This window comes from Procambarus clarkii, chromosome 72, assembly GCF_040958095.1.
Source record: "Procambarus clarkii isolate CNS0578487 chromosome 72, FALCON_Pclarkii_2.0, whole genome shotgun sequence".
Lineage (NCBI taxonomy): Eukaryota > Metazoa > Arthropoda > Malacostraca > Decapoda > Cambaridae > Procambarus > Procambarus clarkii.
Window position 1 is genome coordinate 17,693,876 of NC_091221.1, and position 72,089 is coordinate 17,765,964.

General features: G+C 39.2%; 3 protein-coding genes across 5 annotated transcripts; all 3 read right to left on the reverse strand.

Moving 5' to 3' along the window:
• Positions 1-7,270: 7,270 nt before the first annotated feature.
• Positions 7,271-10,558, reverse strand: LOC123749813 (uncharacterized). The gene is made up of 6 exons (XM_069312598.1): positions 10,313-10,558; positions 10,034-10,151; positions 9,516-9,607; positions 8,647-8,813; positions 8,231-8,415; positions 7,271-7,953 (listed from the first exon to the last, which is right to left on the reverse strand). The coding sequence occupies exons 1-4, from the start codon at positions 10,556-10,558 to the stop codon at positions 8,799-8,801; spliced, it is 471 nt and encodes a 156-aa protein (XP_069168699.1). The 3' UTR covers positions 7,271-7,953; positions 8,231-8,415; positions 8,647-8,798.
• Positions 10,559-12,317: 1,759 nt separating this feature from the next.
• LOC123749812 (uncharacterized) lies at positions 12,318-21,924 on the reverse strand. 3 transcript variants are annotated; one of them, XM_069312535.1, is made up of 8 exons: positions 21,826-21,924; positions 21,577-21,648; positions 21,094-21,309; positions 20,257-20,379; positions 13,888-13,992; positions 13,379-13,608; positions 12,861-13,039; positions 12,318-12,478 (listed from the first exon to the last, which is right to left on the reverse strand). In XM_069312535.1, the coding sequence occupies exons 1-8, from the start codon at positions 21,920-21,922 to the stop codon at positions 12,325-12,327; spliced, it is 1,176 nt and encodes a 391-aa protein (XP_069168636.1). In that variant the 5' UTR covers positions 21,923-21,924; the 3' UTR covers positions 12,318-12,324. The 3 variants fall into 3 exon arrangements, with proteins under 3 accessions (XP_069168636.1, XP_045587891.2, XP_069168637.1); XM_045731935.2 differs by lacking the exon at positions 20,257-20,379; XM_069312536.1 differs by lacking the exons at positions 13,888-13,992; positions 20,257-20,379.
• A 24,999-nt stretch (positions 21,925-46,923) lies between these two features.
• On the reverse strand, positions 46,924-47,454 carry LOC123749816 (general transcription factor IIF subunit 2-like). The gene has a single exon (XM_045731939.2). The coding sequence runs from the start codon at positions 47,452-47,454 to the stop codon at positions 46,924-46,926; it is 531 nt and encodes a 176-aa protein (XP_045587895.2).
• Between the last annotated feature and the right edge of the window lie 24,635 nt (positions 47,455-72,089).

Genomic DNA, 72,089 nt, shown 5'->3' on the forward strand with positions numbered 1-72,089 from the left:
TTATACAAATAAGTGTAATACACTCTATAGTAAATCACTTCTTTTCTTCACCTTAAAAGTACGAAAATGAGTTTTGGAGAACTCCTATTTCAATTAAGCCCTGATGCTAAGAAAATAGTTAGAGGGATAGAAGCCCTTAACCAGAAAATAATAAATACAGAATATGCGGTCATATTCATATTCAATATATATATATATATATATATATATATATATATATATATATATATATATATATATATATATATATATATATATATATATATATATATATATATATATATATATATATATATATATATATATATATATATATATATATATATATATATATATATATATATATATATATATATATATATATATATATATATATATATAAACACGAATTTTCTCAATCTTTCGTACATTACGCTTCACTGTTGGAGGTTAATCAAAAATCACTTCTCAAAAATTCATTTTTATTTCTAGTCTGACGTGACACGGGCGCGTTTCGTAAAACTTATTTACATTTTCAAAGACTTCACAAATACACAACTGATTAGAACTTACGTATCTCTGATTTTATATCTACATTTGAGTGAGGTGGGAGGGGTGATGTGGCATTAACACAAGACAGAACAAGAGGGGATATTAATAGGGTATTAAAAGTATCAACACAAGACAGAACAGAAACAATGGGTATTGAATAGAAGTGTTTGTAGAAAGCCTATTGGTCCATATTTCCTGATGCTTCTATATTGGAGCGGAGTCCTGAGGTGGGTAGAATATAGTTGTGCAATAATTGGCTGTTGATTGCTGGTGTTGACTTCTTGATGTGTAGTGCCTCGCAAACGTCAAGCCGCCTGCTATCGCTGTATCTATCGATGATTTCTGTGTTGTTTACTAGGATTTCTCTGGCGATGGTTTGGTTATGGGAAGAGATTATATGTTCCTTAATGGAGCCCTGTTGCTTATGCATCGTTAAACGCCTAGAAAGAGATGTTGTTGTCTTGCCTATATACTGGGTTTTTTGGAGCTTACAGTCCCCAAGTGGGCATTTGAAGGCATAGACGACGTTAGTCTCTTTTAAAGCGTTCTGTTTTGTGTCTGGAGAGTTTCTCATGAGTAGGCTGGCCGTTTTTCTGGTTTTATAGTAAATCGTCAGTTGTATCCTCTGATTTTTGTCTGTAGGGATAACGTTTCTATTAACAATATCTTTCAGGACCCTTTCCTCCGTTTTATGAGCTGTGGAAAAGAAGTTCCTGTAAAATAGTCTAATAGGGGGTATAGGTGTTGTGTTAGTTGTCTCTTCAGAGGTTGCATGGCTTTTCACTTTCCTTCTTATGATGTCTTCGATGAAACCATTGGAGAAGCCGTTATTGACTAGGACCTGCCTTACCCTACAGAGTTCTTCGTCGACTTGCTTCCATTCTGAGCTGTGGCTGAGAGCACGGTCGACGTATGCGTTAACAACACTCCTCTTGTACCTGTCAGGGCAGTCGCTGTTGGCATTTAGGCACATTCCTATGTTTGTTTCCTTAGTGTAGACTGCAGTGTGTGTGTGTATATATATGTACTCATATATATATATATGGCACAACTCTCCTAAACACGAGAGTGAAGTATACAACTTTAGAACACTTTCCCACCAGGAGACTCGAACCCTAGCCAGCACAGAAGCCTTCCAGCAACTGGCATAACAGGTACGCCTTAACCCGCTCCACCACCTGCTCAGACCCTTAAAAGAGATGGTAATTTCGGAGTATTTATACACTCCAAAGATATACCACCTCCCAAGAGCACTAGAGCAAGTGAGGGGTCATTTGTACGTTTTTTCATCCAGTCCCTGTTAATATGGGAGAACATAGACACAGTGTTCTCCCATATTAACAGACTAATATGGACTGCCTGAGGACTAATTTATCGGTATATCTAATGATGTTTTGTAACTAGCTCATCAAGATTGTAACTTGCTTAGCTAAATGAATTGTAGGGTTCAGTCCCTGAGCCCATTATGTGACTCTGTAACCCTCTGTAACTAATATATATATATATATATATATATTTATATATAATGAAGGTGAAAACATGGGGGGATACATAAGGGATAAATGTGAGGTGAAACATAGAGGCTGCAGAAGGCTTATTGGCCCATACGAGGCATCTCCTATCTAAACAAAGATTAATCCAGTGTAATTGGCCTGTTATGTTGGACATTGTCTTCTGTGTTGGCATCGATATGTTCTTGTCTTGTCCTTTCTCTCATGGTGGGTAGAGTAAATAGTTCCGTGATTTGGGTGTTCATGGTAGGTCATCTCTATTCTTATATATATATATATATATATATATATATATATATATATATATATATATATATATATATATATATATATATATATATATATATATATATATATATATATATATATATATATAAACTTGTTATATGGCAAATAAATAATTATTATTTCATTCTTGGGGTCATGTATGCTGGTGTGTGTTTCATTGAATATGATCGCATATTCTGTATTTATTATTTTCTGGTTTAGGGCTTCTATCCCTCTAACTATTTTCTTAGCATCAGGGCTTAATTGAAATAGGAGTTCTCCAAAACTCAGTTTCGTACTTTTAAGGTGAAGAAAAGAAGTGATTTACTATAGAGTGTATTACACTTATTTATATAATTTGCACAACGTTTCGAACATAAGAACAAAGGCAACTGCAGAAGGCCTGTTGGCCCATACGAGGCAGCTCCTATTCTATAACCACCCAATCCCACTCATATACTTGTCCAACCCGTGCTTGAAACAATCGAGGGACCCCACCTCCACAATGTTACGCGGCAATTGGTTCCACAAATCAACAACCCTGTTACTGAACCAGTATTTACCCAAGTCTTTCCTAAATCTAAACTTATCCAATTTATACCCATTGTTTCGTGTTCTGTCCTGTGTTGATACTTTTAATACCCTATTAATATCCCCCCGGTTATGTCCATTCATCCACTTGTAAACCTCTATCATGTCACCCCTAACTCTTCGCCTTTCCAGTGAATGCAACTTAAGCTTTGTTAATCTTTCTTCATATGAAAGATTTCTAATTTGGGGAATTAACTTCATCCTACGCTGGACACGTTCAAGTGAATTTATATCCATTCTATAATATGGCGACCAAAACTGAACTGCATAATCTAAATGGGGCCTAACTAGAGCAAGATATAGCTTGAGAACCACACCAGGTGTCTTGTTACTAACGCTGCGATTAATAAATCCAAGTGTCCGATTTGCCTTATTACGAACATTTATGCATTGATCCTTTTGTTTTAAATTCTTACTAATCATAACTCCCAGATCCCTTTCGCAATCCGACTTCGCAATCACAACACCATCTAGCTCGTATCTTGTAACTCTATCATCATTACCTAACCTCAGAACTTTACATTTATCAGCATTAAACTGCATCTGCCAATCCTTTGACCATTTCAAAACCCTATCTAGATCAACTTGAAGTGATAGTGAGTCCTCCTCCGAATTAATTTCCCTACCGATTTTCGTATCATCGGCAAATTTGCAAATGTTGCTACTCAAACCTGAATCTAAATCATTTATATATATTATAAACAACAGAGGTCCCAGGACAGAGCCTTGAGGCACTCCACTTACAACATTTTCCCACTCTGACTTGATTCCATTTATACTAACTCTCTGTTTCCTTTGGTATAGCCATGCCCTAATCCAGCTTAATATAGCACCCCCAATACCATGAGACTCTATCTTTTTAATCAGTCTTTCATGTGGCACTGTATCAAAAGCTTTGCTAAAGTCAAGGTATACAACATCGCAATCCTTACCACTATCAACTGCCTCAACAATGCTAGAATAAAAAGATAACAAATTTGTTAAACATGAACGGCCATTTATAAAACCATGTTGCGACTCAATTATTAATTTATGTTTTTCAAGATGAAGACGAATTTTATTTGCTATTATAGATTCGAGTAACTTTCCCACAATAGACGTTAGGCTAATTGGTCGATAGTTAGACGCAAGTGATCTATCTCCTTTCTTAAAAACTGGTATCACATTAGCAACTTTTAACCTCCATGGTTCATTCTCAAGTGAACAGATCTTACAATACTAGTTGATTTTATACCTGCACTGGGTCAGGTGATAATACAATAAAGGTGAAAACATGGGGGGATACCTAAGGGATAAATGTGAGGTGAAACAGAGGTAACTGCAGAAGGCTTATTGGCCCATACGAGGCAGCTCCTATCTAAACACAAAGATTAATCCAGTGTAATTGGCCTATTATGTTGGACATTGTCTTCTGTGTTGGCATCGATATGTTCTTGTCTTGTCCTTACTCTCATGGTGGGTAGAGTAAATAGTTCCGTGATTTGGGTGTTCATGGTAGGTCGCTCTATTCTTATGTGAATTGCCTCAAGAATTTGTAATCTTCTTGCATCTTGGGTTTTGTCTATTATGCAGGTATTCTTGTTCAACATTTCTCTTGTTAGAATAATGTCATGGGCTTGTCTCATGTGATTCCTAGGGGCACCGGATTGAAGATGGCATGTCAAACGCCTCGTCAGCTTGGTCGACGTCATACCTATGTACTTACATTGAAGGTTACATCCTTCGTGGGGACAAGGGTACATGTATACAACGCTTACATTGGGATCAAACTCAACCCCTCAAAGTCAAAGGCCATGCCCATAAAAATAGCGAAGCCCAACATCCAACTCACAGTACAGGGTCAACCAATAGAATGGGTCGACACCTATCAGTATCTAAGAATCATCCTGGACACACACATGAATTTTAATGCTGAGGTCACTTACTTGAGAGAGCGAACTGCGGCCTGGACGGCAATCCTCAGGTCGCTAACCTCCCTTTCTGGAAGAGCCAATCTGCAAGTCCTTCGCACATACTATGTACAGGCAGTCAGATCAGTGATCGATTATACCGCACCTGCACTCACAAATCTATCACACTTTTTATGTTGCCTTTTGCTTCATTGAATTTATTCACATAATATGCAAGTTTTGCCTTTCTTATGATACTGGTAAGCATTGATGAGTACCTTTTAGCTACTTCCTTTGAAACTAGGCCAATCCTAACTTTCTTTTCTTATTCATGTTTCTTGTTGATTGAGTTGAGAATGCCACTTGTGAGCCATGGATTGTTTAATCTTTTGTCAGTTACTTGCTTGGTAAGAAGGGGACAATGAAGGTTGTAGAGGCTTAGAGTTTTGGAGAGGAAGAGGTTAGCTAATGAATTTATATCATTTATATCACTAGTATCATCAACCCAAACTGAGCTGTATGCCATACAACAGGCATTCGCATATGTGATTGCACAAAACACTCAAAATGCAATCATACACACAGACTCAAAAGCTGTACTTCAAATACTAGGACAAAAACAGTGGAAAGATAATGTGGAAATAATTACCACCATTTTGTATCTTGGAGCAGTCGCTAAAGACAAAGGACTCAACATAACTTTAAACTGGATCCCATCCCATATTGGAATCCCATTAAATGAAAAAGCTGATGAAATTGCTAAATTGGCAACTCGTCATCCAGTGATACATAAAACAATTCAACCCAGCCTAGAGAACATAAAAAACATCATCACCAAAAACTCTCACATCTCAACAAAGCCTACCTGCACCAGAGAATAGCTGAAGGTTCGCCATCTGCAACATGGTATCTTCAGGCAACCAAATTAGAAAGGTTAAATATCCCAAAAGGAATCCACAGGGAAATAGTAGTTAGGCTATATAGACTACGTCTAGGTTACAGATGCAACTGGGAGATTGGTGAACCCCGACAGAGAGAGTGTATCTTCTGTCAAACTGTCACAGAAAAGCCATTACTTCACTATCTTCTGGAATGTGAAGCAACCAATGACCTTAGAAGAGCTTTAAGAGTTCCTGAATCATGCAGTGGCCACCCTGAAGCCATCAACACAGCCGCTCTCCTGGTCAACAAAGGTGTCCAGCAGCTGGACACCCCTCATAAAGACTGTGAAGCAGTATCCCCAGAATTCTTGAAGCAATTCACATAAGAATAGAACAACCTACCATGAACACCCAAATCACGGAACTATTTACTCTACCCACCATGAGTGTAAGCACAAGACCAGAACATAACTTTCTCTCTTCTCCCTTTTTCTGTTCATTGTCTGCTCCTACGCTCCCTTGCTATCCTCTTCTTATTCTTATTACTATCTCCTTCTCATTCTGTGGTTATAATAGGAGCTGCCTCGTATGGGCCAATAGGCCCTCTGCAGTTCTCATTATTACTACTATCCCCTCTACTACACCTTACTTTGTTGTCAAGAGCATATAAGCAGCAGAATAGCAAATATTAACTAATCTACTTTCAAGTGTGGTCTAGAACATACTTGCGAGATACTGTACCGACTCTCAGTGCGCTCAACTCACACCATTGTTCAGCAAGGTTTCACCTACATACGTCTGTATGCTCGACTAAATATGCCACATATAATCAGGATTCCTCCCTTATGTTGACCAATCCACACACTAGAAAATGAAGGAATGACGACGTTCATTCGTCCTCCAGCACGGCGAATGGTTGGAAGTCCTGATGATATCTGTAGGCAGTCTTTTCAAAGTCTTCTTACGACCCCTGTCCTTTATGACACTTCAGGACGAATTTTTACTGCTGCTATTTCTATTGAAAGCTTTCTATTCTGCGTATTTCAGCCTCAAATACCCGTTGCCTCCATCTCCCCATTTCTCTCTCTTTCCTTCCCTCTCAAGCAATCATGAAATGTGACACCCAAACCTTGCCCGAAACGCTGTGCACATTAATGGGTTTAGGTATTGTATGCACTAGCTCTATCTATAAATCCAACATTATGTTTGTAACTCATCTATGTATGTACATTTACCTGAATAAACATTTTGACTTGATTTTTTACCATCCCAAACAATAAAGCCCAGTACTTGTCCTCCATACCTACTCAACTTTTAAATCACACATCAATACACAACACTCACTTGAGTGTTTAAGGTATTTTATATTGAGAGTATGCATGCCTTTGTATTATGAAATCATATTGATGTGATGTATCATTGAGAATTGGATTTAATCAGAGGATTCAGTGGTATCCCATGTGGCATAAATTTTCACAAAGTAGTTGCATGGTGGTCTACAGTGCTAGCTTGAGAGTACCAAGTGAGGGGTTCGAATCCTCCTCTTGGCTACCACTTTTTTTTCAAGTGATAGTTTCAGAGGGTTTAGAAAAACACAGCATGAGGAAAATATTTTAATATAATCCAGTTTTATTGTATTAAAAGACAAAAGTATATGCATATAAAATATTAGTTTAGTTTATTTATTATGCACAACATACCCATCCTGTGAGTGGCAGTGGAAATTTTTAGAGGCACATAATGGGCTTATAAATGAACAACAAAATTCATGTAGTTATAAGAATCTCTGTAACTAAGCAACATAATTTGTGTGGTCAATTCATGTAACCAAGCAACAGGACAAAAGTAAGTAAGTAAAAATTTAAAAATTTAAAAGCCTATCTTGTATCTATTTGTTAAACACAGAAATCACAATAGCGTGATGCCTTAAATCTACGATTGAGGTCAGTTGAACTCCCGGTTGGAATTCTTTTGCCATGTCGTAACACAGTCCATTAAGGCTCGTGTGGGATCCTCTCGGACATAGGTTCGAACCCTCATCATGGCCCTTGTGGATTTGTTCATTTGTATCTATTCATTTTGTAAATACATGTCTTCATCTTCATCACTTTCTAAGAGCTCCAAGAAAGGCTCATAGACCTCATTTGGCTGGTAGGAACTAAATAAATGTTTGGCTTCAGTAAGCTTGTCAGCACATTGCTTTTGACCCTGCTTGAGAAGAGCCAATAATCCACGTTTCTCTTCTGACAGAATTGGGTTTTCAATGGTGTACGTGTTAGAATCCTGGAATATAATATTTAAAACATCTTAAGAGTCAAATATATACTGTACCTATTTAGCTTTACATAATGCAAATATATAAAAGTATAGATTAAGTAAAACAAAAGGATACAAATAATAATAAAAGCCATATTCTCCACAGTACCACTCTTGAAAATGGAAGTGTTTCATTGTTTAAATGTGAAAGGTGATGGCAATATTACTCTGCCTAATTGAACACATTTAAGTGAGTTGAGTGTTTTGAAGATCTAAATTGCAAAAAGTATTTTGAATTTCTTACCTTGCAGAGACATGAAGGGAAAGAATCACATTGTAATTCTTGAATATACTCGGATAGTTTGTCCCTTTTCTTTTTGTAGTACTGTAACCATGTTATCATTTCTTGAATGGTTAGTGATTCCTCCTCTTTACATCTCTTCTGGAGCTCAAACTTTTCCACTGCACTTCTTTTTTCAGTCAGGGACACTATAATGCAAAATGAAAATACAGTATGTGATTGACAAATTATAATAATGGGAATCATTTGTGAATTAAACATCATTAAAAATTGTATCTATAAAATTTACCTTTAGAAAACAAACTCAATTTAATGGTATTGCAGTCTTTCCATATATAAAAGTAATATTAATACAAAAAATATATAAATATTTGAAAATGCTGAGAAAACTAATGAATCATTAGATCTTGTGTAAATACCACTTGTGTTTTGATGAAGCAATAAATTGTGCCATGGAAGGATGCCAGTTAAAACATCTGCTTCAGACAAATCCGGATGGTTCTGATTGTAGATTTTTATGAGATCTCGTAGTTTTTTTTCTCAACTTCATTTTTGTTTCTCAATACAGCTCTCATTTTAGATGAAACTGTAAAGTTTCAGGTTGTTATCAAATATTTGATTTGCACCAATAGTATTTTACATAAAAAAACTAATTTAACAACTGTGTACTGTATTAATGTTCAGGTTTCAGTGAACAAACAAAAAAGCAATTAATGTCTACCTGCATAAGTGGTAATATGATTTTTGCGATGCCTTATATTCTCTCCATATGCCTCGATAGTATGCTCAATGTTATTGGCAGAGGATCTGTTATTTAAGGATCTTGCAATGATCAGTAATTCTGATCTCCATTTCTCAATAACAGATTCTGGGACATTAAGCCTGTGAATCTCATTTGAAACTGCTGCAGCTATCTCTGTGGCCTATTTAAAAATAAATGCCATCATATTTATTGTAAAATTTATGTTCAGAGTTAAACGAAGTCTTTTGAACTATCCTTAGTGCTTTGTCAAGGTCTGAGCATGTGTTTTTCAGATTCAGACCTTGACAAAGCACCAAGGAGTGTGTGAAAGACTTGGTGTAATTCTTTACATAAATTTCCCAAATACACAAGTGGGTTTTTATCCAATTTTACTTTGTCTATGAGAAGAAAATACCATTAGTGTCTTATAATAAGATTAAAGATAAATAAAAACATGTATATACACTTGATTCATTGTATAGAACAATTGTATATTTATATATAATTCTATATTTTCATTGTATAGAACAATTCATATGTTAATACCTTTCTGAATCTGGCAACTAATGCCCGAGGCATTCCATTAATTTTTCTGTGATTCCAAAAGAGTGCCCCCTCTGTCAGTTCTTCTGTACGCTCTGTGGAAATAAATTTAGTTATTCATTGACATCTTAATACTGTGTGTCTCAAAATACTGATTGGAAAGTAAAAGGATGATGATATTGATGCTGTCTTAAGTGGAATGAATTAATTGTTATTTCAGAGGAAACAAAGAACTCAAAAATAGTGGTAGAGTAATAAGATTAAAAATATCAGGATGTGAAAGAAAGCATAAAAACAGGGACAACTTGATTTTTCAAACAAGGATTAAACATGTATATGTTGGTTGCATATGAGTATAATGCTACTTTATATGAGCCAAAATGCCTTTCTGCAATTTCCTATATTCTTGTATTATTTTATAACATTATCTGGATATATATAACCATCAAATATTACCATTGTACTGATTTGATTGAAAGGTACAAAATTTAGAACTAGATTAAACAAAAATTAACACATACCAGCTTTAAGCATGTTCTTAGTGTTGTTGTTATATCTTGAAAGGTAGGAAAATACTTGCTCTGCCTCCTCCCCAGATGTCAGGCCACTTCCTTCTTGCCACCGCCCTCCATACAAAACCTTTGACATAATAGCATAACGTTTGTTAAAAACTACCTACTGTATTAACAATTTGCATTTAACATAGATAAATCCTTACATATAAGAGTTTAAAAGAAATTATATTTTCCAACTTACAGTAAAACGAAGTCAAAATATTATTACAGTATTAGATTATTTACCTGACAATACCAAGAATGTCCTTTGGCATGTAGAACTCCTAAAAAAGGCTTTCCTTGCCTAAGTGAGAACTTCTGTTCTCTTGATGAAATCTTTAAGGCCCATGGCCAGTATTTACAGATGATATCCTGGCATATGAAGGACACATTTTGTAAACGGTTCATTTGCAAATAGTGGGCATAACTGTAGAGCTCTCCCTGATACATATTTAATGCAGCAAGAATAATTCCATGTCGACAGGAAGCCATGCTTATGCCAGTTTCATCCAAACTTCTAAATGAAACAGGTTTATTTTTGGCAGCTTTCAATGTCGACACTCCACACATATGGCTACTCTGTTGGACAAAAGTAAAATTATATATATATATATATATATATATATATATATATATATATATATATATATATATATATATATCTTACTTTTTTGGTCATATTTAATAATATATATATATATATATATATATATATTATTAAATATGACCAAAAAAGTAAGATTAATAATTCTAACACGAATTTTCTCAATCTTTCGTACATTACGCTTCACTGTTGGAGGTAAATCAAAAATCAATTCTCCAAAATTCATTTTTATTTCTAGTCTGACGCGACACGGGCGCGTTTCGTAAAACTTATTACATTTTCAAAGACTTTAGTTCACAAATACACAACTGATTAGAACTTACGTATCTCCGATTATGTATTATGTATTATTATTAGAGTGTATGTATTACGCTTCCTCATTGTTCTCACTGTAATAAGCAAGCATTAAATTGTCTTTGCTTTTGTGCTTTTAATATATATATATATATATATATATATATATATATATATATATATATATATATATATATATATATATATATATATATATATATATATATATATATATATATATATATATGTATATATATATATATAACTGAAAACTCACACCCCAGAAGTGACTCGAACCCATACTCCCAGAAGCAACGCAACTGGTATGTACAAGACACCTTAATCCACTTGACCATCACGACCGGACATAATGAGGTGATAGCCGAGGCTATTTGAACCACCCCACCGCCGGCACTCGGATAGTAATCTTGGGCATAGCATAATGTCCGGTCGTGATGGTCAAGTGGATTAAGGCGTCTTGTACATACCAGTTGCGTTTCTTCTGGGAGTATGGGTTCGAGTCACTTCTGGGGTGTGAGTTTTCAGTTGCATATTGTCCTGGGGACCATTCAGGCTTGTTCGCATTTGTGTTCCTCACGTGTGCCCCAAAGAATGAGGTGATTTGGTAAAATGCTATGCCCAAGATTACTATCCGAGTGCCGGCGGTGGGGTGGTTCAAATAGCCTCGGCTATCACCTCATTATGTCCGGTCGTGATGGTCAAGTGGATTAAGGCGTCTTGTACATACCAGTTGCGTTGCTTCTGGGAGTATGGGTTCGAGTCACTTCTGGGGTGTGAGTTTTCAGTTGCATATTGTCCTGGGACCATTCAGGCTGGTTCGCATATATATATATATATATATATATATATATATATTTATTAGTCATATATAAATGTAATTTTTTTTTATGTAATATTTTTCATCATTCAATATGCATTCCATATATTTTATAGATTTTTTTGAACATGATATAGTTAGGAACCGTCCAATTTATTTATTTATTTATTTATTTATTTATGCATATACAAGAATGTACATAAGGAATGTGAGGATACAAATATGGTAATTACAGTCTTGTAAAGCCACTAGCACGCGCAGCGTTTCGGGCAGGTCCTTAATCTATGAAAATTTTAAGGAGGTAAATACTTGCAAAGTTTATAGACAAAAAATGAAAACAGATTACATGGAATGAAAAAAAAAGATGAGAGAAAATTATAGGTACAGTATATTAAAGCACATAGGTGCTTTTAATATACATTATTGATAATGTATATTAAATATACATTATTGATAATGTCTCAAGCTAATATATAAAGGTAGTCTTCAAATATTGTATGGGTAAAAACCTGGTATTAGGTCTTAGGTTTCTATTTGAAAACCTATTTTTAGGCTTTCGAACAGACGTAAAAATATTCTTACTTGAGTTTTAAGGTTCTGAATAGTGGAAACGTGATCTTGAACTTCTTTGTCACAAGCGAAGATACCACCAGAATAATATGAGTTTCTGATCCCTCTGGAATGATATTAAATTAATGAATGTTCATAGTGTGAGACATTTTGATGACAGTTAAACATCATTTCACTTAAAACTAATTCAACTACCCAAGCTGGCATTCACATCATAATCCCTCCTATTCTAAATGAATGTATATAGTGAAATAAATATTTTTTAATTAGTAAAGCCTTAGTCCAAATAAAAAAATTCAACTGAAGTTGAAAGGCAAGTAATAAAGGTGTAATCAGTTAACAATTAAAAAAAATCTGATTAAAAGTTGCATGACACTATATAAATATTATACAGTGCTGTGTTTATAGTACTACAAACATATTACTACACCTTACATTATACCTTAACAATAATGAGCAGCATTAAATATTTTAATTTGAATATCTACCTCCCAACTTTGTTGTAACGATACAGTTTCTTGTTGCCATCAATATGTACAGCCACAGGTGTTGTATCACATGCAGGGCACCCCTTGTCAAATTCTCCTTTTATTCTCCCAAGTTCATACTGATGGAAACGCCATTCAAAGAAGACTCTTTTTGTTGTTTCAAAATTGATGGGACCATGCTAAGATGTAAAATGTGTGTAAGTAATTATCAAAAAGTGCCAAGCAGTGGCATGTTAAGCAACAGACTATAAATACCTGCAGGAAATGAAAATATACTTGCATGAGCATTACATAAAAAGAGAAATTGTTAAAGATTGGTAATCCATTTCCATTTCTTATGATATTAGACATATATAAAATATATATTTAGAATATTCATGCTATTTATTAATTTAATAATATTTAACCCTATTTCTTAAATAATGACACTGCATTTGCTTAGTAACAAACTTAGTTTTTAAGTTTATACACCAATTTAATACTTGCACTATTAAAACAGTAATGGTATGAAAACTTACACGCCCTCGAGAAGCACCAAATAATTCCAGTGCACTAACTAATGCCTGAAGAGAAGTTCCAGGGCTGCTTCTCTTGAGAAAATGCCAGGAATCCAATAGATTTATGCTGTAGAAAGTGCTACTATTTCTTCCAGTTGAATAAAAACCAGACTGGTGCATGGCTTTCCCAAGTTCTTCATCTACATATCCGCACTTGCACCTAAATATTGGGGTATACAGATCATACCTTCCTGCCCCCCACAAAAAAATAAAAAAAATTGAAGTAAAACAATTTTATTTGGCAAGGGATTCAAGTGTGGCTATCAATATATGTGTAAACCAACCCATAAACAAGTCTCTGTATGGTTATAAATACGTATGTGATATAAATACGTCTTCGTAAGTGAAGATACAGTGGTAAAGAGAGTGAAGTATAAATGGTTATATTGATGAAGACTGTAGCCTGGGTCACCTGAGTAATGCCAGCTACCAATACTAGTATCAAATAAATGTTTCTTAAAGTAACCTACCACTTAAAGTTACAAAGATGCACAAATTATTGGAGCTTAAAGTTGTGAACTTGCTCTCACTGCAGTTTGGGCAGGAATTAGGTGGATGTGCTGGTACAACAGGCTCTGGTAACAATTAAATTTACAAGATCAGCTATGCAGCAAAATAAATACATGTTTCAATCATTACATTTTAAATTACTAATAATTTTTTTAGCATTAACTGGAGTTACATGAAGGATTTATATTTAATAACAAATAAAAATTCATTTATTTAACTAAAAATCTGTAATTATTGAGGTAATCAATAATTAATGAGGAAAATGACCAATACAAAAACTACTAAAAAAATTACATTAACTAAATAAAATTTTAAAACACTGCTTGGTTCAGGATAGAAATGAGAGTATAAGAAACAGACTACAGGTACATTACTTACTCCAGTGAATGACATTCCCATCTGAACACACAGTTTGTGTTGGGTCTAAAGGCTCGAAGAACCCATTTTTCCAGCAGAATCGCTGGTGGAAAGGCATTACAAAATGCTGCTGCTGATCACATTTATGACACAAAAAATGAAAGCAGTCTTCACATTTTATGCTTGCCTCACAACTTCTACATTGTACACAACATTTGCCTGGTTTTCCGAAAAATAATGTAATTATGTACTTTGAATGGTAATATTGGATTTAGAAATATTGTATACCAAGTTTAAAAATGACAAACATCTAAGTGTATTCAGAGATTGACATTAATCATGCATTTCATAATTACATTGAAATTTATCCATAATTACACACTAAAGACGTTATTTACCTTTATCTGGAACACCCAACTTCGACAATGTCCAGCTAAACAACATTGACCTACGTTCTCCCCATTTAATCTCACTATTTTTTCTATTTTTTTGCCAATCAGAAATGCTTGCTTGAGATTCATAAATTTCCTCCAGTTCTGCAGCAAGTACTTTGAAATATGGGATTCTAAATTAGTCAGGAAAATCTTCAAGAGCAAATAGATGTAATAAATAAAAGTGTATTTTATACATATTATATAAGCATCTAGAACAACTGACAGCTTTTAGTAATGTGTTAGTTACACTCTGATATATATATATATATATATATAGTAGATACGAACGAACGAACGAACGTCAACAACACCTGTCGGCCCTGCCCTCCCTCCTCTTTTATCAGCTGATCCTTGAGCTCTCGGCTACCAACAAATGATGTAGCATCACCCGAAGGCAGCTAAGTACACAGTGACCTAAATGTGATTGAAAAAACCAACAAGACCAACCCGTAATTCTCTCATTTCGACCTCATTAGTGTTGCTCCCTGGAGCTAAGAAGCTGTACCCGACGTTCACTGCTGCCTATCAACGAGTCTTCCCTATTTGTTCCTGCCTACATTTATTCCTGCTATCATGCAAAGTAAGGCCGGTAAGACCCTTAAGAAAGATAGCACACCTAACAAGAATAACCCTACTAGCCAGGCTAACAACATGATTAGTTCAGCTATCTCCCCCTCGGTGGCCGCCGTGGGGGGTACCGACTCTCCCCCCGTCAACAATAACAAACAATCTCAGCTGGGCGCAGCGCCGTCTCTGACACGGGCCATGCAACAATTAGGTAGCCATATGGATCAACTTAAACGAGCTACTGCCCCTTGTTCTGACTTCAAGCGCTTTGCTGATAACCCTTGGCTCAAGTTATTAACTCAAGTACATGAAGATCAAATGACAGTAATCAAAGAGCAGTCGGCCTTAATAATGAACCTGCAAGGCTCATTATTATCTTTGCAGAATGAAGTTGTAGACTTACACAAGAACAATCAAGATCTATCTACCACAGTCATCAACCTCGAACAAGAATTAAGCATTCTCAAGAACACAGTTAAAAACTTTAATCCAGATGCAACCACTAAAAAACAGGAAGAAATATTGCAACAGTTTGAGAACCATCTGAATAACCTACAACAACAACACACTGTTACCCAAGACGAGACAGACCAACATAAACTACTTGAATCGGTAATTATCTCTTCACGTGATTTTCCCCAAGAAACTGATGGTGAAGACTGTGCTGCCATTGTGATCAAAGTATTGCAGGATAAGTTAAATTATTCGATCCAAAAAAATGACATCAAAGCAGCTTATAGAGTGGGTACCAAATCATCTGGTACTAATAATAGGCGTATTCGTTTAAAATTAGATAGCTGCTCCCCCAAGACTGATCTTATCTCATCTGCAGTTGCTAGTAAATCCACTGTTTATGTGAATGAATGTCTGACCAGGTGCAGGCAAAATCTCTTTTTTAAACTGCGTGGCTTCTGCAAAAATTCCCCTACAATTAAACACTGTTTTGTGCGAGATGGTAAAATTATAGCTAGGAGGACTGACACTGGAAAAACCTATTCAATAACCACAGAAGCTCACCTTAATTCTTTCCTCAGTGACTGTGGGATAGCTGCTGTATAGCCTGAATTCAGATTATAATCTCATATAACTACCTTTGTGTACTCTAGCTCTGCCTTTCCCTTCAAAAGGTTTTAACTTTAGTTTAAAAAAAAATAAAAAAATAAAAAGAATAATATTGTCATCTTTATTATTGTCTTTTTTTTTTTTCTTTTTACTCCCATGTTCCATAGTACACTGGCTTTGCCTGTGTCCTCTAGTATTAACTTCATTATCCAATGTTCCTGAGTGTATCTCTATTTAAACTACCTCAGTTTGTTTTAGTGTAACTTTAGTATTCAATTATAGTGTACTTATATTAGAATAGTAAGCAAGCTTATTATCTTATAGATTTCATAATTGTTTTTTTTTTTTTTTACTTTTTTGGTCATCTATTGTTATTAATTATTCTAGTTAATTTTTTACATTCCTAGTTCCCATTAAGTTTTTTTTTTTTTTTTTCTTTTTACTTAAAATTACCATTAAGTTTATTTTACTTTAGAATTTTTAATCTACTTTTTTCTTTGTTTTCTATTTTGTAATTTGCCATTCTTACCTTGTTTTCCTGCAATCAGCCTTTTTATGCAGAGAAGTATAGACCCAGAACTAAACCTCTTATCCACTATCTATGACAATCATCACTTCAATGATCAAAATTGCAGATATTTTACAGCACATGATGTAAACAATGTATTAACAGATAATCTCAATATCTCTGTAATCAACTTGAACGTTAGATCCCTAGGTAAACACTTCGATGATGTTAGTGCCTTGATTGAAACTATTGACAACAAATTCTCTTTTATTATACTTACTGAAACGTGGTTGAAAGAGGATAATACTCAACTCTTTAACATGCCTAACTACTCGGCAATTCACAACTGTCGTCAAATGCAGAGAGGTGGTAGTACTGCTCTTTACTACCACCAAGAACTAACATGCTTAAAAATAATTAGAACTAGAGACTGCTGTGGGGAGTATATCTTCGCCAGTTTCAGAGTCAAGGGTGCCGAGTCTGTCCTGTCTGTGGGTGCAGTCTATAGAATTCCTAACACTGATGTGTCTGAATTCAACTCAAACCTTAGAAATCTAATACTAGATAACAGATTGAACAAAAACCATCTAATTATCGCAGGGGACTTTAATATTGACCTCTGCGAGCCTGAACACCCTACTGCTGTTAGCTTCCTCAACTGTATGAATTCCTGCTTCCTCATACCCTTAATCACTAGACCAACTAGAATCACTGATAGTACTGCTACGACTCTAGATCACATCTGGACCAACATAACCTCTCCGCTTACCTCAGGTATAATCACCGATAGCACTACAGACCATTACCCCACATTTCTCTTAACTAACATTAGCAAACCACCTCTAGAGACAAGGGAGTTAAGCTTTAGGCTGCACAATGAAACTGCTATAAACAATTTTATAACTGCTGCTGATAATGTCAACTGGGAGTCCGAGTTAGGTAACATAGGGGACATCAACCTAGCAGTGAAATCTTTTCTACAAACAACTCTTAGCCTTTATAACACCCACTGTCCTATGCTTACAAAACAAGTCACAAGCAAAAGACTTAACAATCCTTGGCTTACAAAGGGAATACTTAAATCCATTAACAAAAAACACGACCTTGAGAAGAAGTATAGACTAGGAACAGTCTCCAAAGAATTCTCAAAGAATTACTCGTTATTGCTATCTAAAATAATTAGACGAGCCAAAACTAAATACTATGAAGATAAATTTACCCAAATAAAGAGCAACATTAAAAAAACTTGGAGCACAATTTCACAAATATTGGGATCAAAGAAGATTTTAAATAACAAACCAACACTCCTTTCCAATAACGTTGGTCAGCTTTCAGCCTCTGATTCTGCTATTGAGTTCAATAGGTTCTTCTCTTCCATTGGGTCATCCCTTGCAAATGATATTCCATCTTCCTGTACTGATGTTAAGGACTATCTTACAGGTAACTATCCACAGTCTCTGTACCTAAAGCCTACTAGTTCCACTGATGTCAATGAAATAATCCTTTCCCTTAAAACCAAGTCTAGTGCCCTCGAGGAGATACCAACTTTAATTTACAAAAAAGCCTCCAGATCTCTAGCCCCTGCTATTGCATTGCTCTTCAACAAGTCACTTGAACTCCAAACCTTTCCTGACATTCTAAAAAAACAAGGGTAACCCCTGTCTACAAATGTGGTGATCTCACTGATCTTAACAACTACAGACCTATATCAATCCTGCCTAACTTGTCAAAAATATTCGAAAAGCTAATCTACAAGCAGCTTTACTCTTTTCTAGCCAAACACAATATACTTAGCTCTTGTCAATATGGCTTCAGACCCAAAAAAAGCACTAACGATGCACTTATTAGTATGATTAACTTAATTCACGCAGCTCTTGATAAAAAGGAGTTTCCTGTTGGGTTATTTGTGGACCTGCGTAAGGCTTTTGACACTGTCAACCATCAAAACCTTCTTCTTAAATTACATCATTATGGAGTCAGAGGACACTCCCTGCATTACTTCAAATCTTATCTTACTGACAGGCTCCAGTATGTTTCTGTGAATAATACAATTTCTCCCACCCTACCCATCAACATTGGTGTTCCTCAGGGCAGCATACTTGGCCCTCTCCTCTTTCTCATCTACATTAATGACCTTCCAAATGCCTCCCAACACCTCAAACCAATTCTATTTGCTGACGGCACAACCTTCATTTACTCCAGTCCTGACCCCCTTGCTCTAAATGCCACAGTAAATACTGAGCTAGAGAAAGTCCATCTTTGGCTAACTGCCAACAAACTCACCCTTAACATTGACAAAACGTTTTATATTCTGTTTGGCAATAAATCCTCTAATCAGATAAATCTCAAAATAAACAATACCCAAATTTGTAACAAATTAGATGGCAAATTCCTTGGCGTTCTCATCGACCACAAGCTGAATTTCCAGGGTCACATTCTAAATATATCAAAAAAAGTTTCAAAAACTGTTGGCATTCTTTCTAAGATCAGATATTATGTACCCCGCCCTGCCCTGGTTACTCTCTATTACTCCCTCATCTATCCATACCTCAACTATGGTATTTGTGCTTGGGGTTCTACTACCCAAAATCATTTACGTCCTCTCATTACCCAACACAAAGCTGCTATTAGGACAATATCCAACTCTGGCCCCAGACAGCACTCGGTACCCTTACTCAAATCTCTGAATATGTTAGATATTAAGTCACTGCACATTCTCTCTTGTGTATTATACATATATAAAACGCTGAACTGTAATGCCAATCCTGACCTCAAAAGCTTCATTGAAGGTTGTAACAGAACCCATGAGCACCACACCAGGAATAAATACAGTTTTGATATTCCTAGAGTACGACTTAATCAAACTAGAAATGCTCTACAAATCAAGGGACCCAGAATGTGGAATGACCTTCCCAACCATGTTAAAGACTGTACCTCTCTCAACCAGTTTAAGATAAAAACTAAACACTACCTAATAAATTCCCTGTAACCCACCTCACTCCTTTATTGTCAACCCATGTCTGTTATTTTATTTTATTATTATTATTTTTTTTTTAATCAACACTGTTTGTCAATCTATTGTATTTGTGCTGCTTTTTCAGTCATGTTCCCCCTTTTTTTATCTTTATTTGTATTTGTTTTCAACACTTTTTATTCTTTATGCTCAATTAGTATTAAGTTCTAGATATTAATGTTTTTCTTGCCCGAAACGCATTGCGTAATAGTGGCTTTAGGCATTGTATGTACTAGCTCTATCTATATATCAATCCATTAATGTAACATCACTTGTATGTATGTACCTTACCTGAATAAACATATTTATTTATATTTATTTTATTTATTTATTATTTATACTAGGTACTAAGATTATATTACATTACATAGTTAAAATAGGGACGTACCAGAATTCAATGATTTTGGTGTTTGTTCTGCAGCTGGTAAATATGTTTGAGTATATGTTGGTACACTAGTTGAGAAGTCAGAACTTTGAATGTGTGGAGGTGAAAGAGAAGCAGGCAGAAGGGCTGTTTGGCAGAAAATCAACCTTTAAGTATGGTAATTCCACAACACTTTATTTATTTTTAATTTGTAAACTATCTACATTTTTTTGCTGTCTATGACCATCGCTGCCCCTATCTCCACCGAACACCGGTGTATTTGCGGCTATGCAAGGGCAGACCAATATGGCAGCCATGGCCTAATCTGTCATAAGACACAGGGAAAGATTGCCAGATATGAAGCAGTCAATGACATTATCAAAAAAAGTTTGGCTAGTTTGGTTCAGATGTAATACAAACAAAGAGCAACGGTTTCAAGTTCAACAAACCAAAATGTAGGGCTGACAACAGGAAATTATTTTTGACCCAGAGGGTTATTAACACATGGAACTGCCTACCCACCAGAGCTGTAAATGCCAAAACTGTGCTGAATTTCTAAATATACCCAAAAAAAGATCATAAAGGCAAATGGGGGGAATTTCGACAAGCCGCGGGCTTCCTGTACTCTTCTAGGGTACTAGAGTTTGTGGCATTCAGGTAAATATCTGTTTTCAAAGGAGAAGTTGACTATAACCTTGGATTATCTATAAACAAATTTTGAATAATAAAACACCAAAAACCTAAATAATTTTAAGTCTGAGGCAAAATGAAATCTACACTAGCAATTAAACCTATCATTATACTATGATATAGGAACACACAAACATGGGTCATGGAATAAATAACTAAATAAAAAATTACCTTCTGATAAGTTTGAACGTTGTGTTTGATTGATTTCAATAATCCTGCAGTAATTTTCTCCTTTTCCTTTCTTGTTTGAAGGCTTCAAATAATTTAGGTCCTCAATATTTAAACTTCGCTTCATATATTCACATTTTTTCTGGAGAGCCGAGTTTATTTTAAAATATTCACGATGAAGGTTCTCTTTAGCTAAAATTGCTAGTGTCTGGAGACCTTCTGTTAAAAAAATATACATTCTCAATAGGATACATTATAACTGTAGCAAGAGAAGCTACATTAAATGTTTTGATGTAATTGTCTAAACCAATAATCAAAGTGATAGAAATTATAATGGGATGATGGATTTCAAGCCAATTATGCTGAGCATAGAAAAAAAATTCTGTTGTTATTGTTAAAACAAAGACTTACTGTATTACACAAGGTTGTAAACTTTGATATTAATGTATTATAAAGGCCATAATCAAATGATTTTATAAACAATACCATCATTATTGTCCGGAGTTATTCTTGGTACATCTGGTAAGTAAAGATAGTTTTCAGGAGCCAAGAACGAATCTGCCAAAAAAATATTGGACGTTGTACATTCCAATTTGTTACAATAGCCTAGTACTGCATACTAATACAAATTAAAAAACAAATTGGAAATAATAGCTAGGCTAACCTAACACAATGACATAACATAACACATCTTTATTTGTAATTTTGTCAAAAGCTGATTAAATGTTTTTTTACCTGCTAGTATGCTGGCTGGGGTCGATCTTCCAGGCATATTTATTCTACTGACTTGTGGTCCTAATGCTGCCGCAGTAAAAGGATTTGTGACAGACATTGTACTGCTTTCTGTATCATCTACCTATTACAAATACAAATACAATTATTTATTCAGGTAAAGTACATACATACAAGGTAAGATACAAAAGTAGATGGATTTATAGATAGAGCTAGTACATACAATGCCTAAAGCCACTATTACGCAAAGTGTTTCGGGCAGGAAAAACACTAAGGCTAAAACTTAATACTAAAAGAGATTAAAGTATAAATTGTGTTGAGAAAAAATAAGAAAAAAATGGAAAAAAAGGGAGGGGGGGGTGAAACATGGCAGAAAAAAAGTAAAATACAATTTGGTCAACAAACAGCATTGTTTTAAATAGAAGAGATGGGTTGACATTTTGGGGGTGAGGTAGGTTACATTGAGTTAATTAGCTAGTACTTAGTTTTTAACTTAAACTGGTTGGGAAAGGTACAGTCTTTAACATAATTGGGAAGGCCACATTCGAGGTCCCTTGATTTGTAAAGCATTTCTAGTTTAACTAAGTCGTACTCTTGGAATATCAAATAGGTATTTGTTTCTGGTGTGGTGCTCATGGGATCTGTTACAACCTTCTAGGAAGCTTATTATAAAAAACATAATTGATAAAAACAACATGCTGCATACTAAAAACGTATTAGAATGTGTATACCAATATGCAGTAAAATATATTCTTCCTACACATAACAAGCAAAACTTTAATACTGCTACAAGTTTTTGAAAATTATTTAACTAAACAGCAATGAAACTGTTACGACCCTGGGTTCTCCAGTGGAAACCAGAGGTCAAAATTGAGCTATTAAACTTCCTAAGTAGTACAGTTGGCGCATTTCGAATGGAAATTGTTTGTATCTTCCCTGCCAGACGTAAGACTATTATTGTTTCTCAAAGAGCATTTAAAGACTGAACTGGGGGTTGATTATTAAATAATAACATAGGCACCAACTTTGCTTACTAATACTTTCTAATCATTCATAAAGTAACAATACGTTGCATAGGGGAAGATCTTTAATGTGCTTAGCTGCACGATCAATTAGGCTCCTCCCGGCACCACGAGATGAGGGAGGCAGCTGGTGGCTAGCTCGTTCTTCTCTGTGGCTGGTGTGGTGCGGTTAAGACCTACTCTGTGGCTGTATCCCTACTCTCCTTCCTTCTCCTCTTACTTATTTCCCTTACCTGAAGTTCCTGTATCCTTAAACTAAGTACGGGGCATTAGTGAGTGTGCCTACTCTGGTAGTAACTATTGGTGAGACCTGGGGTTAGTATTTGCCAGTGTTTTGTTTACCCTAAGTGTTGTGTTTTGTATTAGGGTACCACATGGTCTCACTACCCTAAGCTGCATCCAGCTTCAGTGCTTATCCAGTAGTACTTTACCCTAGCTTGTTATTAGTGTAAACCTTGTATCCTGCCTACGTGGACCAAGGCTTTTAACGTAAGATAGTGTGGTAAAGTTATTATTATTATTGTTATTGGTGTGAGTGTATATGGGGGGTTGTTAAGGGGTTAATAAATAAGTACATGAATTACAGAGTATCTCTTCTTCCAAGGTGGGAGCGCAGTGATCAACCCTTAGACTAACATACATGGTCTTGTAGCAAGTTATTACTACTGTGGATAGTTTATTTTGGGGGCCGGGCCTTTTAGCTCTCCCATATTTGATACTCTTGTCTTCTAACTACCTATACCCCTTAATAGTACCAGTACCCCATAGAAGCCCCACTCATATCAGTTGTAACAAGTGGTTGGCCAGTCCGGGAGGAACATTATAAGTGTAAAAAATTAGATTCTTGAGTGCCAAAATTAAAATTTTTTATTTCCGCAGAACGGTTGTGTGCTAGCCTAGGGTCCAGCTCATCTAGCAAAGGACATTCTTGCACTGACTGGACACCCAGCTGGATCCCTTCACGATTAAGGTTAGTGTGGCCTTGTGTTAGGGGCCGTGCAAATTTTTGTTTTTTTTCCAATTTTTTATTTTTTAATTTTTTATTTGGCTGGGAGCTAAAATTATTAGTGATGTCTTTTGAAATGCAGGAACTGGCAAGGGAGCCTTCAGTGGTAGAGATAAAGAAACTTAAAAAGTCTAATTTAGTATTGTTAGGCCAGGAATTTGGCCTAGAATTAAATGTCGCAGATAAAAAGTGGACTTTGGTGAATGAAATATTACAACATTGTATTGATGAACAACTATTGGCAAGTGATACACCTTTATGCCAGCCTAGCCAAGCAGAAAGTGCAACTCATAGGGAGAGTGAATTAGCTTTAGAGTTAGCAAAAATAAAATTAGAGGAGCAAAAACTCAAAACCGAGGAGGCTAGAATTAGAGCGAATGCCACTGGACCTCCACCTGCCGGGGATTCAAACCCCAGGCATTATGAGAAAAAGCATAATTTGCCTGAATTTTCCGAGTCTGACCCTGAAAGGTTTTTCAACCATTTTCAGAGAATGGCCACGTCCATGAACTGGCCAAAGGAAGAGTGGGTGAAAATCCTACAGGGAAGACTTAGGGGTAAAGCACAAGATATTTTTATAAACATGCCTGACGACGAGTGTTTCGAATATGATAAAGTCAGGGAATGTATTTTGCGGGCATATGAAATTACTCCTGAAGCTCACCGCCAAGTTTATCGTAACCTTAGGCCTACTCACAACCAACCGCTCACTGAATTTGTGAATGATCAAATTCGATTATTTGATAGATGGATTCGCTCGGCGAAAGCCGAAACATACGAGGCTCTCAGGAACTTAATTTTAATGGAGCATTTTATAGATGTTATGCCAGAGAACGTATCACAGTACATTAAAGGAAGGATAGAGTTAAATTCTAAAATAGGGGATTTGGCCAAGTTGGCAGAAAACTACCAATTGGCGGGCAAAAGGCCCAATAAAAATAATTATACCCCACAGAGTAGCAAACCTTATACCCACAGCCAGTCCAGACCAGCTCATTCTAACCCTTTACCTAATGCACCTTCTGTTTCAGACATAACTAACCCTGTTAAAGTGTCTAGCCCAACGGCACCTAAAGGTGAACCGAAGGGTAATTCTGTTAGTAATGTCTCTTCTCCCCGACGCTTTTGTGGTCACTGTAATCGTCCAAACCACACTATTAGCCGTTGTTGGCAATTGCACCCTGAAAAAAGACCCAATGCTCTAGTTGTGACACAGGGCTTGAGGCCTTCGGAAGGGTTAGGGAGTAAGACCTCCAACCCACAGTGGTTGGACTTGCTTACCCCATTCTTATCGAAAGGGAGACTACTTTTGTCTGAGGGTTCTTCCTGGAAGGACGTGGTGATCTTCCGAGACACCGGTGCCATCCAGACTTTAATTTTAGAGAGTGCGTTGCAAGGTGCCAACACTCTCGACACTGGAGAGGTGGTACTGGTCGAGGGTGTCACTAGTAATACTCGGGCAGTACCCCTCCATAAGGTTACCCTGGAATCTGATTTCCACAAGGGTGTTTGTACAGTCGGAGTCACTTCATACCTACCTTTCCCTAATGTTGATGTAATAGTTGGTAATGATTTAGCAGGGGATAAGGTAGGGGACTCCAGACTGCCTATTATGTTGCCTACCCCTAAGGTTTGCCTGGATCCACCCGCCGCAGAGGATAATGTTGTGTACCCTGCGTGCGCGGTGACCAGGTCTATGGGACTTAAATGTAAGGGCAGCCCTGTGCTTGCCAAGGTGGTAAATCCCGAGGTCACGAGGAGCTTTCCGAGTGGTGAAAACCAAGTGGACCTCGCGGACACATTCATGGCCCGACTCGATGACGTGGCCGAGGACATTGTGGAGAGCCTGCCACCGCCATCTACAGAGAGTAGTGGGGAGGTGGAGGAGAACACTGTTGAGCCTCGGCCAATGGCATCTGACCAAGGCCTAGATGCCTCCTTGAGTGAGTTACAGAAAGCTGACCCCACTCTTGCAGATTGTCATGAAACAGCCGTCTCTATGGAGGAAATTGTAGACGCAGCAACTGGGTACTACTACAATGATCGGATTTTGATGAGAAAATGGAGACCACAGAGTGCTCCCTTGTCAAATGAGTGGGAGGTAGTCCACCAGGTTATGTTGCCGACCTGCTATAGAGAAAGAGTTTTGGCAGCTGCTCATGATGATCGTATGGGGGGACATCAAGGTATTAATATTACGTATCACAAAATTTTAAAGTATTTTTTCTGGCCCAAGCTGAAAAGCGATGTGGCAAAATTTTGTAATGCGTGTATTGTTTGTCAACTGGTTGGGAAACCAAACCAGACTCCACCTAAAGCTCCTCTAAGGCCTATTGTCGTGCCAGAGGAACCATTTTCTCATGTGGTAATGGACTGTGTTGGACCATTACCTAGAACTAAGTCTGGTAATATTTACCTAATCACGATGATGTGTATCACTACTCGTTACCCAGAGGCTTTTGCTGTAAGGAACATCCGAGCAAAAACTGTTGTTGCTCGTATGTTGCAATTTTTTTCCACTTTTGGACTGCCTCGGGTCGTGCAAACTGACAATGGTACTAATTTTAAGTCTGATGTTTTCGAGCAATTTTGTAAGGAACATGGAATAACTCATAAGGTTTCCAGCCCATACCATCCACAGAGTCAGGGGGTAATTGAACGTTTCCATCTAACTCTGAAGCAGATGTTGAAGACATCGTGCGAGAGTTCCCACACCTTCTGGGATGAGAATTTACCGTATGTTTTGTTTGCGGCTAGAGAGGGATTACAAAGTTCACTGGGCTGTTCTCCTTTTGAGTTAGTCTTTGGCCATAAAGTTCGTGGACCCTTGCAAATGTTACAGGAGAATCTGTTAGGGAACGTAACGTTAACCGAAGGTTCGGCTTTCTTTGCGCAACACCACCAGAGACTCAAGGACTGCAAGGCGGCTGCATTAAAGTATCTTGGCAAGGCCCAAGAAAAGATGAAAGAACGTAACGATGCTAAATCTAAGTTACGGGTATTTCAGCCTGGCGACCCTGTCCTGGTATTAAAGCCTCGACTAGGGAACACTATGTCCCACAAGTACGAAGGCCCCTTCATAGTGACAAAAAAGACTGGGGACCTCACGTACAAAGTGAGGCACTCTGACAAACGTAACCAGGTAATGCTCATACATGTAAATCGACTGAAGAAGTTCCAGGGCCCCAGGCCCATTGCACTAACCAATGTTTCCATTTCCAGTGAGAGAGGGGATGATTGTTCTGGGGACCCAACTAATCTCATTTTCAATAATTCTAGTTCTGTGAATGCTGTGGAGGAACTGTCCCATTTGCAGATGGCCCAACGTGAAGAGGTGCAGTCGTTGGTTGATGAATTCTCCAGTCTGTTCGGGGAGGTCCCGACCCAGACTGATGCCATCTGCCATGATGTCGAGTTGACGGACTACACTCCCATTCGCCTTCAACCCTATCGGATGAGTCCAGAAAAGAACACATAGTCTCTATGTGGGACATAGAGAAGGTCCGCAAAATAACAATTCACTTAGGGTATATTACACTAACAGTAGAAGTCTAAGAAATAAAATTAACGAATTAAATGCTCTTGTCTGCACAGAAAAAATAGATATTATTGCACTTACCGAAACGTGGATGAATGTAGAAAATAGAGAACTATTAGCTGAATATCAAATATATGGATTTAAACTATTTCACACAGATAGATATATTAGACGAGGAGGTGGAGTAGCCATATATGTTAGGGACAATTTGAAATGTAGTCTCAAAGAGGGAATCAAAACTGAGCCACACACAGAAACTATTTGGATTGAATTAAACGAAAAAGCTAATAATATTATAATAGGAGTAATATATAGGCCACCAAATTTAGACAGAATGGAAGCAAAGCATCTATGGGATGAAATATCTAGAGCATCTAGATCTAACAGTATTTATGTCATGGGTGACTTTAATTTTAGCGGAATAAACTGGTTGAACAAAACAGGGAATAGTGAAGCAGAAGATTTTCTAGAATTAATTGACGATTGCTTTCTTACGCAACACATTAAGGAACCAACACGGGAAAATAATATTTTAGATTTAGTGTTAACTAACAGGGAAACGCAAATTAATGACATCAAAATAGGGAGTGAGCTAGGGAGCAGTGATCACAAAGAAATCAGATTTAGCATAGAATGGAATAGACCAGTAGGAGAAAATTCTGTTAAAGTGCCAGATTTTCGAAAAGCTGATTTTAATAGCCTAAGAAATTTTTTGGGTCAAATTGATTGGAAAGGCTTGGGTATGGGGTGTGGGCCGGTCTTGGAGCGAGACATGAACCCAGCGATAGGTGACTTAAATGGGGATTTCGATGTGGATTCAATATATAACTTATTTAAGAATATTCTAAACAAAGCACAGGAACGGAGTATACCATACAAATTGAATAGATCGTATACTAATGACCCAAAGTGGATAACAAAGAATTTGAAGAACCTTATAGGTAAAAAGAGAGCTTGGTACAAAAGGATTAAAAATGGGGAGGTCACTTTAGAACAGGAATTCGTACAACTGGTTAGAAATGTTAAAAAAGAGATAAGGAAAGCAAAAAGAAACTATGAAGTTCGCATAGCATGGCAAGCAAAGACAAATCCTAAAGGGTTTTTTCAGTTATATCGTACTAAGACTAGGGAAAGGATAGGTCCATTAAAAACTGAGACAGGTCAAATAACAGATAGTGATGAAGAGATGAGTAGTATTTTTAATAAATATTTTGTATCTGTATTTACTAAAGAGGAACTTAACAATATGCATTCAGCCGAACAAGTCTATGTGGGTGGGGACGAGGATAGGTTGACGAGTTTAGCAGTTACCAGGGAGGATGTTCTTAAACAAATAGTAAAACTCAAACCAAACAAATCCCCAGGGCCGGATGAAGTGTTTGCTAGGGTGCTTAAAGAATGCAAAGAGGAGCTTTGTGACCCACTGTCAACCATATTTAATAAATCAATAGAGTCAGGCAGAGTGCCAGAGTTTTGGAAAGTTGCTAATGTGATACCAGTTTTTAAGAAAGGAGATAGATCACTTGCGTCTAACTATCGACCAATTAGCCTAACGTCTATTGTGGGAAAGTTACTCGAATCTATAATAGCAAATAAAATTCGTCTTCATCTTGAAAAACATAAATTAATAATTGAGTCGCAACATGGTTTTATAAATGGCCGTTCATGTTTAACAAATTTGTTATCTTTTTATTCTAGCATTGTTGAGGCAGTTGATAGTGGTAAGGATTGCGATGTTGTATACCTTGACTTTAGCAAAGCTTTTGATACAGTGCCACATGAAAGACTGATTAAAAAAATAGAGTCTCATGGTATTGGGGGTGCTATATTAAGCTGGATTAGGGCATGGCTATACCAAAGGAAACAGAGAGTTAGTATAAATGGAATCAAGTCAGAGTGGGAAAATGTTGTAAGTGGAGTGCCTCAAGGCTCTGTCCTGGGACCTCTGTTGTTTATAATATATATAAATGATTTAGATTCAGGTTTGAGTAGCAACATTTGCAAATTTGCCGATGATACGAAAATCGGTAGGGAAATTAATTCGGAGGAGGACTCACTATCACTTCAAGTTGATCTAGATAGGGTTTTGAAATGGTCAAAGGATTGGCAGATGCAGTTTAATGCTGATAAATGTAAAGTTCTGAGGTTAGGTAATGATGATAGAGTTACAAGATACGAGCTAGATGGTGTTGTGATTGCGAAGTCGGATTGCGAAAGGGATCTGGGAGTTATGATTAGTAAGAATTTAAAACAAAAGGATCAATGCATAAATGTTCGTAATAAGGAAAATCGGACACTTGGATTTATTAATCGCCGCGTTAGTAACAAGACACCTGGTGTGGTTCTCAAGCTATATCTTGCTCTAGTTAGGCCCCATTTAGATTATGCAGTTCAGTTTTGGTCGCCATATTATAGAATGGATATAAATTCACTTGAACGTGTCCAGCGTAGGATGACTAAGTTAATTCCCCAAATTAGAAATCTTTCATATGAAGAAAGATTAACAAAGCTTAAGTTGCATTCACTGGAAAGGCGAAGAGTTAGGGGTGACATGATAGAGGTTTACAAGTGGATGAATGGACATAACCGGGGGGATATTAATAGGGTATTAAAAGTATCAACACAGGACAGAACACGAAACAATGGATATAAATTGGATAAGTTTAGATTTAGGAAAGACTTGGGTAAATACTGGTTCAGTAACAGGGTTGTTGATTTGTGGAACCAATTGCCGCGTAACATTGTAGAGGTGGGGTCCCTCGATTGTTTCAAGCACGGGTTGGACAAGTATATGAGTAGGATTGGGTGGTTATAGAATAGGAGCTGCCTCGTATGGGCCAATAGGCCTTCTGCAGTTACCTTTGTTCTTATGTTCTTATGTTCTTAAGAAGGCCATCGTACGGAAGGAGGTCGACTTCTTGCTCCAGCACGGCCTCATCCGGCCGAGCCAGGGCTCTTGGTGCTCGCCCTGCCTTTTGGTCCCCAAACCAGATGGCTCCTGGCGATTATGCACCGACTATCGGCAGCTCAACAAGGTGACCATTGTGGATGCCTATCCGCTGCCCCTCCTCGAGGACTGCATCGACGAGTTGGGAAATGCCAAGTACGTTTCGAAATTCGACCTCTCGAGGGGGTATTATCAAATCCCACTCACTGAACGTGCTAAACAGCTCACCGCGTTAGTGACACCCGAGGGTGTTTTTGAGTATCAAGTGTTACCGTTCGGCTTGCGTAACGCCCCTGCCACGTTCCAGAGACTCATGAACTCTCTACTCGCTAAGGTGCCAAATTGTCGGGCGTATTTAGATGATATCGTGCTGTTTGACAGTAATTGGGCTGACCACATAGCTAGGTTACGCCAGTTGTTTGCCATCTTGAAAAGGGCAAATCTTACCTTAAATGCTAAAAAGTGTCATTTTGGCCAAGGCACAGTGACGTACCTCGGTTATGAAGTGGGCCAAGGAAAAGTGTTACCTCGGCAAGATAAAATCAATGCCATTCTGGAGTATCCAGTACTAAAGTCTAAAAAGGACGTTCAAAGATTTATCGGTATGTGTGCGTACTATCGACGTTTTTGTCAGAACTTTTCCAGTGTTGCCACTCCTCTCACAGACTTGTTGCGGAAAGCCGTTAAATTTAAGTGGTCATCAGAATGTGCAGAGGCATTTAAAAATTTGAAATTGATCTTAGCTTCCGCCCCAGTGCTTGCTAGTCCAAGGTTCGACCGACCGTTTAAAATTCATGTTGACGCGTCTGACTCGGGTGCTGGTGCAGTGTTGTTGCAAACTGGGGATGATCAGGTGGAACACCCAGTATATTATTACTCTGTGAAATTCGACAAGGCGCAACGCAATTATTCAGTGGTAGAAAAAGAGGCGTTGGCGCTAGTGTTAACATGTAAAAAGTTCGAAGTTTACCTCACAGGTAATATAGTGGAAGTGTACACGGACCATAACCCACTAGTCTTCCTGACTCAGATGAAGGGTAAGAATAAACGCATCCTCAGGTGGGCGTTGTACCTACAGGACTTCAATCTTTCCATTACCCACCTACCGGGCAGACTCAACGTGATAGCCGACGCTCTGTCCCGGTTGCCTGAATAACATTCATCTGAGCCACAGAAAGCCATTTACCAACCGTCATGCTTTAGTTAATTTTTTTTAGGTTCTCCTGTGACATTAAATATTCCGTGTCCAATTTATTTACTTCCCTGTTCTTTTATTTTTGTTGTGTATGTTTTTTTTTTCTTTCAGAGAACTCCTTTATATTTTTTTTTTTTTGCAGAGAAATTGCTTTTGATTGATTTTTTGTTTTTGTCATATGTTTTTCTTTTTGTTCTCTGTATACTCTTACAAAAAAATATGACTACTATTCTAGTAGTCACATTTTTTTTTCTCTGAAGGGGGGAGGAGTGTTACGACCCTGGGTTCTCCAGTGGAAACCAGAGGTCAAAATTGAGCTATTAAACTTCCTAAGTAGTACAGTTGGCGCATTTCGAATGGAAATTGTTTGTATCTTCCCTGCCAGACGTAAGACTATTATTGTTTCTCAAAGAGCATTTAAAGACTGAACTGGGGGTTGATTATTAAATAATAACATAGGCACCAACTTTGCTTACTAATACTTTCTAATCATTCATAAAGTAACAATACGTTGCATAGGGGAAGATCTTTAATGTGCTTGGCTGCACGATCAATTAGGCTCCTCCCGGCACCACGAGATGAGGGAGGCAGCTGGTGGCTAGCTCGTTCTTCTCTGTGGCTGGTGTGGTGCGGTTAAGACCTACTCTGTGGCTGTATCCCTACTCTCCTTCCTTCTCCTCTTACTTATTTCCCTTACCTGAAGTTCCTGTATCCTTAAACTAAGTACGGGGCATTAGTGAGTGTGCCTACTCTGGTAGTAACTATTGGTGAGACCTGGGGTTAGTATTTGCCAGTGTTTTGTTTACCCTAAGTGTTGTGTTTTGTATTAGGGTACCACATGGTCTCACTACCCTAAGCTGCATCCAGCTTCAGTGCTTATCCAGTAGTACTTTACCCTAGCTTGTTATTAGTGTAAACCTTGTATCCTGCCTACGTGGACCAAGGCTTTTAACGTAAGATAGTGTGGTAAAGTTATTATTATTATTGTTATTGGTGTGAGTGTATATGGGGGGTTGTTAAGGGGTTAATAAATAAGTACATGAATTACAGAGTATCTCTTCTTCCAAGGTGGGAGCGCAGTGATCAACCCTTAGACTAACATATATGGTCTTGTAGCAAGTTATTACTACTGTGGATAGTTTATTTTGGGGGCCGGGCCTTTTAGCTCTCCCATATTTGATACTCTTGTCTTCTAACTACCTATACCCCTTAATAGTACCAGTACGCCATAGAAGCCCCACTCATATCAGTTGTAACAGAAACATTTGCATTCTTTTCAATTAGTAAAATATTACATATGAAGGAATTATTTACATAAATGCCGAGAAAACTTTACATACCATGCCCAAATCTAGGATCTTCTTCTTCTTGATAGTAGGTGCAGTTTGCATGAAGGATTTGTTCTCCCGATGACTGCAAAATCTAGGATCACGTGTGTTATTGTTTTTGAACGAATGATCACATGTTTACATTCATTGCGATGAAACTAACAACTTTTCATTATATACAGCGTTTTATATCAACTGTTTTACTTAAATTATTTTCTGTTATAGGCTCTAAATATAACTAATATTCGCTTCTTTCTTATACCATTTGTAATTAATGTTATAAAGCTTTATCATCTGAATGCACCAAACTGTGCCTTTTCATATTTCCAAACTGAAGTCGAACACCCGAAAATGAATATATCCATGAAAACTGAATCACGTCCTACTATTTGGAGAATTGTTAGTTGTTTTTCATACTAATATGTCTAGTTTGTGTCATATAAGTATTCATCCCGATGGTTGGTAAATATTGGATGGTTGGAAACAGAAGGATAAAAGTCAAACATCTGTTAACTTTTCTTTTAAAGTACTGTATAGCTGGAAAATATCAGGCAAACCTTCGACAATCTGCCGATTTCCTTTCCTCTTCAAGGCTACTACTGTTAGTGTCTGTCACGGTAAACCTATGTAAAATCGGAATTTTTTTTTCAACAGGACCCTGCACTAGAGTTGATGTTGGGAGACGCTCTGCTTCGTGGCTAATGGATTAATATTTGACTGTTGGTCAGGACTTGAGCATTGTTAATTACAGTTACACTCTGTTGGAGCACTAGACAGTCAATGGTCGTCGTTCTTCTTTATGATAGGTTCAGTTTATTGTTTAGTCACGGGAGACATCTCCCGTCAGGGAGGGTGCGATCGCACCTCCACAGATCTTCAGTATCATCTACTGATACTGGTAATGGCTCAGAGAGGGCATCCACTTACGGGCTATTCATGGCTGTGCCACCTTTTGGGTGGCTTAATCTTCATCAATCACCAATCAATCAATCTATTGTTTAGTGGCCAGTATTATTCAGTTTATTGGCCAGTGCGTTGGCATCAGTTATCATTGACGAACGAGCAAAAATTAGAAGGATTTAAATCGTAATATAAATAGTTATCTCATTCCTTCTTTCCTTTGAATGTCAGTGACTGTGCTTCTGCTATGCTTAATTACCTCAAAAGCGGCCAATTTTCATGATACCTTAAATTATAAAGGCAAAATTTGGGCCGAGTATAAAAGTATAAGCAAAATTGATTGAGTATCCACAAAAATTAAGAAAAGAAAACAGCACACCCGTTACATTAAAGAAAACGTATTCCTCGTTTCGGGGAGAATATTCTAGGGAGGCCAGCCGGTAACTGGAACAGCCCGGTAAGTGCATTTATGTACTAAATACGTAAGTATGAAAATGTACTTATTACACTTAGTATTAAAACGTACTGTTTATTCGGAGGATGGGTTGGTTTTGTATATCTTTTTTTTTCAGATTTTGATGTGAACATATAGTGATAAATTATATATAATATTATGCCAGTATTTGGAAGTTAGGCTACGTGCCCAGTAACTATTTATTTTCCATGTATTGATGTCTGATTTATATACATTATATATGTCTATGTTCATGCAGTGATTAATCATTTGTGAGTACAGTGAATTATTGCGTTATCGCCCACGAGAGAAAGTACTGAAAACTCCAGTGTTAATATTCCATAATATATCGTTGAATGAAGGGCAATGTAAAACCATTACAGTGAGACATTGTAGCATTGATTGTAGAAACGACTGTTTGAGCCCGAGTATAGTGTAACTAAGTAATACGTGCTATTTGTGCCAATATCGAGTGTGCGAGTTTCTAGTAATATTGGAGAACTTAAAGAAACAGCGTGCGTGAATCTAGAAAACAAGCAATAAACTTTCGCGCGGGGCCAGGCGATCAGCTGTTCTTGACACTTGACGAGGAGGGGAGGTGTTGCCACTTAGTGAGGGCATACTATTCGTGGGAACTACCGGCCACAGCCAGGATCAGTTGATTTATTTATTATTGTTTGGCCTTGTGACATCTTTCATGCATTTTAAGTAAAATACAAAACTACCTTTGTGTTTGTATCATCCCCTCCATTGATCTTGTGGCTATATTATACTGGAAAGCAAAGAGTGATAAAAGTAAGTACCTGCCTGATTACTGATCTTTTGAGTGTGACCTTGCCAAGGCTACCACTAATTCAACCAGTCCACTGAGGTGTTACTGGACACCGAAAACACCAGTTGGCGACCTTGTGGTTAATAGTAAAGCCCTATTGTTGGGGCGGGCCACACAACAGTTAAGTAAACAAGAAGTGTGTTCACACTCCTTCTCGTTTAAAGGCCGGTTGAGATTGACTGGGATACTCTCCAGGCGTGCAGTGGCGCCGAAAGGATTAGAGTGAAGACCCGCTGGGCTATGGTGAGTGACCTTGAGCATAACTGTTGCTCACCGAGTAGAGAGATAAGAACAGTAATACCCCAACATTGGCGACCTTGCCAGGATAAAGTACAGTTAAGGTTGCTCACCGAGTAGAGAGAGTAAGAACACTGAAAACCCCAACACACCCTAGAAGTGACTCGAACCCATACTCCCAGGAGCAACGCAACTGGTATGTACAAGACGCCTTAATCCACTTGACCATCACGACCGGACAAAATGAGGTGACAGCCGAGGCTATTTGAACCACCCCACCGCCGGCACTCGGATAGTAATCTTGGGCATAGCATTTTACCAAATCACCTCATTCTTTGGGGCACACGTGAGGAACACAATTGCGAACAAGCCTGAATGGTCCCCAGGACAATATGCAACTGAAAACTCACACCCCAGAAGTGACTCGAACCCATACTCCCAGGAGCAACGCAACTGGTATGTACAAGACGCCTTAATCCACTTGACCATCACGACCGGACAAAATGAGGTGATAGCCAAGGCTATTTGAACCACCCCACCGCCGGCACTCGGATAGTAATCTTGGGCATAGCATTTTACCAAATCACCTCATTGTTTGGGGCACACGTGAGGAACACAAATGCGAACAAGCCTGAATGGTCCCCAGGACAATATGCAACTGAAAACTCACACCCCAGAAGTGACTCGAACCCATACTCCCAGGAGCAATGCAACTGGTATGTACAAGACGCCTTAATCCACTTGACCATCACGACCGGACAAAACGTACAACTGGTTAGAAATGTTAAAAAAGAGATAAGGAAAGCAAAAAGAAACTATGAAGTTCGCATAGCAGGGCAAGCAAAGACAAATCCTAAAGGGTTTTTTCAGTTATATCGTACTAAGACTAGGGAAAGGATAGGTCCATTAAAAACTGAGACAGGTCAAATAACAGATAGTGATGAAGAGATGAGTAGTATTTTTAATAAATATTTTGTATCTGTATTTACTAAAGAGGAACTTAACAATATGCCTTCAGCCGAACAAGTCTATGTGGGTGGGGACGAGGACAGGTTGACGAGTTTAGCAGTTACCAGGGAGGATGTTCTTAAACAAATAGTAAAACTCAAACCAAACAAATCCCCAGGGCCGGATGAAGTGTTTGCTAGGGTGCTTAAAGAATGCAAAGAGGAGCTTTGTGACCCACTGTCAACCATATTTAATAAATCAATAGAGTCAGGCAGAGTGCCAGAGTTTTGGAAAGTTGCTAATGTGATACCAGTTTTTAAGAAAGGAGATAGATCACTTGCGTCTAACTATCGACCAATTAGCCTAACGTCTATTGTGGGAAAGTTACTCGAATCTATAATAGCAAATAAAATTCGTCTTCATCTTGAAAAACATAAATTAATAATTGAGTCGCAACATGGTTTTATAAATGGCCGTTCATGTTTAACAAATTTGTTATCTTTTTATTCTAGCATTGTTGAGGCAGTTGATAGTGGTAAGGATTGCGATGTTGTATACCTTGACTTTAGCAAAGCTTTTGATACAGTGCCACATGAAAGACTGATTAAAAAAATAGAGTCTCATGGTATTGGGGGTGCTATATTAAGCTGGATTAGGGCATGGCTATACCAAAGGAAACAGAGAGTTAGTATAAATGGAATCAAGTCAGAGTGGGAAAATGTTGTAAGTGGAGTGCCTCAAGGCTCTGTCCTGGGACCTCTGTTGTTTATAATATATATAAATGATTTAGATTCAGGTTTGAGTAGCAACATTTGCAAATTTGCCGATGATACGAAAATCGGTAGGGAAATTAATTCGGAGGAGGACTCACTATCACTTCAAGTTGATCTAGATAGGGTTTTGAAATGGTCAAAGGATTGGCAGATGCAGTTTAATGCTGATAAATGTAAAGTTCTGAGGTTAGGTAATGATGATAGAGTTACAAGATACGAGCTAGATGGTGTTGTGATTGCGAAGTCGGATTGCGAAAGGGATCTGGGAGTTATGATTAGTAAGAATTTAAAACAAAAGGATCAATGCATAAATGTTCATAATAAGGCAAATCGGACACTTGGATTTATTAATCGCAGCGTTAGTAACAAGACACCTGGTGTGGTTCTCAAGCTATATCTTGCTCTAGTTAGGCCCCATTTAGATTATGCAGTTCAGTTTTGGTCGCCATATTATAGAATGGATATAAATTCACTTGAACGTGTCCAGCGTAGGATGACTAAGTTAATTCCCCAAATTAGAAATCTTTCATATGAAGAAAGATTAACAAAGCTTAAGTTGCATTCACTGGAAAGGCGAAGAGTTAGGGGTGACATGATAGAGGTTTACAAGTGGATGAATGGACATAACCGGGGGGATATTAATAGGGTATTAAAAGTATCAACACAGGACAGAACACGAAACAATGGATATAAATTGGATAAGTTTAGATTTAGGAAAGACTTGGGTAAATACTGGTTCAGTAACAGGGTTGTTGATTTGTGGAACCAATTGCCGCGTAACATTGTGGAGGTGGGGTCCCTCGATTGTTTCAAGCACGGGTTGGACAAGTATATGAGTGGGATTGGGTGGTTATAGAATAGGAGCTGCCTCGTATGGGCCAATAGGCCTTCTGCAGTTACCTTTGTTCTTATGTTCTTATGTTCTTAAATGAGGTGATAGCCGAGGCTATTTGAACCACCCCACTGCCGGAACTCGGATAGTAATCTTGGGCATAGCATTTTACCAAATCACCTCATTCTTTGGGGCACACGTGAGGAACACAAATGCGAACAAGCCTGAAAGGTCCCCAGGACAATATGCAACTGAAAACTCACACCCCAGAAGTGACTCGAACCCATACTCCCAGGAGCAACGCAACTGGTATGTACAAGACGCCTTAATCCACTTGACCATCACGACCGGACAAAATGAGGTGATAGCCGAGGCTATTTGAACCACCCCACCGCCGGCACTCGGATAGTAATCTTGGGCATAGCATTTTACCAAATCACCTCATTGTTTGGGGCACACGTGAGGAACACAAATGCGAACAAGCCTGAATGGTCCCCAGGACAATATGCAACTGAAAACTCACACCACAGAAGTGACTCGAACCCATACTCCCAGGAGCAACGCAACTGGTATGTACAAGACGCCTTAATCCACTTGACCATCACGACCGGACAAAATGAGGTGATAGCCGAGGCTATTTGAACTATTATTTGGGAGTATGGGTTCGAGTCACTTCTGGGGTGTGAGTTTTCAGTTGCATTATGTTCTTATGTATGTTCATATGTAAGTGCAGAAGGCCTATTGGCCCATATGAGTCAGCTTCTATATATATAACCACCCAATTGCACTCATATACATGTCCAACCCACGTTTGAAACAATATAGGGACCACAATCTCCACCTCGTTATGTGGTAATTGGTTCCACAAATCCACATACGATTGATAGTGTCAGTGGATAGTGCCAACATGCGGTTGTTAGTGATGTTGGATACGTTGAATTTAGCAAGGAAAACATCAACAAGTCTTACCTATGATTGAAACAATCATACTTCTATTATGTTACGTAGTAATTGGTTCCACAAATCAACAACCTTGTTACCGAACCAATATTTACCCAGGTCGCAGGCGATGAGTCACAACAACGTTGAAGAAGAATGTTGACCAGACCACACAGTAGAAGGTGAAGGGACGACGACTCACAATCGACTTGAGAATGGTCCAGAACGGACCGAAACGTCGTCGTCCCGTCACCTTCTAGCATGTGGTCTGGTCAACATTTATCCAGGTCTTTCCTAAATATAGACTTATCCAATTTATACCCATTGTTTCATGTTCTGCCATGTGTTGATACTTTTAAAGTAAGACAACGAAGGAAGCGCAGGTCCCTCAAGGTACTCACAAAACAAAGGGATCATAAGACACAAAAAATAAAGGTAGCTGTAGAAGGTCAATTGGCCCATATGAGGCAGCTCATATTTATAACATAAGAACAAAGGAACTGCAGAAAGCCTATTGACCCATACGAGGCAGCTCCTGTCTATAACCACCCAATCCCACTCATATACTTGTCCAACCCGCACTTGAAACAATCGAGGGACCCCACATCCACCACGTTATGCGGCAATTGGTTCCATAAATCAACAACCCTGTTACTGAACCAGTATTTACCCAAGTCTGTCCTCAATCGAAACTTATTCAATTTATACCCATTGTTTCGTGTTCTGTCTTGTGTTGATATTTTTAATACCCTATAAATATCCCCCCTTTTATTTCCATTCATCCACTTGTAAACCTCTATCATGTCACCCCTAACTCTTCGCCTTTCCAGTGAATGCAACTTAAGCTTTGTGAATCTTTCTTCATATGAAAGATTTCTAATTTGAGGAATTAACTTAGTCATCCTACGTTGGACACGTTCAAGTGTCCAACCAGGGCTCTGTCCTGGGACCTTTGTTGTTTATAATATATATAAATGATTTACATTCAGGTTTGAGTAGCAACATTTGCAAATTTGCCGATGATACGAAAATCGGTAGGGAAATTAATTCGGAGGAGGACTCACTATCACTTCAAGTTGATCTAGATAGGGTTTTGAAATGGTCGAAGGATTGGCAGATGCAGTTTAATGCTGATAAATGTAAAGTTCTGAGGTTAGGTAATGATGATAGGGGTTACAAGATACGAGCTAGATGGTGTTGAGATTGCGAAGTCGAATTGTGAAAGGGATCTGGGAGTTATGATTAGTAAGAATTTAAAACAAAAGGATCAATGCATAAATGTTCGTAATAAGGCAAATCGGACACTTGGATTTATTAATCGCAGCGTTAGTAACAAGACACCTGGTGTGGTTCTCAAGCTATATCTTGCTCTAGTTAGGCTCCATTTAGATTATGCAGTTCAGTTTTGGTCGCGATATTATAGAATGGATATAAATTCACTTGAACGTGTCCAGCGTAGGATGACTAAGATAATTCCCCAAATTAGAAATCTTTCACATGAAGAAAGATTAACAAAGCTTAAGTTGCATTCACTGGAAAGGCGAAGAGTTAGGGGTGACATGATAGAGGTTTACAAGTGGGTGAATGGGCATAACAAAGGGAATATTAATAGGGTATTAAAAGTATCAACACAAGACAGAACACGAAACAATGGGTATAAATTGGATAAGTTTAGATTTAGAAAAGACTTGGGTAAATACTGGTTCAGTATAAGGGTTGTTGATTTGTGGAACCAATTGCCGCGAAAAATTGTGGAGGTGGGGTCCCTCGATTGTTTCAAGCATGGGTTGGACATGTATATGAGTGGGATAGGGTGGTTATAAATAGGAGCTGCCTCGTATGGGCCAACAGGCCTTCTGCAGTTGCCTTTGTTCTTATGTACCACGTTATGTGGTAATTGGTTTTCATAAATCAACAACCCTCTTACCGAACCAGTATTTACCCAGATCTTTCCTAAATCTAAACTTATCCAATTTATACCCATTGTTTCGTGTTCTGTCTTGTGTTAATACTTTTAATACCCACCTATGTTATGATCATTCATCCACTTGTACACCTCTATCACACACTACCTCTTCCCCTTTCCATAGACTGCAATTTAGACTTTGTTAATCTCTCTTCATAAGACAGTTTTCTAATTTTGGGAATTGACTTTGTCATCATGCGTTGGGCACATTTAAGTGAATATATATCGATTCAATAGTACTAAAACTAAGCCGCATAATCTTAATGGGGCCTAACCAGCGCAAGATATAGCTGAAGAGCAACACCAGGTGTCTTGTTACTAACGCTTCGATTAATAAATCCCAGTGTCCTATTTGCCTTATTACGAGCATTTATGCATTCATTTATGAATTTTATTTTCTTACCAATCATAACTTCCAGATCCTTTTCGCAATCTCAACACCATCTAGCTTGTATCATGGAACTCTATCATCATTTCCGTGCCTCAAAACCATACATATGTCACCATTAAACTGCATCTGCCAATCTTTTTACAATTTCAAAACGCTATTTAGATCGTCCTGATTGGATAGTGACTCATTTTCCGTGTCTATTTTCCCGCCGATTTTTGTCAAATTTCCCCAATACTGCTTCATTTTCACATTTGGATGCAGCAGTGGCACATTGTAGGTTAAACACAATATAAATAACTTAAGAGTAAATATGTTGAACACAATTCATGTAATTAATAATTCCCACCCTGTTTTGGGTCTGCACAATATATTAAATGTTGGCTAGTGCACATTCCTTAGTACAGTGCTAACTAAATGAGATTCCTATCCTTAGTGGCTTAGCACAAATCAATAGATTAGGCTAGATTGAGCAACATTTAGTTGGGCTCCTGCCTAAAATTGTCCTAACTACAGTTAAGGTTTGGCCAAAAATTTATATACCATAATAATGAGTAGTAATGGAATAGTGCTATGTATTTTGTTTGGTTTTATATAAAAGACTCTTATTTTGAGTGATGTATATATAATTAGTATGGGGTAATCTCTTCAACTCTGGTATTTGATGAGTATTTATTAATATGTTATTTACCCTAACACGAAAATAATCCACACAATTAATGGATAAATTTACGTGAGTGCTTAGTCTTATGGTTGGATATTAATGTGCGCGTCAACTCCGCGGATTTAAAACCACTATTTTCCATGGATTTAAACACAAAATGACGCACTTAATTAATTTAGAGGTGCATAGCTACACTATGCATTATATTTATTGATAATTTTTATTTATTTCCTTACCTGTATTGAGGTTTGAAACCATTTTTGCTTTTTATTCCCCTTCCCTCGCCTTTTGGAACTCGTAATCACAACTGTTAAATAATTTGTTAAAAAAAAGCAGTCATCGCACGTGGTAACTGACGCAATTGCGCGGTTATGGATTTCTAGAAAACTTCTGACATTCACCTACTTGAAATTAATGGTTAGTAAAATTAGTTTCTGGTCACAACCAATTTATGTTGTGGTGACAGGGGTTAATAATTTGGGTGTCAGGATTCCCAACATATAACACGGCAATCGAAACTAAACTGCATGATGTAAATGGGGCCTAACCAGAGCAGGATATAACCGAAGAATAACACAAGGTGTTTTATTACTAATGCTTTGATAAATAAATCCCAGTGTCCTATTTGCCTTATTTCGTCAACAGATCACTGTAAGCAGCGATTTTCCATTTTTCTTATAAGAACATAAGAACATAAGAACAAAGGTAACTGCAGAAGGCCTATTGGCCCATACGAGGCAGCTCCTATTCTATAACCACCCAATCCCACTCATATACTTGTCCAACCCGTGCTTGAAACAATCGAGGGACCCCACCTCCACAATGTTACGCGGCAATTGGTTCCACAAATCAACAACCCTGTTACTGAACCAGTATTTACCCAAGTCTTTCCTAAATCTAAACTTATCCAATTTATATCCATTGTTTCGTGTTCTGTCCTGTGTTGATACTTTTAATACCCTATTAATATCCCCCCGGTTATGTCCATTCATCCACTTGTAAACCTCTATCATGTCACCCCTAACTCTTCGCCTTTCCAGTGAATGCAACTTAAGCTTTGTTAATCTTTCTTCATATGAAAGATTTCTAATTTGGGGAATTAACTTAGTCATCCTACGCTGGACACGTTCAAGTGAATTTATATCCATTCTATAATATGGCGACCAAAACTGAACTGCATAATCTAAATGGGGCCTAACTAGAGCAAGATATAGCTTGAGAACCACACCAGGTGTCTTGTTACTAACGCTGCGATTAATAAATCCAAGTGTCCGATTTGCCTTATTACGAACATTTATGCATTGATCCTTTTGTTTTAAATTCTTACTAATCATAACTCCCAGATCCCTTTCGCAATCCGACTTCGCAATCACAACACCATCTAGCTCGTATCTTGTAACTCTATCATCATTACCTAACCTCAGAACTTTACATTTATCAGCATTAAACTGCATCTGCCAATCCTTTGACCATTTCAAAACCCTATCTAGATCAACTTGAAGTGATAGTGAGTCCTCCTCCGAATTAATTTCCCTACCGATTTTCGTATCATCGGCAAATTTGCAAATGTTGCTACTCAAACCTGAATCTAAATCATTTATATATATTATAAACAACAGAGGTCCCAGGACAGAGCCTTGAGGCACTCCACTTACAACATTTTCCCACTCTGACTTGATTCCATTTATACTAACTCTCTGTTTCCTTTGGTATAGCCATGCCCTAATCCAGCTTAATATAGCACCCCCAATACCATGAGACTATTTTTTTAATCAGTCTTTCATGTGGCACTGTATCAAAAGCTTTGCTAAAGTCAAGGTATACAACATCGCAATCCTTACCACTATCAACTGCCTCAACAATGCTAGAATAAAAAGATAACAAATTTGTTAAACATGAACGGCCATTTATAAAACCATGTTGCGACTCAATTATTAATTTATGTTTTTCAAGATGAAGACGAATTTTATTTGCTATTATAGATTCGAGTAACTTTCCCACAATAGACGTTAGGCTAATTGGTCGATAGTTAGACGCAAGTGATCTATCTCCTTTCTTAAAAACTGGTATCACATTAGCAACTTTCCAAAACTCTGGCACTCTGCCTGACTCTATTGATTTATTAAATATGGTTGACAGTGGGTCACAAAGCTCCTCTTTGCATTCTTTAAGCACCCTAGCAAACACTTCATCCGGCCCTGGGGATTTGTTTGGTTTGAGTTTTACTATTTGTTTAAGAACATCCTCCCTGGTAACTGCTAAACTCGTCAACCTGTCCTCGTCCCCACCCACATAGACTTGTTCGGCTGAAGGCATATTGTTAAGTTCCTCTTTAGTAAATATAGATACAAAATATTTATTAAAAATACTACTCATCTCTTCATCACTATCTGTTATTTGACCTGTCTCAGTTTTTAATGGACCTATCCTTTCCCTAGTCTTAGTACGATATAACTGAAAAAACCCTTTAGGATTTGTCTTTGCTTGCCCTGCTATGCGAACTTCATAGTTTCTTTTTGCTTTCCTTATCTCTTTTTTAACATTTCTAACCAGTTGTACGAATTCCTGTTCTAAAGTGACCTCCCCATTTTTAATCCTTTTGTACCAAGCTCTCTTTTTACCTATAAGGTTCTTCAAATTCTTTGTTATCCACTTTGGGTCATTAGTATACGATCTATTCAATTTGTATGGTATACTACGTTCCTGTGCTTTGTTTAGAATATTCTTAAATAAGTTATATATTGAATCCACATCGAAATCCCCATTTAAGTCACCTATCGCTGGGTTCATGTCTCGCTCCAAGACCGGCCCACACCCCATACCCAAGCCTTTCCAATCAATTTGACCCAAAAAATTTCTTAGGCTATTAAAATCAGCTTTTCGAAAATCTGGCACTTTAACAGAATTTTCTCCTACTGGTCTATTCCATTCTATGCTAAATCTGATTTCTTTGTGATCACTGCTCCCTAGCTCACTCCCTATTTCGATGTCATTAATTTGCGTTTCCCTGTTAGTTAACACTAAATCTAAAATATTATTTTCCCGTGTTGGTTCCTTAATGTGTTGCGTAAGAAAGCAATCGTCAATTAATTCTAGAAAATCTTCTGCTTCACTATTCCCTGTTTTGTTCAACCAGTTTATTCCGCTAAAATTAAAGTCACCCATGACATAAATACTGTTAGATCTAGATGCTCTAGATATTTCATCCCATAGATGCTTTGCTTCCATTCTGTCTAAATTTGGTGGCCTATATATTACTCCTATTATAATATTATTAGCTTTTTCGTTTAATTCAATCCAAATAGTTTCTGTGTGTGGCTCTGTTTTGATTCCCTCTTTGAGACTACATTTCAAATTGTCCCTAACATATATGGCTACTCCACCTCCTCGTCTAATATATCTATCTGTGTGAAATAGTTTAAATCCATATATTTGATATTCAGCTAATAGTTCTCTATTTTCTACATTCATCCACGTTTCGGTAAGTGCAATAATATATATTTTTTCTGTGCAGACAAGAGCATTTAATTCGTTAATTTTATTTCTTAGACTTCTACTGTTAGTGTAATATACCCTAAGTGAATTGTTATTTTGCGGACCTTCTCTTTCCCTGATCGTTTTGCCAATTCCTTTCTCCCACAAACACATACTTTTATTACCTCCTTCCTCCAAATCAATTCCCATACCTCTATCTACTAACAGTTTAAACCCAAACAAACACCTCTAACCACTTCTTCTAGCGAGTTCGCAACAGCAACAACCCCAGCTCTCGATAGATGCACCCCATCACGAGCATACATTTCATTTCTTCCATAGAAGTGTTCCCAGTTGTCTATGAAAGATATTGCATTTGATTTGCAATATCTTTCCAGCCGGCAATTGACACCAAGTGCCCTCGATATCCATTCATTTCCCACTCCCTTTCTTGGAAGAATGCCACATATGATCGGGATTCCTCCCTTGCTCCTAACTAACTCTATGGCTGTTTTATACCTCAGAATCAGTTCCTCACTCCTGACTCGACCAACATCATTTCCTCCCACGCTAATGCAAATAATGGGATTGTTCCCATTACCAGCCATAATATCATTCATGTTGTTTATAATATCACCAATGCCAGCTCCGGGATAGCAAACCCTTAACCTGTTCCCCCTATCTCTAGCACAAAACGTTCTATCCAAATACCTTATCTGGGAATCTCCCACAACTAATGTTTGCTTAGGTACTTCCTTTACTTTCTGAGGGGCCTGCGCTTCCTTTCTCTTCGTTGCTTTCCCTTTTGCGCGATCCACAGTCTCTCCACAGCACTCGTCCTCCAAAACGTCAAATGAATTTGAAGTTGCTATGGCGTTTGAAGGCGGCTTTATCAAAGTCTTCTTAAGGCCCCTGTCTTTCGCAACTCTCCAAGACGAGGTCCCTTTACTGCTGGTCTCCTCCTTCGTTACTTCTCGTTGTTTTTTAAGCTGACGCACCTCCTCCCGCAGAGAGTCCAACTCTGTCCTCAGGGCTCCCACTAGAGTCACCAGGTCCTTCACTACAACTTCCATATTGCTATGATAATATGAATATTCTTATATTCTTAGTCAAAACATTGATCTAAAATAGGTTAAGCAAGAAGAAGTTCTGTATAAGTATTTATTTTTATGATATCTATACAATGAACACGTGATATTGATACATTGAATCTGTGATATATTCAAGGTGTCCTAAAAGTAAGTTAAAGGCGATGCTGCTTCTATGGTGGTGACAGTGTCGACGTTCATCACCATCAGGGGCTTAGTCACCTCCACCACCTTCACCTCAATCATTACCAGCTGCAGGGCTGGTGCCGTCACCGTCTGGACTGTGACGGAGGTCACGGGAACATCACTGACTTGGAACACGGTGTTGAGGAGGATCTGGTTGATGGGAAACACCACGATCTCTGTGACATTCTGCCACTCGTCCTGATACTGCACAGTCTGGAAGACGGGACAGAGCAGCGGCCGTGGCTTGCAGTAAAGGGCAGCGGATAGAGGCACAAGCACCGCAAGGTAGATCATAACCTCAGACTTGGAGTATGAGGCTAATATTTGCCTGGATCTTTCACGTTTTCTTTACCTTTGTACAGTGAAACAAAGTTTAGTATGAACCTAATCATACACTGAATTTTCCACAGCCTTTTCGGCAAGCTTGTAATGACGGTACTCGGGCTTGAGTTCCCACATATTCTTGTGAGGATTCTTAACATTATAGTTACATAGGTCTTTCAGGATCTCCTTTAGATATGTGATTGGTTGTCGGGTAATCTTGTGGAGATCCTTAATATTGTAATACTGATGCTTTTCAAATGCAGCAAACAACAACTCCGTGACCTTATCTTTATCATCACGAATCGTCTTGCCTCCTGCCTTCTTCTTCTGCTCTAAATGAACATTATGTTTATGGTGTGAAATAGGCTTATAGCCGTTGAGGGGTCTGTCAGTAAGCTTTACTGTATGAAGAGACTGGGCAGCTTTCTTCACAGCTTCACTTTTCTGATTGATATAGTAGTCGTCCACTACAGGCTGACATTCTAGTTTGTGGATGACTTGTCCCTCAAAGGACAATTGCTGTGTCTCGGAAACTGCAGCATCCGAGCTGCTGCTGCCGAGATCTGGTTCAGAAAGAACTCCGAGTGTCATTTCTTTTAAACTATGAGAAATTACCTAGTGCTCCCGAGGAATTTTCCCGTCCTTCAAGGTGTGTTCACTAGATTTAAAGGTTATTGTCGGAGGTTTACCAGGCACCTTGGTAATCTTAAGCTTTCCAACGTCATGACCAGCACAGTCTGCCCATTTGTCCCCCAAATATTTAGGTACCTTGACCAGCCACAGCCCACGGCTGCAATTCGTAATATCCAAGTCCATCTTAGACTGTTGGCTCATGATGATTGATTGATTGATAAAGATTTAGCACGGGCACGAATATGAATAGCCCGTAAGTGGTACAATTTTTTTTCTCAGTATTTTGAGGTTGCTTTTAACCATCAAGCTGTTATCGCGGGGGAGGATACTGCTTCACAGTCTTTATGAGGGTGTCCAGCTGCTGGACACCTTTGTTGACCAGGAGAGTGGCTGTGTTGATGGCTTCAAGGTGGCCACTGCATGATTCAGGAACTCTTAAAGCTCTTCTAAGGTCATTGGTTGCTTCACATTCCAGTAGATAGTGAAGTAATGGCTTTTCTGTGACAGTTTGGCAGAAGATGCACTCTCTCTGTCGGAATTCACCAATCTCCCAGTTGCATCTGTAACCTAGACGTAGTCTATATAACCTAACTGCTATTTCCCTGTGGATTCCTTTTGGGATATTTAACCTTTCTAATTTGGTAGCCTGAAGATACCATGTTGCAGATGGCGAACCTTCAGCTATTCTCTGGTGCAGGTAGGCTTTGTTGAGATGTGAGAGTTTTTTGGTGATGATGTTTTTTATGTTCTCTAGGCTGGGTTGAATTGTTTTATGTATCACTGGATGACGAGTTGCCAATTTAGCAATTTCATCAGCTTTTTCATTTAATGGGATTCCAATATGGGATGGGATCCAGTTTAAAGTTATGTTGAGTCCTTTGCCTTTAGCGACTGCACCAAGATACAAAGTGGTGGTAATTATTTCCACATCTTTCTTTCCATCTTTCCACTGTTTTTGTCCTAGTATTTGAAGTGCAGCTTTTGAGTCTGTGTGTATGATTGCATTTTGAGTGTTTTGTGCAATCACATATGCGAATGCCTGTTGTATGGCAAACAGCTCAGTTTGGGTTGATGATACTAGTCCTCCCAGTCTCCAATATGCCTGTACGCTGGTCGTGCAAAGAGCAGCGCCAGCACTCTCATTTTCTGTGGCCACCGATCCGTCTGTGAAGATGTGGGTGGCTCCTGCTACTGCTATGCTATACATTTGCTCTTCTATTATGCGCCTTAGGATTGTCGGATCATAGGCAGCCTTTTTCATTGGGAGACTTTCTATTACTATTTTGAAAGTAGGCTCTTCCCACGGCGCGGAAGGAGTGTAATTTGGGTGTGGATGATCACCCTCTCTATCAAGAATCATGTTTTTTAAATGTAGTCTGTTTAGGACTTTTCCTGCTCTTGCAACCCAAGAGTTTCCATTGTTTTGGCCTAGTCCAACCACCAAGGCCTGCCGTACTGGGATTGGATCAGAAGAAATAATTATCTTACTGATAATTGTAGCTGTCCTTTGTGATATTCTTTCTTGTAGAGAGGGCAAACCCGTCTCCAGTCTAAGAGTTTCAAGCCTGGTCCACATGGGGGCTCCCAGTGCAGCTCTCATAGCATTGTTTTGGGCAACTTCAAGCTTTTTCCACTGTTGGTGTGATAGATTTGTGAGTGCAGGTGCGGCATAATCGATCACTGATCTGACTGCCTGTACATAGTATGTGCGAAGGACTTGCAGATTGGCTCCTCCAGAAAGGGAGGTTAGCGACCTGAGGATTGCCGTCCGGGCCGCAGTTCGCTCTCTCAAGTAAGTGACCTCAGCATTAAAATTCATCTGTGTGTCCAGGATGATTCCTAGATACTGATAGGTGTCGACCCATTCTATTGGTTGACCCTGTACTGTGAGTTGAATGTTGGGCTTCGCTATTTTTATGGGCATGGCCTTTGACTTTGAGGGGTTGAGTTTGATCCCAATCTGTTTTGCCTCTTTACTGATGCAGTCTAAGCATTTGGGTGCAAGGCGCGCTGCATCCCTTCCTTTTATGATGATGACAAAGTCGTCCGCGTAGTTTAGCAGCCTGCAGTGATGTGGGAGTTTCAACCTCATTATTCTTTCCATTAAACAGTTGAAGAGAAGAGGGCTAAGAATACCTCCTTGCGGTGTACCATTTTCATGTCTTTTGTACTCAGAGACTGTGCCATGAAGTTTTACTCTTGCTTCTCTGTTTATGAGACAGTTTTTGGTCCAGGAGAGCAGGTTGCCTCTGACCTCTTTGTCAATGAGGCAGCAGAGAATAGCTGGGGCGCTAGCCAGTTCAAAGGCTTTTTCGAGGTCCAAGAATATCAGCATTCCTGGTCTGTCATTCAAGTGGGCTAACAGAGTTGTAATACATTCCACTGTGCCAACCCCTCTTCTATAGGCATACATATCATGGTGCAGTTTAGGCATTTTCCACTCCAGTCTGTTGAGTGCCATTCTGTCAGCCGTCTTGGCTGCACAGCTTTGGAGAGAGATGGGCCTGGGATTAGCTGGATCTTTGGGTTTTGGGATCGGCACTATGTCTGCTCTATTCCAAGCAGAAGGTCTAGTTTGAGAAGTCCAGGCTAAATTAATTAACCTTAGGTATGCAGCGTCTCCCTCTGGGCCGAGGTTTCTAATCATTTTATAGGTTATTTTGTCGGCTCCAGGGGATGTATCCTTGGAGTTTTTCTTAGCCCGATTGAGCTCATCCAGTGTGAAGGGGGCATTAGTGTCAGAGACTTCTTCACATGCTGTAAGGATTCTGTGCCACCTTTCTTCCTCTAGTCCGGTCTGTACTGCTAATACATCTGGTGGAAGTTGATTGCTGGCTGCTCTCTCTGCAAACCTGGTTGCCAGTACTTCGGCTTCCTGTTGAGGATCTTTGGGGTGTGGAGCTTTAGGTGTTTTATTCCCTTTGGCCCAGTGAATTTGCTGCCACATCTCCCCGAGAGAGGTGTGTTCATTCAGGTGTGAACACCATTCTAGCCACTTTTGTTCTTTTATTTGTCTGGTCTCTCGATGTACATGTTCCTTCACCTCACAAAGTAAGATCCTGTTGCGGTCACTTGGCTGTTTTTTGTATAGCTTTCTTGTTCTATTGAGTCTATGGTTGAGTTCTTTGACACGTTCGCAATAGTACCAATGATCTTTATGGTGTCCGGTGGACTGTTTTTTCAGTGGGATTGAGTGGTTGGCTGCACTTTGAATCGCTTTGACAAATTCTTGTTCTGCCTGATGGAAAGGGAAGTCTTCCTGTCTTCGGGAAGATCATAGTTTCTTTGCCACTCTGAAATGAGGTTTTGAAATCGGTCCCAGTTTGCTAAAGCAAAGTTCCAGGCTTCAGATGGAGGCGGAGGTGGGGTGGGTAGGTCTAACTGAAGATCAATTTGGACCCCATAGTGGTCACTTGTGAGTGTGGACTCAACTGACCATGTTGCTGCATCTCTTAGGGAGGCTGAAACGAAGGTTAGGTCTAATCTGCCTCCTTGGATGTGGGTAGGTTCATTCTTGTTTAGGATTTGTAATTCTGGAAGCTGGTCCAGTAAATGTGTAATGTGTATGCCGGCTTCATTTGTTTTGTTCGAGCCCAGTGCCAATCGATGATGGGCATTAAAATCTCCACAAATGATTGTGTTTGTTGTTGTCGCGTGTCCAAATAACACAGAGAGATCCATTTCGGCTTGTGGAGACCTGTACACATTGAACACTTCAAGTTTGTCGTGTCTTAGCTCAATGGTGACTCCCATTACCTCTATCCCTGCTCCACAATTGGGTGGGGTGGTTATGGATTTGGAGATCAGGTCACATTTTACATAGATTGCACATCCCCTGGATTGCCCATTGATCCATGGAAGGAAGAAGCCTCGATAGCCTGAGATTTTAGGTTCTAATCCGGCTCGAAGCAAGCTCTCCTGTAGTATCAGGATGTCTATGCCTTTGGTTGCTGCTATGCATTGCAAGTGTTGCAATTTAGTGCGCAGTCCTTGCGCATTCCATTGCAGGATCTTTAGAATTCTAGGTTCTTGGAATGTGCTGATAATTCCGTGGTATCCATGGAGTCTGATGAACACGCCATGGAAGTTGCAATTGGGGTATAGGTTCTTAGTGGTCCTGAAATTGCCTCATCAATGTCGCTTTCCGACGAGCTGGACTCTATCTGCTTTTTATGGGGGTGCCTCTTGCCCTGCTGTCTTGAAGGTGTCTATATTACATCTTCGAATTTTTTGAGTTTGTGCTCAATTGTCTTCCGAGTCTCTGTGGTTTGCATGATTCCACGTGAAGACAGCAGACTTTCGATTAACTCAGTGACCAAAGTTTTGAGCATTGGCCAGAGAGCGTTCAGTTCAGTGGGAGCACTATTTAATGTTGTGCAGGTTGAGGGCCTAGTGGCTTTTAGACCCTTCTCGGTGGTAACTTTGGCACTGGGATTGCTACTCCTATTGGCCCCAGTGTGCTTGCTGGATGAAATGGGAGGCCGACTGCTTTGAACACGAGTCTTGTGTCCTCCATCTTTCTTTTTGTCCTGTACTGTCTTCTCACCCTTCACCATGGCCGATGGTGAAGGGCCGTGTGCCCCCTCTTCCTGAATGGGTAGACCCCACGCGGTTTTAGTGGGCATGGGAGCTGGTATTCGTTTTGGTGGGGGTTTCGGCTCCGCTGTTGGCGTGGTGGGGTTCGTTTGAAGCCTTTTGAGCCTTTCAGGGCATTTCAAGTTCCAGGCATGATGTGCCTTGGAACAATTTGGGCATTTTGCCTGAACAGGGTGGTTTGCCTTGAATTTATCAATACATGTTTTTGTATCATGGGGCTGGCTGCAGACTCTGCACCTCACTGGGCGTTGGCAGCCATCTTTGTGATGCCCAAATCTCTGACATCTAAAGCATCTTAGGGGTTCTGGGGTGTAAGGCCTGTGTTGGAACACCCCCCCAGATTCCAAGGTCAAATTTTTCCGGGATCCGTCCTCTTACTGTGAGAAGGACTTGTCGAGTTTCTTGTTTTGTTCGTACTTGGCATCTCTGCTGACACCACATAGTTCAGCTTTTCGAGATGGCCAAGGGCCATATGCAAGGAATAGTGGGGGACAATGACTTTACTTATTTTATCCTCTGGTTTCAGTTCCTCACATTTTGCGTAATTTTTTAGAATCGTAGCGGCCGACTCGTCTTTTGGCCTCAGAATGTATTCTCCTTTGAGATTAGGTTTTGCCCTGACCTGGAGCTGGGGGTACTCTTTTTCCAGGTCCACTACAGTAGCGTAGGAAGACTTACCTTCCGTGTGCTGCACTTTGAAGACCGGAAACGTAGATCTAGTCTGAGGCGCTGGGAGAGCTGGAGAAGCTGGAGAGATTAATGGGCGATGGGTCGTCATGGAGTGGCTTGTCCTGTTAGCCTTATTCACGTGATGCCACTCGCCGTCACTTTCGGAACATAAGAACATAAGAACATAAGAACAAAGGTAACTGCAGAAGGCCTATTGGCCCATACGAGGCAGCTCCTATTCTATAACCACCCAATCCCACTCATATACTTGTCCAACCCGTGCTTGAAACAATCGAGGGACCCCACCTCCACAATGTTACGCGGCAATTGGTTCCACAAATCAACAACCCTGTTACTGAACCAGTATTTACCCAAGTCTTTCCTAAATCTAAACTTATCCAATTTATACCCATTGTTTCGTGTTCTGTCCTGTGTTGATACTTTTAATACCCTATTAATATCCCCCCGGTTATGTCCATTCATCCACTTGTAAACCTCTATCATGTCACCCCTAACTCTTCGCCTTTCCAGTGAATGCAACTTAAGCTTTGTTAATCTTTCTTCATATGAAAGATTTCTAATTTGGGGAATTAACTTAGTCATCCTACGCTGGACACGTTCAAGTGAATTTATATCCATTCTATAATATGGCGACCAAAACTGAACTGCATAATCTAAATGGGGCCTAACTAGAGCAAGATATAGCTTGAGAACCACACCAGGTGTCTTGTTACTAACGCTGCGATTAATAAATCCAAGTGTCCGATTTGCCTTATTACGAACATTTATGCATTGATCCTTTTGTTTTAAATTCTTACTAATCATAACTCCCAGATCCCTTTCGCAATCCGACTTCGCAATCACAACACCATCTAGCTCGTATCTTGTAACTCTATCATCATTACCTAACCTCAGAACTTTACATTTATCAGCATTAAACTGCATCTGCCAATCCTTTGACCATTTCAAAACCCTATCTAGATCAACTTGAAGTGATAGTGAGTCCTCCTCCGAATTAATTTCCCTACCGATTTTCGTATCATCGGCAAATTTGCAAATGTTGCTACTCAAACCTGAATCTAAATCATTTATATATATTATAAACAACAGAGGTCCCAGGACAGAGCCTTGAGGCACTCCACTTACAACATTTTCCCACTCTGACTTGATTCCATTTATACTAACTCTCTGTTTCCTTTGGTATAGCCATGCCCTGATCCAGCTTAATACAGCACCCCCAATACCATGAGACTCTATCTTTTTAATCAGTCTTTCATGTGGCACTGTATCAAAAGCTTTGCTAAAGTCAAGGTATACAACATCGCAATCCTTACCACTATCAACTGCCTCAACAATGCTAGAATAAAAAGATAACAAATTTGTTAAACATGAACGGCCATTTATAAAACCATGTTGCGACTCAATTATTACATAAGAACATAAGAACATAAGAACAAAGGTAACTGCAGAAGGCCTATTGGCCCATACGAGGCAGCTCCTATTCTATAACCACCCAATCCCACTCATATACTTGTCCAACCCGTGCTTGAAACAATCGAGGGACCCCACCTCCACAATGTTACGCGGCAATTGGTTCCACAAATCAACAACCCTGTTACTGAACCAGTATTTACCCAAGTCTTTCCTAAATCTAAACTTATCCAATTTATATCCATTGTTTCGTGTTCTGTCCTGTGTTGATACTTTTAATACCCTAATTAATTTATGTTTTTCAAGATGAAGACGAATTTTATTTGCTATTATAGATTCGAGTAACTTTCCCACAATAGACGTTAGGCTAATTGGTCGATAGTTAGACGCAAGTGATCTATCTCCTTTCTTAAAAACTGGTATCACATTAGCAACTTTCCAAAACTCTGGCACTCTGCCTGACTCTATTGATTTATTAAGTATGGTTGACAGTGGGTCACAAAGCTCCTCTTTGCATTCTTTAAGCACCCTGGCAAACACTTCATCCGGCCCTGGGGATTTGTTTGGTTTGAGTTTTACTATTTGTTTAAGAACATCCTCCCTGGTAACTGTTAAACTCGTCAACCTGTCCTCGTCCCCACCCACATAGACTTGTTCGGCTGAAGGCATATTGTTAAGTTCCTCTTTAGTAAATACAGATACAAAATATTTATTAAAAATACTACTCATCTCTTCATCACTATCTGTTATTTGACCTGTCTCAGTTTTTAATGGACCTATCCTTTCCCTAGTCTTAGTACGATATAACTGAAAAAACCCTTTAGGATTTGTCTTTGCTTGCCCTGCTATGCGAACTTCATAGTTTCTTTTTGCTTTCCTTATCTCTTTTTTAACATTTCTAACCAGTTGTACGAATTCCTGTTCTAAAGTGACCTCCCCATTTTTAATCCTTTTGTACCAAGCTCTCTTTTTACCTATAAGGTTCTTCAAATTCTTTGTTATCCACTTTGGGTCATTAATATTCGATCTATTCAATTTGTATGGTATACTACGTTCCTGTGCTTTGTTTAGAATATTCTTAAATAAGTTATATATTGAATCCACATCGAAATCCCCATTTAAGTCACCTATCGCTGGGTTCATGTCTCGCTCCAAGACCGGCCCACACCCCATACCCAAGACTTTCCAATCAATTTGACCCAAAAAATTTCTTAGGCTATTAAAATCAGCTTTACGAAAATCTGGCACTTTAACAGAATTTTCTCCTACTGGTCTATTCCATTCTATGCTAAATCTGATTTCTTTGTGATCACTGCTCCCTAGCTCACTCCCTATTTCGATGTCATTAATTTGCGTTTCCCTGTTAGTTAACACTAAATCTAAAATATTATTTTCCCGTGTTGGTTCCTTAATGTGTTGCGTAAGAAAGCAATCGTCAATTAATTCTAGAAAATCTTCTGCTTCACTATTCCCTGTTTTGTTCAACCAGTTTATTCCGCTAAAATTAAAGTCACCCATGACATAAATACTGTTAGATCTAGATGCTCTAGATATTTCATCCCATAGATGCTTTGCTTCCATTCTGTCTAAATTTGGTGGCCTATATATTACTCCTATTATAATATTATTAGTTTTTTCGTTTAATTCAATCCAAATAGTTTCTGTGTGTGGCTCTGTTTTGATTCCCTCTTTGAGACTACATTTCAAATTGTCCCTAACATATATGGCTACTCCACCTCCTCGTCTAATATATCTATCTGTGTGAAATAGTTTAAATCCATATATTTGATATTCAGCTAATAGTTCTCTATTTTCTACATTCATCCACGTTTCGGTAAGTGCAATAATATCTATTTTTTCTGTGCAGACAAGAGCATTTAATTCGTTAATTTTATTTCTTAGACTTCTACTGTTAGTGTAATATACCCTAAGTGAATTGTTATTTTGCGGACCTTCTCTTTCCCTGGTCGTTTTGCCAATTCCTTTCTCCCACAAACACATACTTTTATTACCTCCTTCCTCCAAATCAATTCCCATACCTCTATCTACTAACAGTTTAAACCCAAACAAACAACTCTAACCACTTCTTCTAACGAGTTCGCAACAGCAACAACCCCAGCTCTCGATAGATGCACCCCATCACGAGCATACATTTCATTTCTTCCATATATTTCATTTCTTCCATAAAACTGGTATCCATTATCGATGGTCTTTTCCTACTCTGAGCAGCATTGCTGGATCGATTATAAGTCAATTGGAATTCCATGATGAAATTTCAAATGATCACTTGTGGAGTGGTCTGGTGAGTGAAGGACGTGACGTCTGGTGTACAACTACACAACTGTGCTGCTGATCAACAACCTTGTTACCGAACCAATATTTACCCAGGTCGCAGGCGATGAGTCACAACAACGTTGAAGAAGAATGTTGACCAGACCACACACTAGAAGGTGAAGGGACGACGACTCACAATCGACTTGAGAATGGTCCAGAACGGACCGAAACGTCGTCGTCCCGTCACCTTCTAGCATGTGGTCTGGTCAACATTTATCCAGGTCTTTCCTAAATATAGACTTATCCAATTTATACCCATTGTTTCATGTTCGGCCATGTGTTGATACTTTTAAAGACAACGAAGGAAGCGCAGGTCCCTCAAGGTACTTACAAAACAAAGGGATCATAAGACACAAAAATAAAGGTAGCTGTAGAAGGTCAATTGGCCCATATGAGGCAGCTCATATTTATAACATAAGAACAAAGGAACTGCAGAAAGCCTATTGACCCATACGAGGCAGCTCCTATCTATAACCACCCAATCCCACTCATATACTTGTCCAACCCGCGCTTGAAACAATCGAGGGACCCCACATCCACCACGTTACGCGGCAATTGGTTCCACAAATCAACAACCCTGTTACTGAACCAGTATTTACCCAAGTCTGTCCTAAATCGAAACTTATTCAATTTATACCCATTGTTTCGTGTTCTGTCTTGTGTTGATATTTTTAATACCCTATAAATATCCCCCCTTTTATTTCCATTCATCCACTTGTAAACCTCTATCATGTCACCCCTAACTCTTCGCCTTTCCAATGAATGCAACTTAAGCTTTGTGAATCTTTCTTCATATGAAAGATTTCTAATTTGAGGAATTAACTTAGTCATCCTACGTTGGACACGTTCAAGTGTCCAACCAGGGCTCTGTCCTGGGACCTCTGTTGTTTATATTATATATAAATGATTTACATTCAGGTTTGAGTAGCAACATTTGCAAATTTGCCGATGATACGAAAATCGGTAGGGAAATTAATTCGGAGGAGGACTCACTATCACTTCAAGTTGATCTAGATAGGGTTTTGAAATGGTCGAAGGATTGGCAGATGCAGTTTAATGCTGATAAATGTAAAGTTCTGAGGTTAGGTAATGATGATAGGGGTTACAAGATACGAGCTAGATGGTGTTGAGATTGCGAAGTCGAATTGTGAAAGGGATCTGGGAGTTATGATTAGTAAGAATTTAAAACAAAAGGATCAATGCATAAATGTTCGTAATAAGGCAAATCGGACACTTGGATTTATTAATCGCAGCGTTAGTAACAAGACACCTGGTGTGGTTCTCAAGCTATATCTTGCTCTAGTTAGGCTCCATTTAGATTATGCAGTTCAGTTTTGGTCGCGATATTATAGAATGGATATAAATTCACTTGAACGTGTCCAGCGTAGGATGACTAAGTTAATTCCCCAAATTAGAAATCTTTCACATGAAGAAAGATTAACAAAGCTTAAGTTGCATTCACTGAAAAGGCGAAGAGTTAGGGGTGACATGATAGAGGTTTACAAGTGGGTGAATGGGCATAACAAAGGGAATATTAATAGGGTATTAAAAGTATCAACACAAGACAGAACACGAAACAATGGGTATAAATTGGATAAGTTTAGATTTAGAAAAGACTTGGGTAAATACTGGTTCAGTATAAGGGTTGTTGATTTGTGGAACCAATTGCCGCGTAAAATTGTGGAGGTGGGGTCCCTCGATTGTTTCAAGCATGGGTTGGACATGTATATGAGTGGGATATGGTTATAAATAGGAGCTGCCTCGTATGGGCCAACAGGCCTTCTGCAGTTGCCTTTGTTCTTATGTACCACGTTATGTGGTAATTGGTTTTCATAAATCAACAACCCTCTTACCGAACCAGTATTTACCCAGATCTTTCCTAAATCTAAACTTATCCAATTTATACCCATTGTTTCGTGTTCTGTCTTGTGTTAATACTTTTAATACCCACCTATGTTATGATCATTCATCCACTTGTACACCTCTATCACACACTACCTCTTCCCCTTTCCATAGACTGCAATTTAGACTTTGTTAATCTCTCTTCATAAGACAGTTTTCTAATTTTGGGAATTGACTTTGTCATCATGCGTTGGGCACATTTAAGTGAATATATATCGATTCAATAGTACTAAAACTAAGCCGCATAATCTTAATGGGGCCTAACCAGCGCAAGATACAGCTGAAGAGCAACACCAGGTGTCTTGTTACTAACGCTTCGATTAATAAATCCCAGTGTCCTATTTGCCTTATTACGAGCATTTATGCATTCATTTATGAATTTTATTTTCTTACCAATCATAACTTCCAGATCCTTTTCGCAATCTCAACACCATCTAGCTTGTATCATGGAACTCTATCATCATTTCCGTGCCTCAAAACCATACATATGTCACCATTAAACTGCATCTGCCAATCTTTTTACAATTTCAAAACGCTATTTAGATCGTCCTGATTGGATAGTGACTCATTTTCCGTGTCTATTTTCCCGCCGATTTTTGTCAAATTTCCCCAATACTGCTTCATTTTCACATTTGGATGCAGCAGTGGCACATTGTAGGTTAAACACAATATAAATAACTTAAGAGTAAATATGTTGAACACAATTCATGTAATTAATAATTCCCACCCTGTTTTGAGTCTGCACAATATATTAAATGTTGGCTAGTGCACATTCCTTAGTACAGTGCTAACTAAATGAGATTCCTATCCTTAGTGGCTTAGCACAAATCAATAGTTTAGGCTAGATTGAGCAACATTTAGTTGGGCTCCTGCCTAAAATTGTCCTAACTACAGTTAAGGTTTGGCAATAAATTTATATACCATAATAATGAGTAGTAATGGAATAGTGCTATGTATTTTGTTTGGTTTTATATAAAAGACTCTTATTTTGAGTGATGTATATATAATTAGTATGGGGTAATCTCTTCAACTCTGGTATTTGATTAATAAATCCCAGTGTCCTATTTGCCTTATTACGAGCATTTATGCATTCATTTATGAATTTTATTTTCTTACCGATCATAACTTCCAGATCCTTTTCGCAATCTCAACACCATCTAGCTTGTATCATGGAACTCTATCATCATTTCCGTGCCTCAAAACCATACATATGTCACTATTAAACTGCATCTGCCAATCTTTTTACAATTTCAAAACGCTATTTAGATCGTCCTGATTGGATAGTGACTCATTTTCCGTGTCTATTTTCCCGCCGATTTTTGTCAAATTTCCCCAATACTGCTTCATTTTCACATTTGGATGCAGCAGTGGCACATTGTAGGTTAAACACAATATAAATAACTTAAGAGTAAATATGTTGAACACAATTCATGTAATTAATAATTCCCACCCTGTTTTGGGTCTGCACAATATATTAAATGTTGGCTAGTGCACATTCCTTAGTACAGTGCTAACTAAATGAGATTCCTATCCTTAGTGGCTTAGCACAAATCAATAGATTAGGCTAGATTGAGCAACATTTAGTTGGGCTCCTGCCTAAAATTGTCCTAACTACAGTTAAGGTTTGGCAATAAATTTATATACCATAATAATGAGTAGTAATGGAATAGTGCAATGTATTTTGTTTGGTTTTATATAAAAGACTCTTATTTTGAGTGATGTATATATATTTAGTATGGGGTAATCTCTTCAACTCTGGTATTTGATGAGTATTTATTAATATGTTATTTACCCTAACACGAAAATAATCCACACAATTAATGGATAAATTTACGTGAGTGCTTAGTCTTATGGTTGGATATTAATGTGCGCGTCAACTCCGCGGATTTAAAACCACTATTTTCCATGGATTTAAACACAAAATGACGCACTTAATTAATTTAGAGGTGCATAGCTACACTATGCATTATATTTATTGATAATTTTTATTTATTTCCTTACCTGTATTGAGGTTTGAAACCATTTTTGCTTTTTATTCCCCTTCCCTCGCCGTTTGAAACTCATAATCACAACTGTTAAATAATTTGTTAAAAAAAAGCAGTCATCGCACGTGGTAACTGACGCAATTGCGCGGTTATGGATTTCTAGAAAACTTCTGACATTCACCTACTTGAAATTAATGGTTAGTAAAATTAGTTTCTGGTCACAACCAATTTATGTTGTGGTGACAGGGGTTAATAATTTGGGTGTCAGGATTCCCAACATATAACACGGCAATCGAAACTAAACTGCATGATGTAAATGGGGCCTAAGCAGAGCAGGATATAACTGAAGAATAACACAAGGTGTTTTATTACTAATGCTTTGATAAATAAATCCCAGTGTCCTATTTGCCTTATTTCGTCAACAGATCACTGTAAGCAGCGATTTTCCATTTTTCTTATATTCTTAGTCAAAACATTGATCTAAAATAGGTTAAGCAAGAAGAAGTTCTGTATAAGTATTTATTTTTATGATATCTATACAATGAACACGTGATATTGATACATTGAATCTGTGATATATTCAAGGTGTCCTAAAAGTAAGTTAAAGGCGATGCTGCTTCTATGGTGGTGACAGTGTCGACGTTCATGACCATCAGGGGCTTAGTCACCTCCACCACCTTCACCTCAATCATTACCAGCTGCAGGGCTGGTGCCGTCACCGTCTGGACTGTGACGGAGGTCACGGGAACATCACTGACTTGGAACACGGTGTTGAGGAGGATCTGGTTGATGGGAAACACCACGATCTCTGTGACATTCTGCCACTCGTCCTGATACTGCACAGTCTGGAAGACGGGACAGAGCAGCGGCCGTGGCTTGCAGTAAAGGGCAGCGGATAGAGGCACAAGCACCGCAAGGTAGATCATATCCTCAGACTTGGAGTATGAGGCTAATATTTGCCTGGATCTTTCACGTTTTCTTTACCTTTGTACAGTGAAACAAAGTTTAGTATGAACCTAATCATACACTGAATTTTCCACAGCCTTTTCGGCAAGCTTGTAATGACGGTACTCGGGCTTGAGTTCCCACATATTCTTGTGAGGATTCTTAACATTATAGTTACATAGGTCTTTCAGGATCTCCTTTAGATATGTGATTGGTTGTCGGGTAATCTTGTGGAGATCCTTAATATTGTAATACTGATGCTTTTCAAATGCAGCAAACAACAACTCCATGACCTTATCTTTATCATCACGAATCGTCTTGCCTCCTGCCTTCTTCTTCTGCTCTAAATGAACATTATGTTTATGGTGTGAAATAGGCTTATAGCCGTTGAGGGGTCTGTCAGTAAGCTTTACTGTATGAAGAGACTGGGCAGCTTTCTTCACAGCTTCCCTTTTCTGATTGATATAGTAGTCGTCCACTACAGGCTGACATTCTAGTTTGTGGATGACTTGTCCCTCAAAGGACAATTGCTGTGTCTCGGAAACTGCAGCATCCGAGCTGCAGCTGCCGAGATCTGGTTCAGAAAGAACTCGAGTGTCATTTCTTTTAAACTATGAGAAATTACCTAGTGCTCCCGAGGAATTTTCCCGTCCTTCAAGGTGTGTTCACTAGATTTAAAGGTTATTGTCGGAGGTTTACCAGGCACCTTGGTAATCTTAAGCTTTCCAACGTCATGACCAGCACAGTCTGCCCATTTGTCCCCCAAATATTTAGGTACCTTGACCAGCCACAGCCCACGGCTGCAATTCGTAATATCCAAGTCCATCTTAGACTGTTGGCTCATGATGATTGATTGATTGATAAAGATTAAGCACGGGCACGAATATGAATAGCCCGTAAGTGGTACAATTTTTTTTCTCAGTATTTTGAGGTTGTTTTTAACCATCAAGCTGTTATCGCGGGGGAGGATACTGCTTCACAGTCTTTATGAGGGTGTCCAGCTGCTGGACACCTTTGTTGACCAGGAGAGTGGCTGTGTTGATGGCTTCAAGGTGGCCACTGCATGATTCAGGAACTCTTAAAGCTCTTCTAAGGTCATTGGTTGCTTCACATTCCAGTAGATAGTGAAGTAATGGCTTTTCTGTGACAGTTTGGCAGAAGATGCACTCTCTCTGTCGGGATTCACCAATCTCCCAGTTGCATCTGTAACCTAGACGTAGTCTATATAACCTAACTGCTATTTCCCTGTGGATTCCTTTTGGGATATTTAACCTTTCTAATTTGGTAGCCTGAAGATACCATGTTGCAGATGGCGAACCTTCAGCTATTCTCTGGTGCAGGTAGGCTTTGTTGAGATGTGAGAGTTTTTTGGTGATGATGTTTTTTATGTTCTCTAGGCTGGGTTGAATTGTTTTATGTATCACTGGATGACGAGTTGCCAATTTAGCAATTTCATCAGCTTTTTCATTTAATGGGATTCCAATATGGGATGGGATCCAGTTTAAAGTTATGTTGAGTCCTTTGCCTTTAGCGACTGCTCCAAGATACAAAATGGTGGTAATTATTTCCACATCTTTCTTTCCATCTTTCCACTGTTTTTGTCCTAGTATTTGAAGTGCAGCTTTTGAGTCTGTGTGTATGATTGCATTTTGAGTGTTTTGTGCAATCACATATGCGAATGCCTGTTGTATGGCAAACAGCTCAGTTTGGGTTGATGATACTAGTCCTCCCAGTCTCCAATATGCCTGTACGCTGGTCGTGCAAAGAGCAGCGCCAGCACTCTCATTTTCTGTGTCCACCGATCCGTCTGTGAAGATGTGGGTGGCTCCTGCTACTGCTATGTTATACATTTGCTCTTCTATTATGCGCCTTAGGATTGTCAGATCATAGGCAGCCTTTTTCATTGGGAGACTTTCTAGTACTATTTTGAAAGTAGGCTCTTCCCACGGCGCGGAAGGAGTGTAATTTGGGTGTGGATGATCACCCTCTCTATCAAGAATCATGTTTTTTAAATGTAGTCTGTTTAGGACTTTTCCTGCTCTTGCAACCCAAGAGTTTCCATTGTTTTGGCCTAGTCCAACCACCAAGGCCTGCCGTACTGGGATTGGATCAGATGAAATAATTATCTTACTGATAATTGTAGCTGTCCTTTGTGATATTCTTTCTTGTAGAGAGGGCAAACCCGTCTCCAGTCTAAGAGTTTCAAGCCTGGTCCACATGGAGGCTCCCAGTGCAGCTCTCATAGCATTGTTTTGGGCAACTTCAAGCTTTTTCCACTGTTGGTGTGATAGATTTGTGAGTGCAGGTGCGGCATAATCGATCACTGATCTGACTGCCTGTACATAGTATGTGCGAAGGACTTGCAGATTGGCTCCTCCAGAAAGGGAGGTTAGCGACCTGAGGATTGCCGTCCGGGCCGCAGTTCGCTCTCTCAAGTAAGTGACCTCAGCATTAAAATTCATCTGTGTGTCCAGGATGATTCCTAGATACTGATAGGTGTCGACCCATTCTATTGGTTGACCCTGTACTGTGAGTTGAATGTTGGGCTTCGCTATTTTTATGGGCATGGCCTTTGACTTTGAGGGGTTGAGTTTGATCCCAATCTGTTTTGCCTCTTTACTGATGCAGTCTAAGCATTTGGGTGCAAGGCGCGCCGCATCCCTTCCTTTTATGATGATGACAAAGTCGTCCGCGTAGTTTAGCAGCCTGCAGTGATGTGGGAGTTTCAACCTCATTATTCTTTCCATTACACAGTTGAAGAGAAGAGGGCTAAGAATACTTCCTTGCGGTGTACCATTTTCATGTCTTTTGTACTCAGAGACTGTGCCATGAAGTTTTACTCTTGCTTCTCTGTTTATGAGACAGTTTTTGGTCCAGGAGAGCAGGTTGCCTCTGACCTCTTTGTCAATGAGGCAGCAGAGAATAGCTGGGGCGCTAGCCAGTTCAAAGGCTTTTTCGAGGTCCAAGAATATCAGCATTCCTGGTCTGTCATTCAAGTGGGCTAACAGAGTTGTAATACATTCCACTGTGCCAACCCCTCTTCTATAGGCATACATATCATGGTGCAGTTTAGGCATTTTCCACTCCAGTCTGTTGAGTGCCATTCTGTCAGCCGTCTTGGCTGCACAGCTTTGGAGAGAGATGGGCCTGGGATTAGCTGGATCTTTGGGTTTTGGGATCGGCACTATGTCTGCTCTATTCCAAGCAGAAGGTCTAGTTTGAGAAGTCCAGGCTAAATTAATTAACCTTAGGTATGCAGCGTCTCCCTCTGGGCCGAGGTTTCTAATCATTTTATAGGTTATTTTGTCGGCTCCAGGGGATGTATCCTTGGAGTTTTTCTTAGCCCGATTGAGCTCATCCAGTGTGAAGGGGGCATTAGTGTCAGAGACTTCTTCACATGCTGGAAGGATTCTGTGCCACCTTTCTTCCTCTAGTCCGGTCTGTATTGCTAATACATCTGGTGGAAGTTGATTGCTGGCTGCTCTCTCTGCAAACCTGGTTGCCAGTACTTCGGCTTCCTGTTGAGGATCTTTGGGGTGTGGAGCTTTAGGTGTTTTATTCCCTTTGGCCCGGTGAATTTGCTGCCACATCTCCCCGTTGACTAGTAGCTGGTTCCCTCCGAAGTTTCCCTCAGGATAGCTGGAACTCGTGGGATGAATTTCATCCGGTAAAGCGAATGATTAGAGGCCTTGGGGACGAAACGTCCTCAACCTATTCTCAAACTTTAAATGGGTGAGATGCCGAGCTTGCTTGAACGCTGAAGCTTCGGCGACTAATCTGAGTATCTAGTGGGCCATTTTTGGTAAGCAGAACTGGCGCAGAACACTGGCGTGTGTTCATTCAGGTGTGAACACCATTCTAGCCACTTTTGTTCTTTTATTTGTCTGGTCTCTCGATGTACATGTTCCTTCACCTCACAAAGTAAGATCCTGTTGCGGTCACTTGGCTGTTTTTTGTATAGCTTTCTTGTTCTATTGAGTCTATGGTTGAGTTCTTTGACACGTTCGCAATAGTACCAATGATCTTTATGGTGTCCGGTGGACTGTTTTTTCAGTGGGATTGAGTGGTTGGCTGCACTTTGAATTGCTTTGACAAATTCTTGTTCTGCCTGATTAATGTCTTCGGGAAGATCATAGTTTCTTTGCCACTCTGAAATGAGGTTTTGAAATCGGTCCCAGTTTGCTAAAGCAAAGTTCCAGGCTTCAGATGGAGGCGGAGGTGGGGTGGGTAGGTCTAACTGAAGATCAATTTGGACCCCATAGTGGTCGCTTGTGAGTGTGGACTCAACTGACCATGTTTCTGCATCTCTTAGGGAGGCTGAAACGAAGGTTAGGTCTAATCTGCCTCCTTGGATGTGGGTAGGTTCATTCTTGTTTAGGATTTGTAATTCTGGAAGCTGGTCCAGTAGATGTGTAATGTGTATGCCGGCTTCATTTGTTTTGTTCGAGCCCAGTGCCAATCGATGATGGGCATTAAAATCTCCACAAATGATTGTGTTTGTTGTTGTCGCGTGTCCAAAAAAACACAGAGAGATCCATTTCGGCTTGTGGAGACCTGTACACATTGAACACTTCAAGTTTGTCGTGTCTTAGCTCAATGGTGACTCCCATTACCTCTGTCCCTGCTCCACAATTGGGTGGGCTGGTTATGGATTTGGAGATCAGGTCACATTTTACATAGATTGCACATCCCCTGGATTGCCCATTGATCCATGGAAGGAAGAAGCCTCGATAGCCTGAGATTTTAGGTTCTAATCCGGCTCGCAGCAAGCTCTCCTGTAGTATCAGGATGTCTATGCCTTTGGTTGCTGCTATGCATTGCAAGTGTTGCAATTTAGTGCGCAGTCCTTGCGCATTCCATTGCAGGATCTTTAGAATTCTAAGTTCTTGGAATGTGCTGATAATTCCGTGGTATCCATGGAGTCTGATGAACACGCCATGGAAGTTGCAATTGGGGTATAGGTTCTTAGTGGTCCTGAAATTGCCTCATCAATGTCGCTTTCCGACGAGCTGGACTCTATCTGCTTTTTATGGGGGTGCCTCTTGCCCTGCTGTCTTGACGGTGTCTATATTACATCTTCGAATTTTTTGAGTTTGTGCTCAATTGTCTTCCGAGTCTCTGTGGTTTGCTTGATTCCATGTGAAGACAGCAGACTTTCGATTAACTCAGTGACCAAAGTTTTGAGCATTGGCCAGAGAGCGTTCAGTTCAGTGGGAGCACTATTTAATGTTGTGCAGGTTGAGGGCCTAGTGGCTTTTAGACCCTTCTCGGTGGTAACTTTGGCACTGGGATTGCTACTCCTATTATGGCACATTATGTTTGCCATAATATGTGCCCAGTGTGCTTGCTGGATGAAATGGGAGGTCGACTGCTTTGAACATGAGTCTTGTGTCCTCCATCTTTCTTTTTGTCCTGTACTGTCTTCTCACCCTTCACCATGGCCGATGGTGAAGGGCCGTGTGCCCCCTTTTCCTGAATGGGTAGACCCCACGCGGTTTTAGTGGGCATGGGAGCTGGTATTCGTTTTGGTGGGGGTTTCGGCTCCGCTGTTGGCGTGGTGGGGTTCGTTTGAAGCCTTTTGAGCCTTTCAGGGCATTTCAAGTTCCAGGCATGATGTGCCTTGGAACAATTTGGGCATTTTGCCTGAACAGGGTGGTTTGCCTTGAATTTATCAATACATGTTTTTGTATCATGGGGCTGGCTGCAGACTCCGCACCTCACTGGGCGTTGGCAGCCATCTTTGTGATGCCCAAATCTCTGACATCTAAAGCATCTTAGGGGTTCTGGGGTGTAAGGCCTGTGTTGGAACACCCCCCAGATTCCAAGGTCAAGTTTTACCGGGATCCGTCCTCTTACTGTGAGAAGGACTTGTCGAGTTTCTTGTTTTGTTCGTACTTGGCATCTCTCTGCTGACACCACATAGTTCAGCTTTTCGAGATGGCCAAGGGCCATATGCAAGGGATAGTGGAGGACAATGACTTTACTTATTTTATCCTCTGGTTTCAGTTCCTCACATTTTGCGTAATTTTTTAGAATCGTAGCGGCCGACTCGTCTTTTGGCCTCAGAATGTATTCTCCTTTGAGATTAGGTTTTGCCCTGACCTGGAGCTGGGGGTACTCTTTTTCCAGGTCCACTACAGTAGCGTAGGAAGACTTACCTTCCGTGTGCTGCACTTTGAAGACCGGAAACATAGATCTAGTCTGAGGCGCTGGGAGAGCTGGAGAAGCTGGAGAGATTAATGGGCGATGGGTCGTCATGGAGTGGCTTGTCCTGTTAGCCTTATGCACGTGATGCCACTCGCCGTCACTTTCGGACCTGGTATCCATTATCGATGGTCTTTTCCTACTCTTAGCAGCATTGCTGGATCGATTATAAGTCAATTGGAATTCCATGATGAAATTTCAAATGATCACTTGTGGAGTGGTCTGGTGAGTGAAGGACGTGACGTCTGGTGTACAACTACACAACTGTGCTGCTGATCAACAACCTTGTTACCGAACCAATATTTACCCAGGTCGCAGGCGATGAGTCACAACAACGTTGAAGAAGAATGTTGACCAGACCACACACTAGAAGGTGAAGGGACGACGACTCACAATCGACTAGAGAATGGTCCAGAACGGACCGAAACGTCGTCGTCCCGTTACCTTCTAGTATGTGGTCTGGTCAACATTTATCCAGGTCTTTCCTAAATATAGACTTATCCAATTTATACCCATTGTTTCATGTTCTGCCATGTGTTGATACTTTTAAAGACAACGAAGGAAGCGCAGGTCCCTCAAGGTACTTACAAAACAAAGGGATCATAAGACACAAAAATAAAGGTAGCTGTAGAAGGTCAATTGGCCCATATGAGGCAGCTCATATTTATAACATAAGAACAAAGGAACTGCAGAAAGCCTATTGACCCATACGAGGCAGCTCCTATCTATAACCACCCAATCCCACTCATATACTTGTCCAACCCGCGCTTGAAACAATAGAGGGACCCCACATCCACCACGTTACGCGGCAATTGGTTCCACAAATCAACAACCCTGTTACTGAACCAGTATTTACCCAAGTCTGTCCTAAATCGAAACTTATTCAATTTATACCCATTGTTTCGTGTTCTGTCTTGTGTTGATATTTTTAATATCCTATAAATATCCCCCCTTTTATTTCCATTCATCCACTTGTAAACCTCTATCATGTCACCCCTAACTCTTCGCCTTTCCAATGAATGCAACTTAAGCTTTGTGAATCTTTCTTCATATGAAAGATTTCTAATTTGAGGAATTAACTTAGTCATCCTACGTTGGACACGTTCAAGTGTCCAACCAGGGCTCTGTCCTGGGACCTCTGTTGTTTATAATATATATAAATGATTTACATTCAGGTTTGAGTAGCAACATTTGCAAATTTGCCGATGATACGAAAATCGGTAGGGAAATTAATTCGGAGGAGGACTCACTATCACTTCAAGTTGATCTAGATAGGGTTTTGAAATGGTCGAAGGATTGGCAGATGCAGTTTAATGCTGATAAATGTAAAGTTCTGAGGTTAGGTAATGATGATAGGGGTTACAAGATACGAGCTAGATGGTGTTGAGATTGCGAAGTCGAATTGTGAAAGGGATCTGGGAGTTATGATTAGTAAGAATTTAAAACAAAAGGACCAATGCATAAATGTTCGTAATAAGGCAAATCGGACACTTGGATTTATTAATCGCAGCGTTAGTAACAAGACACCTGGTGTGGTTCTCAAGCTATATCTTGCTCTAGTTAGGCTCCATTTAGATTATGCAGTTCAGTTTTGGTCGCGATATTATAGAATGGATATAAATTCACTTGAACGTGTCCAGCGTAGGATGACTAAGTTAATTCCCCAAATTAGAAATCTTTCACATGAAGAAAGATTAACAAAGCTTAAGTTGCATTCACTGGAAAGGCGAAGAGTTAGGGGTGACATGATAGAGGTTTACAAGTGGGTGAATGGGCATAACAAAGGGAATATTAATAGGGTATTAAAAGTATCAACACAAGACAGAACACGAAACAATGGGTATAAATTGGATAAGTTTAGATTTAGAAAAGACTTGGGTAAATATTGGTTCAGTATAAGGGTTGTTGATTTGTGGAACCAATTGCCGCGTAAAATTGTGGAGGTGGGGTCCCTCGATTGTTTCAAGCATGGGTTGGACATGTATGAGTGGGATATGGTTATAAATAGGAGCTGCCTCGTATGGGCCAACAGGCCTTCTGCAGTTGCCTTTGTTCTTATGTACCACGTTATGTGGTAATTGGTTTTCATAAATCAACAACCCTCTTACCGAACCAGTATTTACCCAGATCTTTCCTAAATCTAAACTTATCCAATTTATACCCATTGTTTCGTGTTCTGTCTTGTGTTAATACTTTTAATACCCACCTATGTTATGATCTTTCATCCACTTGTACACCTCTATCACACACTACCTCTTCCCCTTTCCATAGACTGCAATTTAGACTTTGTTAATCTCTCTTCATAAGACAGTTTTCTAATTTTGGGAATTGACTTTGTCATCATGCGTTGGGCACATTTAAGTGAATATATATCGATTCAATAGTACTAAAACTAAGCCGCATAATCTTAATGGGGCCTAACCAGCGCAAGATATAGCTGAAGAGCAACACCAGGTGTCTTGTTACTAACGCTTCGATTAATAAATCCCAGTATCCTATTTGCCTTATTACGAGCATTTATGCATTCATTTATGAATTTTATTTTCTTACCGATCATAACTTCCAGATCCTTTTCGCAATCTAAACATAAGAACATAAGAACATAAGAACAAAGGTAACTGCAGAAGGCCTATTGGCCCATACGAGGCAGCTCCTATTCTATAACCACCCAATCCCACTCATATACTTGTCCAACCCGTGCTTGAAACAATCGAGGGACCCCACCTCCACAATGTTACGCGGCAATTGGTTCCACAAATCAACAACCCTGTTACTGAACCAGTATTTACCCAAGTCTTTCCTAAATCTAAACTTATCCAATTTATATCCATTGTTTCGTGTTCTGTCCTGTGTTGATACTTTTAATACCCTATTAATATCCCCCCGGTTATGTCCATTCATCCACTTGTAAACCTCTATCATGTCACCCCTAACTCTTCGCCTTTCCAGTGAATGCAACTTAAGCTTTGTTAATCTTTCTTCATATGAAAGATTTCTAATTTGGGGAAATAACTTAGTCATCCTACGCTGGACACGTTCAAGTGAATTTATATCCATTCTATAATATGGCGACCAAAACTGAACTGCATAATCTAAATGGGGCCTAACTAGAGCAAGATATAGCTTGAGAACCACACCAGGTGTCTTGTTACTAACGCTGCGATTAATAAATCCAAGTGTCCGATTTGCCTTATTACGAACATTTATGCATTGATCCTTTTGTTTTAAATTCTTACTAATCATAGCTCCCAGATCCCTTTCGCAATCCGACTTCGCAATCACAACACCATCTAGCTCGTATCTTGTAACTCTATCATCATTACCTAACCTCAGAACTTTACATTTATCAGCATTAAACTGCATCTGCCAATCCTTTGACCATTTCAAAACCCTATCTAGATCAACTTGAAGTGATAGTGAGTCCTCCTCCGAATTAATTTCCCTACCGATTTTCGTATCATCGGCAAATTTGCAAATGTTGCTACTCAAACCTGAATCTAAATCATTTATATATATTATAAACAACAGAGGTCCCAGGACAGAGCCTTGAGGCACTCCACTTACAACATTTTCCCACTCTGACTTGATTCCATTTATACTAACTCTCTGTTTCCTTTGGTATAGCCATGCCCTAATCCAGCTTAATATAGCACCCCCAATACCATGAGACTCTGTTTTTTTAATCAGTCTTTCATGTGGCACTGTATCAAAAGCTTTGCTAAAGTCAAGGTATACAACATCGCAATCCTTACCACTATCAACTGCCTCAACAATGCTAGAATAAAAAGATAACAAATTTGTTAAACATGAACGGCCATTTATAAAACCATGTTGCGACTCAATCACCAATCTATGCTTTTCAAGATGAACATAAGAACATAAGAACAAAGGTAACTGCAGAAGGCCTATTGGCCCATACGAGGCAGCTCCTATTCTATAACCACCCAATCCCACTCATATACTTGTCCAACCCGTGCTTGAAACAATCGAGGGACCCCACCTCCACAATGTTACGCGGCAATTGGTTCCACAAATCAACAACCCTGTTACTGAACCAGTATTTACCCAAGTCTTTCCTAAATCTAAACTTATCCAATTTATATCCATTGTTTCGTGTTCTGTCTTGTGTTGATACTTTTAATACCCTATTAATATCCCCCCGGTTATGTCCATTCATCCACTTGTAAACCTCTATCATGTCACCCCTAACTCTTCGCCTTTCCAGTGAATGCAACTTAAGCTTTGTTAATCTTTCTTCATATGAAAGATTTCTAATTTGGGGAATTAACTTAGTCATCCTACGCTGGACACGTTCAAGTGAATTTATATCCATTCTATAATATGGCGACCAAAACTGAACTGCATAATCTAAATGGGGCCTAACTAGAGCAAGATATAGCTTGAGAACCACACCAGGTGTCTTGTTACTAACGCTGCGATTAATAAATCCAAGTGTCCGATTTGCCTTATTACGAACATTTATGCATTGATCCTTTTGTTTTAAATTCTTACTAATCATAACTCCCA

What these genes read in the sequence shown, in the direction of transcription:
- LOC123749813 (XM_069312598.1), bottom strand. Translation starts at nt 10,558, where the DNA reads ATGGCTTCCTGTCGACATGGAATTATTCTTGCTGCATTAAATATGTAT. An exon ending in GACATTCTTGGTATTGTCAG is followed by an intron (nt 10,152 to 10,312) that starts GTAAATAATCTA and finishes ATTATGTCAAAG; the next exon opens with GTTTTGTATGGAGGGCGGTG. An exon ending in TAAGAACATGCTTAAAGCTG is followed by an intron (nt 9,608 to 10,033) that starts GTATGTGTTAAT and finishes TTATTTCCACAG; the next exon opens with AGCGTACAGAAGAACTGACA.
- LOC123749812 (XM_069312535.1), bottom strand. Translation starts at nt 21,922, where the DNA reads ATGTCTGTCACAAATCCTTTTACTGCGGCAGCATTAGGACCACAAGTC. An exon ending in CCCAGCCAGCATACTAGCAG is followed by an intron (nt 21,649 to 21,825) that starts GTAAAAAAACAT and finishes TTTTTTTGGCAG; the next exon opens with ATTCGTTCTTGGCTCCTGAA. An exon ending in ACCAAAATCATTGAATTCTG is followed by an intron (nt 13,993 to 20,256) that starts GTACGTCCCTAT and finishes AATTGTTACCAG; the next exon opens with AGCCTGTTGTACCAGCACAT.
- LOC123749816 (XM_045731939.2), bottom strand. Translation starts at nt 47,454, where the DNA reads ATGACACTCGGAGTTCTTTCTGAACCAGATCTCGGCAGCAGCAGCTCG.